The 60,445-nt window shown below is 41.6% G+C and overlaps 2 protein-coding genes across 2 annotated transcripts; one reads left to right on the top strand and one right to left on the bottom strand.

Annotated features, from left to right (window-relative positions):
• Positions 1–24,665: 24,665 nt before the first annotated feature.
• On the top strand, positions 24,666–36,205 carry bcar1 (BCAR1 scaffold protein, Cas family member; the record flags this gene model as incomplete). Its single annotated transcript, XM_038294875.1, has 6 exons — positions 24,666–24,836; positions 26,154–26,249; positions 26,432–26,818; positions 29,702–30,571; positions 32,313–32,402; positions 34,738–36,205. Coding segments are annotated over 6 exons (2,160 nt in total), but the record flags the coding sequence as incomplete, so codon positions are not given.
• Positions 36,206–41,524: 5,319 nt separating this feature from the next.
• On the bottom strand, positions 41,525–58,344 carry zgc:158868 (uncharacterized protein LOC791147 homolog). Its single transcript, XM_038294892.1, has 7 exons — positions 57,988–58,344; positions 54,259–54,313; positions 51,332–51,528; positions 49,375–49,420; positions 49,135–49,253; positions 48,854–48,964; positions 41,525–41,693 (listed from the first exon to the last, which is right to left on the bottom strand). The coding sequence occupies exons 1-7, from the start codon at positions 58,126–58,128 to the stop codon at positions 41,580–41,582; spliced, it is 783 nt and encodes a 260-aa protein (XP_038150820.1). The 5' UTR covers positions 58,129–58,344; the 3' UTR covers positions 41,525–41,579.
• Positions 58,345–60,445: the final 2,101 nt, after the last annotated feature.

Consider the following 60,445-nt stretch of genomic DNA (forward strand, 5'->3'; position numbering starts at 1 on the left):
ACCTGTTAGCATTTTGTATAGGCACAGAATGGTTCTTTACATTGTTTAAGTGCTCCCTAGAATTCCTTGCGGGGAGGGACAGGCATGGGGGGAAACACTGCCTAAGAAGAGTCCTGTCAATTTGGACAAATTACGGGAGTTTTCGGCGATGCCTGCAAAATTGTCTGTAAACTGGCCGTTAACTTGAAGTGTACCATACGACATCTACAAGTGCGCCATATTAACGAATATCCCACTTTTTATGCTGTGTCTATTAAAGAAAAGTCGAGTTTTTTTTGCCTATAACGAATTTTGCTACTAAAATTGAGTAAATTACTATTGACAATATCACAAAAATATTAAAATGTAGGTATATTGCAAATTTAGAAAAACAGTTCATAACAGGAGTGGTGTCTTGAACATCAGGCTTACACGCGTTGTACGGCTTATCAGCATGCGCAAGCTCAGTGTGTCGCGCAATTGTATTTTCTTTATTTATGTCATATTGACGCATGTGTTTGGTTTGTTATTCATCGCCCACGCAACGCAGTAGGGCCGATTCAGGTACTCGCTGTTGGGTTAGATGACTGGCTGTGAGAGGTGAGGCAAGTGGCGGGATGGCTTTTAAATGTAGCGGGGATCGGAATTATGTAGGGGATGGCTTTATGTGTAGGTGATGGCAATATGTAGGGGATGGGATTATGTAGGGGATAGGCATTATGTAGGCGGATGGCATTATGTAGGGGATGGCATTATGTAGGGGATGGCAAATTATGTGAGGGAAAAGATGGATTATGTGAGGGATGGCGATTATGTAGGGGGATGGCATTATGTAGGGGTTTGCATTATGTTGGCGGATTGGCTATTATGTCGGCGGATTGGCTTTAGTAGGGGATGGAAATTATGTAGGGAGATGGAATATGTGAGGGGATGGCATTTTGAGGAGGATCGGCTTTATGTGAGGCGTGATTTGGCAATTATGTAGGGGATGGGCATTATGTAGGGGATGGGCATTAAGTGAGAGGATGGCATTATGAGAGGGATGGCATTATGTGAGAGGGTGTTGCATTACTGTAGGGGATGAGCCATTATGTGAGAGGGTTGGATTATGTGAGGGGGATGGCATTATGTGAGAGGTATGGCATTTTGTGAGGGGATAGGCATTATGTGGGGGATGGATTAAGCTGAGAGGATGTCATTATGAGAGGGGATGGCTTATGTAGGGGAAGGGCATTTATGTAGGGGTATGGCATTATGTGAGAGGGTTTGGCATTATGTGAGGGGGATGGCATTATGTAGGGGATGGCTATTAAGTGAGGAGGATGGCAATATGTGAGAGGATGGACAAGAATATGTGGGGGAGTGGCATTATGTAGGGGATGAATTATGTGAAGGGGATGGCATTATAGTGAGGGGATGGCATTATGTAGGGGATGGCCTTATGTAGGGGATGGCATAATGTGACCCGGATGGCTTATGTGAGGGGGAGTAAGTAGATGGAATTATGTAAGGGCGGATGGTTTATTTGAGAGTGATGGTCATTATGTAGGGGGATTGGCATTATGTGGACGAGGATGGCCTTATGTAGGGGGATGGCTAGGTATGGGGATGTGGCTTAATGTGTGGGGATTGGCTTATCGTGAGGGGGATGGAATATGATTTAGGGGGTGACCATTATGTGAGAGGATGGATTCATGTGAGAGGATGGCATTATGCAGGGAAGGCATTATGTAGGGTGATGGCATTATGTGAGGCGGATTGCATTATGTAGGGATGGCATTATGTGAGGGGATAGATTATGAGGGTGATGGCATTACTTGGAGGGGATGGCATTATGTAGGGAATAGAGCATTTGTAGATCTTCCAGAGCTCTCTTGTATCTCAACATTGTTGTGGCTTTTCAGAGGCGTCTGTGTCTAAAAAGTCTGATTGAATGGACGCCCCGTACGTTGAAAGGATAATAAGGAAGATTTAGAAGCCAGAGTCTAAACTGGGCATTGGAACGTAGTGACTCAGCACGTTAATGAGTTTATAATTTGGTGGAGAGAGGCAGAGAGAGTGCGGAGTTGTGTAGGACGCGCTGATCGTTCAGAGGAATGTGAGGATTTCTGACGTTTACATTCGCTTCTGATAGTGTTTTAAGTGATTTCTACTCTGTATTGATTTGTTCCCTTCTTTCTTGATGTTTTTATTTCTAGTCTCGCGCATACACTTTGTTCTTAAAAACAATCTTTGAACTTATATAATAAATGTGGGGTCTTTTAAAACGTTAATTGTCACATGATCTTGGCCAATCTTAAATCAGAGCAGCAGAAGTGCTTGAAATGGATTAGCTATCACAATCAAGACCATTTCAGATTGGACGGACTATACGGTTCAGAGGGCCTGAGTAGTGAGTGTGAGTGGGGGAGCCAAGTACCGCTGTACAGGCCTGATAACTATGGGGTTGGACTTGACGCTGTAGGCGAAGTGGAGCGGCTGAGGTCCGAGCCCCAGGAATTATTTATTTAGTTTCAAAGGTTCCACTGAGGTGAAGGTGTTCTGTTTGCACACCTGGTCAGCTTCCTGCTCGTGCAAGGCGTGCTGTCACGTCGCGCCCACAACTGATCCAGATTGGACTACATGAGATAAATAGTCAGTACCATGTGGCGTGTGTGATCTTAATCACTATCAGTATGAAAAATTGAGAATCTTCCTCCTGTTCCAGTAATGAAACCCTGTTTTTAGACATCTTAAAATGCTACGGTTAGTGAATGTGACCCAACTGGGCGGTTGGTCCGACGTTTAGACTTTCTGTACCATGGTTGGTCCTTTAAAACGCTCCAACCACGCCCATGTGGATCTCGCATTTCCAACATCCATTCATCAATATCTCATCAACAGTGGACTCGCGATGCCCATCCATCATCCCAACCATGCGACCTAATCCATCTATCATCCATCAATCATTCCATGATTATCTCCTAGTCCTCCATCGTCACCCATCATCCATTCTGTCTACTCATGCCATCATCATCCATCATCCCTCCATAATCCACTTCTTTGCTTCACCAATATCCATTCTGTCAGACTCATCCATCCATCGTCCCCACCAGTCATTGATGAAATATCCTCATCCATAGATCCGATACGATCAGCAACCGTCAAACATCATCCATCATCCATTATCACGTACCCATCCATCATCAATAGTCCATCATCATCACCCATCCATCCAATCCGTCACCAACTCCGATTCCATCCTTCCTCACCCAGGTCACATCCCTCATCATCAACCATCCGTCACCATCCATGCATCCCACACTACGACAGGAACACACCTCATCTCTCCTCAGGGTGAACCACTGTTTCTGGATTTCTAAAACCGATTCACATCGCAAACGACTCCTTGTTTGGATTTTTGCTTTTTTATTTGTCATTTATATTGTAAGGTTGCCTGGAGATTCAATTGGTTGTCCACATGAATGGGTATCCTGTAGCCAGTGTCTTCTGTTGCCTGAGTGGCTCGCAGAGCATCAGATAACGCTGATTTTTCTGCTCCCTTCCTCCATCAAATGGCCTTAGGTTTTCTCACAGCTTTAACGTGAGTTCATGTCACACTGTGCTTGAGGGAAATGCTCTACTTTAAGGACGGACAGAGCATACTGGCAGAGAGAGGATCTGCTGCTGTGTGCTTGTTGATTTAAATGACCTGTATACGCAGTCGATACTTAGATAAAGTTTAGAGAGACGCGGATGGTTCCTCAAGGTATTGTATATTTTGTATATAATGACCATTCAGGTAAATGAACTGATATATTTTCTTTGACCACTCGTGACTGTTTATCTAACCGTTTCTGTTTTAAATACGTCTTAGAGCAAAATCTCTATAGGAATGGTCCCAATAAGAGGTATAGTTCTGCTTTGTTAAAACCACAATTTGTTTTTAGGTCAGGCCAGTTTTTGTTTGTGTAGGTCTGAGTCGTGGATAGACTGTTGCAACATGCGTCTAGGGTGGGCTATGCCTATAGGCGCGTTGTTTGCACTGAAAAGTTGAGTAAAATCTCAGATTCACGGTAAGGTTTGATCATAAACAGAGTATTTACAGTGGTAGGAGTAGGAGTATGAAAAACCTGATAAGGGAAACAATATAACTTAGGAGCAGAAAGACAGAAAGCTTTACGTTCACTAGCTTGTTTGTTTATGTAGACGGGATTTTTGATACTTTTACTCATATGAATGTTTGGATTTTCTAGAAGGGCTGGTGTCTGCAGAGGCGCCTTAAATGCACTCAGCCTGCAGAACAAAAATACACGAAGGAGACCAGAGTTGTAGAGTGGACATAAGCGCCCATTCCGGCTTAAGAGAACGCTATGCAAAACGCAGGGGAGTCCTGGAGGCCGTCATTAGGGGCCCACTTTCTGCATTTTTTGGATTTCGCCAATACCTCTCATTTCGATACCTTTCAACTTCTGCTGACATGCTTTGTTGTCCAGGCTGTGAGGCTACAAGGAAAACCTGTTTAAAACATGTCACAAAACTGTACATTACATCGCTTTTGACTGCCATTGATTCGTTTGTCATTTCCACTCTGGATGTATGACCCACTGTCGTTATTTGAATGCGGGAAATTGGTTTTGTGTGTACCTTTCAGCAATGAATGTATGGATATATCTGGTCTAGTTTTTACATTGATGGTAATCAGAGTTGCTCTGTTTATGTTTTTTGCTGAAAACGTCTTGGCAAGATTGTATGCAATGTGGTCCGAGTCTAGAGCGAGCTTTCCTTCGTAAGGGCGTAATCTGAGGTTTTGGGGGGACACGCAGGGGATTGGAGCGGATGTGGTCTGCTTACTTCACGGCCGACAGGGCATAGTTCCAGGGAAATCGTCTGAAGTTCTGGTCGGCATGTATGAATGTTATGCTGCAGCAGGTCGCAGATAAAAACACAAGATCCAGATCTTCCATGTATCATATCCCCCAGTTTGAGAGACCCACTGTTCCAGAGCGTATGCTCCTCTACGCCCGCCTTCTTACGCAGTCAGCCTACCAGGGTACCAGAACTAAGGCTTTCGTCCTGCGCAGTATGCTATATCCCATGCACCCTACTCAACCCTTGTCCTGACAGTAATATGGATTGACAAATGGATGCCACTCACATGCCCACGGTCGAGCTCTACAGTATATATCATGTTCCCATCAGGTCGCCGGATATCCACAAGATCCACTAGGACCCTTAGAAAAGAACTTCAGCTCTAGGCAGGGACATTTGATAGAGTCATGTGCACAAGAGAATCTATCAGGTGCCCCTCAGTCAATGAGGTAACATAAGGCTATGCGTCAGTGGAGAGTACTGCGACCGGCCAAGTGTTTATCTAGGTACCCCCCTCTCTCATGGGAAGAGCAACACCAAGCACTTGATAAAAGAAGGTAGAAGAACGATGGGTAGTCAGTGTTTAATTGGAGGAATTGGTCCTTTTATATATATGTAATTTGCTTTTTTAGAAATTATGTAAATCCGTCTGGCCACTGTGTGTAGCTGTCGGAGTGCGTTAGGAACTCCATAAAATCTGAGCAGGGTCGTGCAGGCTATGGGTATGCTTTCTTAATCTTGATGGTTAATATTTTGGGAGTGATCAGATGATAAAGATTGATTTGAATCTTTTAACGCTTAAGAGGCCAGTGCATGCTTCTCTCCAACAGGTAAACTTAAAACTTTATAGGATAAGACCATGAAAAAAAGGAACACCTTCCATGTTTGCTTTCCTTTGAGTTTGATACACAATTGTATGTTTGAATTATTGAACTGTCATGTTTTTAAAATGCTAAAAGGTTTACGGTTTAGTAACAATAGTCAGACAATAACAATCCTGGGACGAAAGCGTGGGCGTTACCTCAATGGTTAGGTTTTGCAACCCACATGGTGAGAGCACTATTGAAAACCATTGAAAAGTTGTGTCAATAAAAAGTTTTCAAAGTTAGTATTACTCAGTCATTGCACGTTGATTTTAGCGGATGCTCTGCTTCCTAGCATGGAGATGAGTGTTGTCATAGATTTGTCGCTGCTATAGTGTGGTAGAGGTTCGGTTTCTGTATGTGATTTGCCTCTTTTGCCTCCTGCGGTTTGGTGCTTCTCCCATAATCTTGCAGTTCTTATTCCTCTTTTGGGAATCCAAATGTCCCATTTAAGTCAGACAGAATGAGACATCAGTGAAAATGTAATGGGAAATACATTTTATATTATTTTAATACTCATGAAATCCTGAAATTACAAAGCAGAGTATTCTGTTTTTACGCCATTTAGTGTAGGGGGGTCATTTATATATGTAATACGTAAGTTCGTTGTTAATATGGAAAACATCTTTAGTAAGTCTATTCAAGCACGTCGTAAGATCAACAGAAGACACAACCGCATTGAATCTGGTTCGATCCTCAACAGAAATTCCTCCCTTCAGGGTCATGGACGTGTTTAGCATTTGACTTGAAATTTAATGGGAAGGATTTTCCGCAGGGGGAGCGTATACTCCGACTTAGATTGGATCAAGGTTGTAGCTATTTTAGTTGGATACTACGCAGATATTCTGCCACCTCAGACTCCGCTGAGTCATCTGTTCGTAGTAACATGTCTAGCAATTCATGGGTCTGGCAGGGCTAAGAGAGACAACGTAAACAACGTAACAACCACTATCTGTCGTTTGGAGGAAAGTACATAATCACAATTTGTGAATCTGACGGGGTCACGAGTCAAGTTGGAGTCGCACAATCAGTGTTTTAGTTAGTGGACAGAATGGGTGGCAAAACATGAAAGAAACCTTAAACTAAAAAACTTTTCATGATAGGAGTTCAGGAGGACAGAGAAAGATAAAGTTAGTGATGTTTTGAGCCTCACAGAAACCAGAATAAAGAGAGGAGAGACAGAGAGGTCAGTGCAGTTATTTCTCACCTCTTTTATCGGAACCAAAGAAAGAAAAACATGGATAAAACTTCACAGATCTCTCTGAGAACTACCTCTACTCTCTGATAGTCACCATGGGAAACCCGACCCAAGAGTTTAATTGCTTAGCGTTTTCTAGGTTCTTAAGCCGTAGATCTGATTATGTTATTTTAATTGACTAAAACGACTCTCCATTTGTTTTGTCTAGATTGTGCAAGACTCGTTAAGTAGAGCTTTGCTCTTATAGAGTGGCAACTGCTAGGATCTTATCACATGAACACTTTTCATAATTCTTAAGCTTACTTAAATTCAGCTTTATATTCACTATAGCGCATATTGCACATTTATGTCATTCTCAGGTCATCTTTCCTAGTTCACCGAGATGCATCAGTTCAGATTAGATCAAAGTTTTCTAATCCTAAGGAAAACTAGCTGCATTGCAGTCGACTCATTGACTTCAGCTAATCCCTACCCTAAAATGATGTAGCGCCAAGTGGAGAGGAACATAATCCCTTTGAGCAGGAAGAAACTCCGCAGAACAAGGATTTTATGTGAGGGCTTTGTGAGGGCGACCAGGGTACCAGGAGAAAGAGTGACAGACATAAGAAAAAGACAGCAAAGATACAAAATGGCAGCTTGTCAACCAGACGCACTTGGCAGGCCCGTTCCAGAACAACACAGCCAAGGCAGTCGGTGAACTATGCAGAGTCTCATGTAGCTAAGAACGAATAGCAAACCAGTTCGTCACAGTCAGAGATAAAGGCTTACAATGGGAAAACAGGCCAAGTTCCAACATCTATAAACAAAGGCGAATTGATGGCAGCGCCAGCTGCTATTTCTTCTGGATGAGTCCACAGACCAACAATTAAATGTGAGGAAATAAGTTAATGTTGTGTTGTATAGCAGGAGAGACGACAGAGAAAAACAATTACACAGATTGTCCCCACCTGCTAGTTGATCCTCTCTATAAGCAGTTTGTGGGACTTGGAAAAGATGAGTATCGGAGATTAAAAAGACCTTCTACGGTGTGTTCAGGCATTATCCTGGAAAGGGTACAAGGCTCAGCTACAGTAGAAAGGTTGGGGCTATGCTTCTGGAAAAAATTATGTTGATAAAAACTTAATGTGCTTCTAAGATAGCATTATGAGGGCACACATGCCAGATGTCGACACAAAGAGGAGCAAGCAATTTCATGTGAAGACCTTTTACGCATCATCATAATATTATGACCACATTTAAGCAGGTAGCATGAGACAGATAACACTCCAGATTTTTACTCTAGATTAGCGCCTTTTTTGTAAATCCTGTTGATTGTAGCAGCATGTGTTTACCCCTTTACGCACCAGAGAAAAACATCTCCTTATGTTGCGCCACTTGAAATGATTGGGACTGACCTTTACTGTGTCAGACGCATCAGTAAAAATATCAGACATACAAGACACGTAGAATATCATAGAGTGAGAGCAGGAAGATATTAAATTAAAACCGCATCAACATGCAAAGAAGGGTTTCTAAGTCTAATAGAGTATTCATGAAATCATTAATAAGTACTCGCTGCTGGAAAGGAGACACAAGAAATAAAACACTAAATCAACATTTCTATTATATTATGTCATGAAGAGAAGAAGATACACGAAGAGATGCAACAGAAGGAAAATGTTTTTTTAAGAGAAGCAATGCTTGTGGAGTGAAAGTTGTTCCGACTTGGTGAAGATCTGCGCAAAGTGGAAGCTGAAGGACAACAGGTAACTAAGCCGAGACATCATACTTTGCTGTGTTTGTTATTCGGAGAAAGAAACGAATTGGGTATTATTAAATTATTAATTATTTCAGCCGCCATCGTTTGGGTCGGACGGCTGCGTTTTACCGCGGGCCTAGGTGACAAGCCGCTCTGTGGGTCGGGTGTCGCGACTCGCGGCCTCTAAAATGGGAATTCTCATCGTGTGTCCCTTCTGTCCGTGTAAAAGTGCTTCAGGATCTATTTTAATGTTCAGAATCCGGAACAACATGACCTTTGATCGATACATTGCAAGAAATGTCTATTCCTGTGGAAGATGAAACGATTAGAACCGGAGGATAACTGAAGATTTAAATAAAGGCAGCACAGATTTTAGGACTGAACTGAGATTCCATGGCTAAAAAAGTTTCACTCAGAGGATGCCAGGTGATTGGTCTAACAAGGACATGTTTAGTAATTTTTAGCAAACATCCATATTTTTTATTTTAGGTTCTAAAGGTTTAGTTTTTATTTGCAGATTACGGTGTTTTAAGATGTGTTTCGTAAGAATAACCAGAGCTGTGCAAACTGCCCTCACTCTGCAGTGAATGACAGTATGGATCAACACTTGCTTTATGCGCATATCGAACTGCATATCACTTCCCTTGCTATTTTCAAGAAAAATTAATTCCCTTTAAAAAACCAATCCTTTGGACTTAGTTTCAAGTGTGAAGTACGTTTTCTCTTCCAATCCAGAGAGCTATTTTCCAAATCCAAAATATCCGAAATAGCGTTGAGTTCAGGTTTTATCGAGCATACAACAAAGCCTGTTTGTTTATGGCAAAACATGCAAATAGAATACAGGATGAAGGGTTACACCCCTTTGTGGAGTGATGGGGGTCATATGGCTTATTAATTAAGCACTGCACATGACCCTCATACTGTCTATGTCTCTTGAAAGGTGGTTGTTAGGAAGGAATTGTTGGCCATGGCACTGAATAGTTTGAGGGTCTTCTGTTCTCTGATAAAGGGGCTTTTGGGGATGAGATGAGGATACAAGTCTTCCTTCTCCACAGGGAGCTTTTGATATTAGAGTATTTAACGCTCATTGCTGGGTTTGTTATTTCCATTTTTTTATTTCTTTCACATTGTGAATAGTAAAAACTAAAGTTATAGACCAGTCCTTGCTTGCTCTTCTATGCTGCTACCTAAGAAGGAGGCTTTGCAAATGTGCATGTTATTTATAACCGAAAACAAAGGCTTTGTTGTGTCCACTCTATGAAACTGAAGTTCGAGCTATTTCTGACATTTTTGAATTCTAAAAACGATCCTGGAGTGGAAGAGAAACGTCTTCTCGCAACCTTTGGAACAGAAGTCCAGCGGAATGTTTTCAAACTTTTTGGAATGACTCCTTACCTGGGTGACTGAGAATCGGTCCCCCGCATAAGAACAAGTGACTTATTTCAGAAGGGACAAAAAAATGACTAATTAGATTTTTTGATTTTGTTTTCCAGTGTAAGAAAAAAATAATGGGGGTCTATTGATACTCATGAACTATTAGCAGGAAGGTCTCTGTTTTTGCTGGGGGTGGTCAGTAATCGACATCTGTGAGACGCTAGAAGGACGGGAAACGATGTGGAACGCAGCAATTAGCCGCAATTGTTATTTAAGTGGGTTCTAATGATTTAAAGTAGACAGCAGGCGAGTGCCGAGACGATGGAGGTGCTTACCATGAAGTCATGGATGGCTAGTCCCTTCTCAAAATCTGACCGGCCTTTATTGCCTTATGATAAGTCCAGCAGAGTCATGGACCAATAAGACTTTAGCTCTCGGTAGACAAGCTATATTAGCTAAGCTAAATGAATTGAATTAGGTGAGGCTAATGTAAGGCTGGTGCATACATCTAAACTATCAAGCTATAATGTTTTATTCATGTATTTCTCTAATAAGGCTGCTTTGATACTAAAATCAGAAACCAAAGATGTCATAAATCACCACAATATTTTATGGTGTTACTAGTAACTTTCATTCAATTCAATTACCAATTCAGTTTATTTAGTATAGGCAGCAAATTCCAACAATGTCATCTAGAGGATTTACAGTTCAACCAAGTATCACATTTTATTACAAGTTTTCTAGCTAAGGTAAAATCCAGTTGCTTGCATTGACTCATTGATCAAATTACAAATCCCCCACTAAGCGATGCTTGTAAGCGACAGTGGATAGGAATAACATCCTTTTAACAGGGAAGAAACGCTCCAGCATGAGAAGCAGGCTCTGTGGTGAGGGGGGCAGGCCATCTGCCGAGGCGGATGGGGTTCAAGGGACAGAAGCAGAGATACAAAAAGCAGCTGGGTTGAAAAGGCGGGCCCCGCAGGATACACCAGCCAGGCAGTCACGAGCTCCAAGGCAGTCCCATCGCCTAGCGGAAGAAGAAAGCACATTCCACTCAGTCTAGGTCCAGAGAAACTGGACAACACTGGAAAACAGGCCGATTCTCAAACATCATTATACAAGGGTGTTGATAGACGCTGCACAGCGACTGTTTACTTTTCCGTGGAGGACGTTTCATGCAGCCAAATCACAGTACACAGACGAGGGCCAAAAGCTTCATCTTGAGGGAAGATAAGCATTACGAGAGAGCAGAAGGTTAGAGATTGATACGAGTAAACAGAGTTCGTGCTCAGAAATAGGAGAAGAGAGAGCGAATGAAGCAAGACAATGAATGAAATGGGTTTGTCCCTATGTCTCCAGAAAGTCTAACGCTAAGCCCACAAACAGCATAATCTATAGATGATAGCTCAGTTAACCTGAGCACTATCAACTATAAGCTTTATCAAAAAGGAAAGTTTTAAGCCTAGCCTTATAAAAGTAGACATGGGTTGTGGCTCACTGTGAACCTATAAATGGATAGTTGGTTCACACAGAGAGGAGCTGATAAATAAACGATCTGCTGCCAATTCTTACTTTTGATAATTCTAGGAACCTGCACTACGTTAAACCTTGCAGATTGAGGCGAGAGTGCTCTCCGTTAGGTACATAAGGAAACAATCAGATCTTGATATAAGATGGTCTTGGCCATTTACGGTGTTTATGTGAGATGGAGGATTTTAAATTCTTATTCTTGATTAACAAGGAAAGCCCAATGAAGAGAAGCCCGGAAGGCGCGTTTAGATCTCTCTTTTATAATTTATTCACTTGAACTCTGCAGCAGCATTTGGTTAGGCTGAAGGCTTTTAACTACAGTTTGTGACTTCCTGATAGTAAAGAATTTACACGTCGGTCCTAGCCTTGAAGTAACAAATGCCGATGGGACTAGTTTCTAAGCATCACCCTGGACAAGGATATTTTAATCTTTTGCCAAGTTCCTCAGATGAAAGAAGGAAATTCTAGAAAACCTCCGAATGATATGGGGACTAAATGCCAGGTTTGATCAAAACAACACCAAGATTTTTTTACTTGTATTATGTCTGAGAAAGTCAGTTTGAGATCCATCCAAATGAAGTGACCTGGCTAATCAGTTTCTTTTTCAGCAGACTTGAGTACCAAAGACTATAATTAGTTTTGTGCTGTCATTCAGAAGCAGAAGAAAGCTTAAGGTGTCATCAGGTTTTTATGTCATCAAGACATGCCTGTAATCTATGTAATGGGTTAGCTTTCACTCTGGATTTCTAGACATGATAATAGCTGGGTATCATCAGGCTAACAGAGGAAATTTTATCCCATTGTGTCTAAGTAATGTCTCCCAATTGGGAGATGTATAAAGTTAAAGAGATGGTCTAGCAACTGATCCTTGTGGTATCCAGAAGGTAACATTTGAGCGTGTTGAAGATCTATATCTTAACTATGAAAAATTGAATTCGATCTGATAGATAAGTTTAAACCAGTCTTACGTGCCTGTTCCTTTAATCCTAACAAAATAATTCCAGAGTCTTTCTAAAAGGAATTATTATGGTAACATGTTTAAATGCAGCACTTAAGATCGACAGGGACGAGAGCATAGATTAAGCGTTCACTTATCTGAGGGCCTATGATGCATCTATTAGTGACTTTACCATGAGTGTATCTCATTGCTATGATGGAGCTCCTAAAGCCAGATGAACTTCTTCACCAAAAGTCGATTAGGGTGACGTGATGCAGCAATACTGTTTGGCAGACTACTTCTCAAGAATTGTGGATAAAGAAAGGAGATTGGTTTATAGGTCTATAATTGACCAAGTCATCTTGGGTCAAGAGACGGTTTCTTAAGCAGAGTTTAATTTACAGCCTTAATAGCTTTAGGTACATTATCCTGTAAAGAGATAGATTTATTCACATCTAAAAATGGAGGAGCGAGATCAAGGAATACCTCCTTAAAATAACCTGGTTTGGAACTGGATCTAACATAAAGTTGATGGCTTAGATGAAGACAATAATTTTGCTAACATTAGAGAGTTTCAACTGCGGATCAAAGCAAGTCTATGACCCAGTTACAGACTTCCATGACTTACTCCTCAGGTACTAATCGCGGATAGCGGTGTGCTTGATGTGTTCTATTTATAAATAGATCAAATCTTAGATTTATAAAGTAGATGCCCTGAAGGGTCATTGGCTGTAGAGCAGAGTGGAATGGAAAGCGGTTCATACTGGCTATGGCTTCGACATGGAGTTGGAGGTGTTGGCATGTAATAAAAAGAAGAATCTATAGGATTGTATTTTAGTTCTCCTCTATTATGAGGAGAGTTATGCTGCTCTTGCTTTACAACAGGAGTCCTCCTTTATACAGCAGTAAACATTTTTTCCAGAACTAGGAAGGACTCTGCAGGCCTGAGGGCGATTTTTCTCTCAGTTTCTAGCATTTTGTTCAAAGTACAGCTATGCATTAAAACGAAAGGGAGCTGAACTTTTATTTATATACGGATTTCCTTTTCTCTACAGGTAGACTTGTCGTGTCTAAGGCACATGCAGAGAACTAGCAACCCCATCAACAAATATCATCCAACGCTGTGATAGGGATTAAGCTAAACTTTTGCTAATCTGCAGCATGTCTCAGTGAACTCACAGAGGAGAGAGAAAGTGCAGAAGCGCAGATCTTTAAGAATTTAAATGCATCTACTAGTGTATACAGATTTACTAAAGATTGAACGCCTTCTTGTGGGGAGGGAGAGATCTCTGTTAAGAGTAAGTCATGAAAGTTTATTAGAAAGTGTAGTAGATGGACAGGGTTGTGAGGAATTATGTTATTTCTTCACATTTATGCTTTATGTCAGCACCAGATCCGTCAAAGTATGAAGATGAGAATGGTGGGACTATTTCCTTAGAACAAAGCCACATAGGGTTAAGATTCTCATTAAAGGATGCCTCTTAAGCATCGCATTCAAATGTCAGCAAGGATGTTAACATCTACCAATAAGAAGACTGTCAGTATTTAATACCAAATCAGAAAGGATACTGAAAAATATCTAAGAAATTCAGGAGTCAGGCAATGGTGAGATACAAGTTACAAGAAAGAAGAGGTTGTTTGTTGCCTTGAAATTAGGATCAGGGAAATTAAGGGTGTAAATGTTCAAGAGAGAGTTGTAGGTATTTAAGAAATAAAATGTTCTTGGGAGTAATCGCAGTAAGTAGATGGAAGATTGTTGCTACTCCTCTCCTGCACAGTACTTATTGGGGATGTGAAATTTAAAGTGCTTGAAGGAGTTCGCATCATTTTGATGATACTATATCTCTGCTGCAGCCAGGTTTCTGTAAGGCAAAAACATTCAATGTGATTTAACACAAATCAAGTCATTAACTTAGATAGATTTTAGAGGAAAGGATCTTATGTTTATATCAGGCCCCGAATTTACTTGTTTTAATTTTTCCATATTGAGACTATTTTGATTTTAATTAGTATATCATGATCTTCTCCACTGTTTGGGAATCTTGGCTAATTTATTAGATTTTGGTGTTGGGCAAGCACAGACACACTGCTATGAGATGGAGTAAAGAAGTGTGGTAACAGTAGAGAATGCTGCAGAGATGTGTGTTAAATACACTCTGCTGTCCCAGGTCTGCACCCGATGTGGTGGTCAGGGTATTGGGGACTATTAATATGTGGTCCAGATTCTAGACGACAGCTGCCACCATCCAAAGTGGGATGGCTGCCGTCTCTCGGAATTATACCAGGGCTTTCCCAAAGGAGACATTGCAAATTCATATGAAGCCCACGTTGTATATCAGGGGGCACCACCTAGACAACTCATCGGGTGTGAAATGAGACATGCGGGGCTAAACATGTATTATGGTCCGTTCAGGGAGGGGACAGAGAAAAATTCCGGAGTCGAATTTTTTTTGGAGAATTACCACGAGAGGCGCAACACTAATGCTTAGTGACCTGTGGCTCCGATCGGTGTACACTCCGTGGTGTGTACCCACCAGGTGAATACAAATACTGTATTTAAACCTTATCTTAGCCAGTGTTTAAGGTAGGATTTTGATGTCGCACGTTTTGACCCCGGCGGGCAAACACATTGACATCAGGTCCTGGGTGTCTCTACTGCCGAGTTGAAGACAGAAGGAGTCCCTCAATCGACGAGAGGGTGTGGGGTCTTGTCCGTGGGTGTGTCACTGAGTGGGTGAACCCGGGATAGGAATAAGAAAACGTGGAAGAGCGGGTTGGTGGTGACCATGAGGGCAGAGAATCCACGGGACTACGCCTTTATTCGTTCCCGTATACCAATCGCCTGGGCTGCTCATGCACATTTTGGAGGACAGCTACGTGGGGGTGCACCATATTTAACTCTGGATGTCAACAGCTGAAGCCTGGATTTAACTCTCATGACACCCTCGCTCTCCAAAGTACAATGTAATTAACTACCATTATTACACATCATTATCCACTAACGGTGGCAGAGGAATAACTGAACATCTGACACAGAGAGGCCAGGAGAGGGAAGAGGGAGAAGGAAGAGCATTGGAAATAGAGGTCAAGGAGGGAGAATAGAAGAGAAAGCAATAGCAATGCAAGTAGCGCTAGCCTAGGAATAGCTACTTCTTGCTTCCATCAGAAATAAAAACAGTGTGATATCTGCAAGTGATCAGTAGAACAAGAATGCTGCGAGGTGCTATATTTTAACTGTAGGTCAGTTAGAGTTACTTAGATACAGGGATATTCACAGAGAGTATAACATTAACTTCCAGGATGGAGATACTCTGATACGCTGCACACTCACGTTAATCCAAACAAGGAAAAAGTGACAGGGTGCCAAAATAGGAAGCAGGAGAGCAAGAAATAAACTTCTCACTGATAGTCCGATAGTATGAGGTTGCGGTTGATTTTTTCGGTTATATTAGCAATTTTTTTTAAAGAAAAGTATGAGTTATTTTTACGCAAGTCATTTTTCACTATGTTATTCATTCATTTATTAATGTTAAAGTTTCAAACTAAGCATTTAGAGTTTCTTAAATGATCTTAAGTTTGGAGCTAGCTAGCTATTTAAAAAACTAAATATAGTGACTGGAAGTTATTCTGTTCGCACATGTGCAGGACGGATCGTGCTTCCGGGACGGATCAGGTAGTGATAGCACTTTCTCTGGGCATGGCCCGCCCTGACCTCTGAGACGCCCTCTCCAGCTGTCCTAAATATTTGAACACGTCTGCATCTCCTGGACGGTAGCTACAAGGCCCTAGGTCCTGCTGCTGATCTGTTCTTTCCATGATGCTCCTGCTCCACTAAAAATCAGATCTTATATGGGGGGGATTTAGTTTAGTCTCCAACTGTATTTCTGACCAAAGCCAAACAAAATCCCAAAATATCATCAAAACACCCATCCTCACAGTGTTGGTGGTAAATGTTCTGATTTTTGATTGTTTCCTTTGATTCATTTGAGTTTATCAAGAAAACACTTCTTTACTTTAAATGAACAAAATATGGGGGGAAAAAAAGAAAAATGCAGAAAGTTCATGATTTTTTTAGTGGCTGTTTCCAAAGGCAAAACTCCATGCTATGTCACAAAAACAAATCCTTATTGTGATTCGGTCCTCTGCTTGCTGTCTGACTCATATTTTGTTTGCCTGTTGTGTCTCTGTCGCCTCAATGGGAGGTTTTGTTATGACGCGTTAACTGTGATCATCTGGTCCTCCTCCAGCCGGGCAGACTAGTTTTGGGTTGGAGGTGAAATATCAAATCATGTCTACAGCTGAAGTGACTTTAGTTTGAGAAGAAAAATAAATAAAGAAAATGAGACATGAAGAGGTTGACTGGTTCTGCTGGAGCCAGAGATATGTTGGAAGTTAGGCCTTCAGTGAATATAAATGCTTCATTCTCCTTCTGTCGGCTTGGAACGATCCACACGGATGAGCTGAAATGAAAGAGTGATGAAAGCAGCTGTGCTGCAGAGGGAAGCGCAGGGAGCTGCAGCAGCTTTACCTCCAAACATCTCTTAACAAGAATGGAGACTGATAGAAGATCTTTACCACCATTTCATTTTTACATTCATAAAAAATGGTTCTTCCAATACTGTCATCACTTTAAAAAGTGACTTTGTGTATATGCAGTATCAGGCATTCAAAATGGCCCTTCCCAGTCAAACGCCACCTAAATGGCAGCCCACTTCCCTGCGACTCCCAAGCAAAATCCCCTCCAACTGCCAGCCACTGGTGTGACCCCCTCTTGCATATTTTTCTACTCTGACTCCATCCTTTCACTGAATTACAGGGTCTAACCAGGAGATGGCGCTTCTCTTTAGATCTTAATGTCCACAAATCATGACAGAAAGAATATTTTAGTACAAAGCTTGATGTTAAAAAGGAATTGTTGGGCACCAGCCAGGGCCAGCCCATCAAGGAAAGTGGAGACATCTTGAATGGCTACTACTGTATCTTAGTTGTAATAAATGAATGAAGACCACACCTGGTGCCTCTCCTATCAGAAAACACAGAAATCTGAGGCTACAGTTGCTATCAGCTCAGAAACCTGCAGAAACTTATACTCCTTTCCATCTGGCACAAAAACCAGTTTAAACCTGGGACCAATCAGCTTTTAGTGGCAGTAGGAACAGCTCACTGACGCGTGTATACCTGGGTCAAAAAAAATCTCCTCGGCTCTGATTGGCATGCTGTGGGAACACCAGAGCCTCTGTTCTGTCAGATCAGCATACCTATAGTCAATACACATATGCAAGACATCAGATTTGTATTTATCACTTTAGTTTTGTACGAAAAATAGACTTTAGGGAAGCGGCTTGTCTAACGGTTGCATTTCCAAATTCTCCAGAGAGGTGCCCGACTTTACACGAGTGAATAAAGTGAATGTTATTGGTCGATTATCAAGGGGGCGGGATTCTTGTGGCGGAAGGTTAGCAAGCATTTTCTGTTGTGGCTGGTTTGTCGGAAGCATCTTGCTAACCAGTTAGCAACTTAGTGCTAGTAGGTTCCCAATGGGAAATTCCATTGGGACCAAGTAGCACTAAATTGGTGACTTAGAAACGACACTGTCAAGGAACGCTATGGACAGAGGAAACATGCAAGAGGAGGAGAGTTTAGTGTCGGAGGTCGTGGATGAGTCTCCTCCGTCATCCATTTTTTATTTAGAGGAGGAAAGTGGGGACGAAGTTGTCGTGGAAGAGGACGCCAGGGCGGCAGAAGCTTGGTTTGGTGTAGAAGGCTTCCAGCCATACATGTTTGAGCCCTTGCCTCGCAACGCTGCCAGTTCTGTTAGCTCTACGCCTGCTGAAGACACAGACGTCCATCCCCGTGAACACTGGGACGGAACTCAATGGGAAAGGAAAGGATTCTGATTTCTTATTTCAACCGTTGCGTATATTAGCTGCGACATATGAATCAAGATGCTATGACCGAAAAAATTTGATTGACAGATGACCGACTTTAAAGATGCACAAAAATGGTGGCAGTTCTTTTCTCTTTCTAACTAACTAGCTAAATGGGCTAGGTCACGGTTGTATTGGTTTAATTTAGGATTGTCATTAATCGATTATTCAAATAATCGTTAACTAATTAAGTAATCAATTATTAACTGTAGTATAGGGACTGTACAACATGCATTTAACTGACAGAGCGACCAACTTAGAGTGGTAATTATGCCAAGATTGTAAATAAATATATATAAACATTTACATTTAAGATAAAAAAATTTCGTCTCTCAATCTGCTCTATTCAGAACTCCTAAAGTGGAAAAGTTTTAGTTTCACCTGGTTTAATTTAGTAATAAATCTTCTTTAAGGAATCTTTGGTTATCTGATCAATAATTGAAAAAATAAACAACAGATTAATCAGTTTGGAAAATAATTGTTAGTTGCAGCCCTAGATTCATTACTTTGTGAGATAAATACAGATTTTAAAAAGAACAAATCAGTTATTGACAGTTAACATGTAGTTCAATACTGTTGGAAGGACTTGAGATTCCTAGTAATCCTTAGTCCTGTAATCTTTCTAAATCTTCCCACAGTGGCCACAACCCTCGGGTTGCTTCAGCTCCTCTGAGGCTCTGAAATGTGAAGCATGAGTTGGAACCTATTTCCATTCTGGCATGTTTGTGTCGCCACCTTTGAGCTCAGGCTGATCTGCGGTGACCCCTGCTCAAGCTTCACATAACTGGGATGGTTTCCATGGCCGCAGCTCCAACTGCCTCCTTCATTCTTCAGGATTTAAGGTTTTAAAGCTTCAGAGCTGCAGCGATTGGACAGTCTGGATGACAGAAAAATAATTACAACCCTTATCAAGCAATGAAGAATGGCTTATGAATGCCAATTAATTATCATCTCAACTTTACTGCAGTTTGTTTCATTTTTAAAGACAAAATGTTGCTATAAATCAAAATTAAACCAGTTTGACCTGCAATCGTCTTTTCACCATCAGCTCTACTCACAGGATCTACTAAGAATATTTTTCTGAAGCTTTCTCTGTTACTGCTGTTGATGAAAATGGTCCATATTTAAAGTTGTTTATGTTTTGGTCATAATGGAGGTAAAACCATCATGATCCACTTTGATGCATCCTGATTCTGTTTCAATGCATCAGCTGAGAAAATCAAAATCAGTTAAAGACGTAAAAGGTTTTTTGCTGTTGTTTGCAGTCAGAAAACATTTGAAGTCCTTGTCAGACAGAAGAGTTCACAGCTGCAGATTCTCTGCATTTCTTTGCACCATCTCCCGTTAAACAATCGGCATGAAAACAGGCAGCAGGGACCCATCAGTGTCCTCTGATCTATTTAAGGCTCGAATTTCAGCCTCCGGTTCACATAGTTTCGTTCAAAGTTATACACAAACCATTTATAGTTAGATCTATAGTTATGCTGCTATAGGCTTAGACTGCTGGAGGACATAGGGACCCATTTTTCATCATTCTGCTTCATTCTATCTCTATTCTCCCACTCTGTAGAATCTGTTAGTTCAATCTCTAATGTTCTGCTCTCTCTGCTTTTTCTCATAGTAGCTTCATCTGGTCTGTTCCTGTTTAGCTGTGACTCCATCCTGGAGAGAAATATCAGCTGTGCTGCTGCCATCAACACCTTTGTTTATAGATGTTGGAGCTTGGCTTGTTTTTCAGTGTAGTCCTGTTTCTCTGACTGTGACTAACTGGATGTGCTCTCTTCATCCTCTGACATGGGAGCTGGCTCAGAGCTCGTCTGCCTGGCTGTGTGTTTCCTGGACGGTTGGTTGACAGTTGCCTTTTGTATCTATGCTTCTTTTTCTATCTCTGCTTCTGTCTCCTTGAACCCCAGTCGGCCTCAGCAGATGGCCGCTCACACTGAGCCTGGTTCTGCTGGAGGTTTCTTCCTGTTCAAAGGGAGTTTTTCCTCTCCACTGTCACTACAAGCATGATTAGTGTGAGGGATTGCTGAAGAGTCAATGAGTCGATGCAATCAGCTGGTTTTCCTTAGATAAAAAACTTTGAATCAATCTGACTGGATGATCTGGTGAACTGGAAAGTGACCTGAAATGACATGTGTTGCTAATTGGCGCCATAAAAAATAAACTGAATTGAATTGTCTTATTTGAAGTGCATATTCCACATTCCATTCTATTGGTAAATCATCTAATTTACCTGCTCAGATTAAGGATAAATAAATATAATTTAAGACATTTTAACTTATTTCCAGATTTTTTTTCTAGTGAACCTCCTACCCTGGAAAAAACATCTGGAAATAAGTAAAAATGTCTTAAATTAAGTGAATTTACCCTAATTTGGTAAATTAGGTAGTTTGCCAATGAAATGTGAAAATATGCACTTTAAATAAGACAATATAATAGTTTTTTTTTCTTATTTTAATGTAAATTGTCTTGTTACGTTGGCAAAATGTCTGTTTTACCTCCTCAATCCAAGAACAAAAGCACTTATTTGAAGAAAAAATGACTTATCTCGAGTTCTAGATTAGTCTAAATCTAGATAAGTAATTTTTTCATAAAATAAGTGCATTTGTTCTTGAAGTAAGACAGTTTGCCAATGGAAAAAGACAATTTAAACAATTGTATTCTTTTTATTCAATTGAGTATTATCTAATTATTCTATTTTAAGAGTAAAAACACTCATTCCACTGGCAGATCATCTTATTGAGCTGCTCAAATTAAGGGTAAATACACTTAATTTAAGACATTTTTACTTATTTCCAGATGGTTTTTGCAGTGAAACTCCTACAAGATGAAGTCAGAAACAGCGGGGGGGGGGATACCCGCTGACTATTTTAGATTTCTGCTTTTTAAAGCAGGCAGGAGCAAAGTAGAGGCCGCAGTGGCAGCAGTGGAGACGGTGTGTTTAGCTCGTCCACTAATTCACCAAACCCACCAAGCGCCTCACTGTAATTATCTTCTCTCTACTTTGACCCCCTTTGATCCAAACATCTGTTCAGCAAAAAAATATGTCTTTTTATAAACGGATATGTGTAGCTGAGGCATGAAACATTTGGGTGTATAGTTTATTTCAGCTTTCAGACCAGAGCAGCACTGGTTTCATGGTGTGGAGAGGAGGAGCCGGCGGGGGGGGGGGGGGGGGGGGGGGGGGGGGGGGGGTGCTTCGAGCGAAGGTCATCTGTTGAACAAAGAAACAAAACAAAAACGAAACATCTCAGCTCGTGCCACGCTCAGCCTGTGGATTTCTGCAGGCATATTTTCACGGATTCTCTGTCACTGAATCCGTCTGCTGTCAATGAATTCACTGTTCGCAGGCCGCCGCTTTTATGAGAGCCGTGATTCATTCTGAGAACAGGACGCGTCATTAACACAGCCGTCCTCAGGACAAAGTCCTGGTCTGAAGCTCGGTGGTGGTCGCAGAGAGCTGTGATGCTCAGAAGGTCAGAGGTCACAAACTGATGAATGAGGGAAGTTAATGATGAGGAAAACGACTCCAAGTCAGCAGTTAGAACTTTATGGAAAAGTTTGTTAAAAAAAAAACACTTAAAAAAGTAAAATAATCATTGAAGCGGAAAATTTCAACTGCATTTGTTCATGTTCATTACATATTGAAGAATTCATTTATTCCTGAAACTGTTCAGCAGCTGAAACAGATCAGAGATTGTTTTCACACAGAATAATGTTTTTAAGCTTTTATTTTCTTAAAGTGATTTATTTAATAAAAAAATGAAAATATAAAAATATGAAAAACATTGAGGAGTTTGTTCACTGCATAAAATAGAAGTGCATTTGTTCTTGAATTTTGGAGGTCAGTGGAACACAATGGAATAAGACAATTTATATTTAAAATAAGAGAAAAAAAACCAATTGCATTGTCTTTTTTCAAGTGCATGATATCTAATTATGATTTTTACTTATGTTAACAGTAAAAAATACTCATTCCATTCTATTCAGTTTATTTCTATAAATTCACATCATGTCATCTCAGGTCACTTTCCAGTTCACCAGATCATCCAGTCAGATTGATTCAAAGTTTTCTATCTAAGGAAAACCAGCTGATTGCATCGACTCATTGACTCTTCAGCAATCCCTCACACTAAGCATGCTTGTAGCGACAGTGGAGAGGAAAAAACTATTTAAATTAAGGGTATTTACCCTTAATTTAAGTATGTAAATGAGATAGGTTGCCAGTGGAATGAGTATTTTTACTCTTAAATTAGGTATTTCGATAATATGCACTTGAAATAAGTGCAATTGTGTTTTCTTATTTTAAATGTAAATAGTCTTGTCCAAAAGCAAAATGTCTCTTTTACCTCCTCAATCCAAAAACAAATGCACTTATTTTAAGAAAAAATCCTTATCTAGATTTTGATTTTTTTTTGAGTAAAGAACAAGAAGAAATCTTCTTCCATTGGCAAAGTGTCTCACTTTCCTCCTCAATTCAAGAAAAAATCACTTATTTAGTTTTCAATTTTTTGCAGTCTTGTGTTCATTTTCTGGGGTTCTGTCCAACCTCCTGCTTTCCCTGTTTTTCTGTAAGTTTTATTAAATAGTCTCACCCACTTAGTGCAGGTTTAGCGTTGAGGTAACAGCTGATGCAAAATGATAAATAATTCCTGTTAAAAGGGAGTTTTTCCTCTCCACTGTCGTTACAAGCATGCTTAGTGTAACTGTATAGTGCCTCGAGATGACATGATGTGAATTGGAGCTATAGAAATAAACTGAATAGAATTGAAATGGATAATCCAGGATTATTGCTGTTTTCTTTCATGCTGTGTTTTTTTGGATTTTAAACCTAGTTTTAAAGAAAGACCAAAGGCGGGTCAGAACCGAGGCTGATCATAGAAGCCAATCATCTTTCCACACCCCACCCCACCCCACCCACACCCACACACACTTTCAGCTGCAGACACATGGTGTGATGAAGATGTTTCTCCAGTGGAGACCATTGATCCACGGCTGTGTTCCCTGAGAGATTAAAAGTCTGTGTCTCTCTCTCTCACACACACTTCATTTTCGTCTCTTAATGTGTGTGTTTTCTCTGTGGGGGGGCACAATCAATAACCATGGTTTAGAATCAGGGATGTGAGTGAGGCAGGGATCTGGGAAGCAGCCAGCTGCTGCCAATCATGTTAAAAGCCTTTTGACAGTGATAAACAGGAGGACTGTTAAACGTAAATAAATAAATTAGAAACACGTCGCTTAGATTAGATCTTAGGCTTTAAAGCATTTATTTTAAAAATATTATTCCAAAAGACAAAATAGAATAAAGCTGGGGAAATAGAGACACCTTCTTTCTGATGAATGCTGAAGGAGAAGCATTTCCAGATCTGTTCATGAATGTTCCTCAGCTTCATCTGCTGGTTTAAAGGAGGAGATAAAGAAACAGACGAGACTCAGCAGCAGCAGCACACTGGGGGGAAAAAAATCAAGAAATGAGTAAAAAAATGTCTTCAATTAAGTTTATTTAATTTGAGTAGGCAAATGAAATAGTTTGCCAGTGGAATGAGTATTTTTACTCTTAATTAGGTAATTAGATAATATGTGCTTGAAATAAGACAATCCAATTGTGTTTTCTTATTTTAAATGAAAATTGTCTTATTCCATTGGCAAAGTTTCTCACTTACCTCAATTCAAGACAAAATGACTTATTTAGATTGCTATTTTTGCATTGTGATTAAGTTGTTCTGAATAGAAAATGAAAAATACCCTCGGCTCTGAGCTTATGGCAGTTTTATATATTAACAAATCAAACAGTGACACCAAAAAGTCCTCGATCATCACTATTTCTACCCTCCCGGTGTGGTAGAAAAGTTTTTCTCTTTTCCAGCACAAAGCAAATAAACATTTCCATTTAGAGATGCTTAAATCTTTCATGGATGAACTTAGTTTGGTCTGAAGACGAGGAAGAAGATCTGGTCCATCTCTTATTTCCCAGGCTGACCAGTTGACTCTGCACTGCAGCCATATAACCCCCAGTTTAAACAGGCAGACAATAGGCCAGCCTGGTTCCCACGCCGACGCTGACGGGACCCCTGCTCTGTTGTTATTGGCTATTTGTCTCTCTGTGGAGACGCTGTTCATCAGCATGACCGCAGTAAACTCTCCTCTGTCCAAACGGTCTGGCTGTTAACTCTAACCTCTCCAGGTTTGCATTGTGGCAGGAGGTCATGGGGGGTTACAGTCTGATCTGTTTGCTCTAGTTCTCTGTTTCCCGGAATAAACTGGGTGCTTCTGTTTTGTGCTGCAGGTGGTCGTCCCCACAAGAGTCGGACAGGTTTATGTGTACGACGCAGTGAACGCCGACAAGGACGAGTATGACGTCCCGCCAAGACATCAGCCAGCGGCACAGCAGGACATTTACGACGTACCGCCCACCCGCCAGCAGTTCAGCACCCAGGTCAGTGACTCGCTCAGTGATCCGGGTTACTGCTGCAGATGCCCTTCAGGAACCCGGAGCTTTGATTTTCTAAAACCAGTGGAGGTGATTCCGATCAATGGTCTGTTTAGTTCCAGGTTTTATACAGCAGCCCAACAAAGCCTGGTTTTAATTTAGAAAACATGCAAATAGAAACGGTCTCTAGTATCAGTTAGAAGAGCGGCATGGGCTGTTTATTACAGTTATTTTACTGGATGCACACGTGGAAGAGACTAAAACATGGGTTTAAATTAAACTCCCAGCATTGAGGTTTGAAAATATCTTTAATTTCAAAAAGCTCCATGAGAGGAATCAGCATGAAGCAGAACATGTCTGCCAGGTTGATCCGCCACTGTGGGGGAAATCCACCCACTGCATTAAGGCTGGTTTATACTTAGAAACCAGGTCGTCTGCGTGTGTGTCGCAGTGAATGCTAATATGTCCCCTGGCTGCTGCAGACGGGCGTTAGCCCTGACTGCTGTTACCCATCGGAGCTCCGCTGGTTGCCGCAGTCCTCTAAACATCAGAACTTCTTTTAAATTACGCACTAAATCAGTAAATGGGCCATTTAGTGAAGCTTAAAGTATAATTTTCTCGCCTCAAATGATCTTAAAACGTACTTTTATTGAACATCAGCAACAGAAAAGAGAAGTTTTAACTTAATACTCTGAGCTCTGTGAGCGCTAACCTGGAAGCTGCTGCTGCAGCAGTGCATGCTGGGACAGCTGTCTGATCATCCTATTTACCTGCTCAAATTAAGGTTAAATACACTTAATTTAATAAATATTGACTTATTTCTAGATCGTTTTTATAGTGAAGGTAAAGTGGAAACTGCAAAAATTATCTAGAAATTAGTAAAAATGTCTTAAATTAAGTGTATTTACCCTTAATTTGAGCAGGTTAGATGATCTACCAATGGAATGAGTATTTTTACTCTTAAAATAAGATAATTGGATAATATGCACTGGAAACAAGCATTTTTTCCCCCTTATTTTAAATGTAAATCATCTTGTTCTATTGGCAAAGTGTCTCACTCCTCAATCCAATAACAAACTCACTTATTTAAGAAAATTAAAATGACTTATTTAGATTTCAGGTTTTTTTTGCAATGAGGAACAATTTGTAGAAGGACCAACATCCAACCATCAAGGAGAGGATTTAAGGATTCAGCTCATTTTGTCACTTGATGACATTTCACATAGAGAAAAGTCTGAACTGGTCACCATGGCGATTAATTACAGGTTTAAATCTGTCAGTGTTTCCAGCTTCATGCTCCAACATGTCTTCCTCTGTGCTCAGGTCTATGACACCCCTCCTATGGTGGTCAAGGGGCCCTCTGGTGGTCAAGACATATACGACACCCCAGCGATGGCAGAGAAGAACCCCCATCAAACGGTGAGACTTTGAACATGGTTCTGTTGTAGAAAATGATTAACCGTTAGTGACCCAAATGAACGCAGAGCTCTACAGAAACAGACAGGAAATTGTGTTTTCCAATCAGGATTTAGATTGGTGAATATTTACCAAGCATGTGTCCCATGATCAGCCACGATCTGAGCACATGTTTGTGTCTCCAGGTGTACGACTTCCCTCCCTCGGTGAGTAAAGACGTTCCTGATGGTCAGTTGATCCGAGAGGAGACCTATGACGTGCCCCCCCACTTCGCCAAGCTGAAGCACAACGTTCCCAGCGCTCCTGGCCAGTACCAGCACAACGACGCCAGCGACGACGACGAGCCGCCAATCCCTGAAGACGTTTACGACGTTCCCCCGCCGATCCTCGGCGAGAAGCATCATCGGGGCGAGAGAGGCGCGGCCGGCCAGGCCCCGCAGGAGATCTACGACATCCCCGCCACCCTGCGTGCTGGAGGAGCCCCCGCACAGGATGTTTATGACTTCCCACGGGAACGGGAGGACAGGGGAGGCGAGCGGGGAGACCAGTACATCTATGACGTCCCGCCACAGGTAGCTGAAGTTTGTGGTCCATTACATTTTCCTGCAGAAAACGTGTCTCAGTCAGAGGTCCTCTTTGTTAGAGGTGTCCAGAAAAATGCTTTTCTTGCCTCCTCAGCAGCCTGTTTATCCTCCATCTATCAGAGTCAGGTGTGTTGAAACTAGGAAGCATCTAAAACCTAAAGGACAGAGGATCCAGGATCCAGGGCTGGTTGGGTGAAGACATGTTGAGGAACCTTCACTGAGTTTCTAGAGTGAGAGTCTCTGCCATAAACTTCACTGTAAATGCAGATCAACACTAACTGAATCAGAAATTAAAGAGTCAAAACACTTCTAGTTGTAATAAATCTATAAATGGGGTGTGCATCTATATTCAGACCCCCTTACTGTTATCCCAGAGATAAAATCCTTCACTCCTTATTGATGTGAGATTGGAAACAATGGAAAGGTTTGGATCATCGTGTTTAATTAACAGACTCACAGCGGAGTCCAGTCCATCCTACAGGTCCGGCCTGGTTCACGCCGAGACCAGCTCTGTATAATTTATATCTTTGATGGAAGAATGAATACACTGTAGTATGTATGTAGTAACATGTGGGTAACAATCTAAACCTATAGCAGCATAACTATAGAGATATAATGAAGCAGAATGATGAAAAAGGGGTCCCTATGTCCTCCAGCAGTCTAAGCCTATAGCAGCATAACTATAGAGATTGCTCAGGATAACCTGAGCCACTCTAACTATAAGCTTTATCAAAAAGGAACGTTTTAAGTCTAGCCTTAAAAGTAGACAGGGTGACTGCCTCACGGACTAAAGCTGGTAGTTGGTTCCACAGGAGAGGAGCCTGATAACTAAAAGATCTGCCTCCCATTCTACTTTTAGAAATTCTAGGAGCCACTAGTAAGCCTGCAGATTGAGAGCGAAGTGCTCTGTTAGGAACATAAGGAACAATCAGATCTCTGATATCAGATGGAGCTTGGCCATTTAAGGCTTTATATGTGAGAAGGAGGATTTTAAATTCTATTCTGGATTTAACAGGAAGCCAATGAAGAGAAGCCAGGATAGGAGAGATGTGATCTCTCTTTTTCATTTTCATCAGAACTCTGGCTGCAGCATTTTGGATCAGCTGAAGGCTTTTAACTACAGTTGTTTTTTTCCCAGAAAACAGACCACGCTGGTCTTTATGTGGTCAGTATAATTAACTGAGATTGCAATACTTGTGTTCTTCCCATAGAGGGCAGCATGTCCTCAGCAGACAGGAAGTCATCAGATTGTCCTCCTGTGAAGTTCTGATTATAATTTTATTCATTTGAACTTTACTTTTAGACAAAACTGATGAATGTTCTTATTTCTAGGTCGGAAGTGACAGAGGGCAGAAACATCTTCCTGGGAAATTATTTTCCAGGTCAAATTAAAACCTCTACTGTGATTTGGAGTGAATAGATAACAGACTGAGAAAAGGTGTAACTGGCACATAACAGCAGTGCAGATTCAGTTCTATTCAGTTTATTTCTATAGCTCCAATTCACATCATGTCATCTCAGGTCACTTTCCAGTTCACCAGATCATCCAGTCAGATTGATTCAAAGTTTTTTATCTAAGGAAAACCGGTTGATTGCATCGACTCATTGACTCTTCAGCAATCCCTCACACTAAGGGCTGATTTATTCTCATTAACCAGGTCGTCTACTTGTGTCGCAGTGAACGCAGATATGCCCCGCCCCCTTCCGCAGACACTCTGCGGAGGCCGCTGATTGGTCAGATCTACATCCGCTCTACACTTTGCGTATTTCCTGTTTGGTTCCTTACCGGCCTGTTTTGTTTGTTTTCCGCAATGGCGGAAAACAACTCGTGAAGTTGGAGCAGCTAGAAGAGCAAGGTGCGTGATAACCTGGGACCCTTTTTCCACCTGGATCCCCGCTCTTTTTGGCCCTCATGTCCCTCCGTTGTCGGACAAACTTGCCTCCACTTCCTCACCCTCTCGGCCGTATCTAGACCCACAGCTAGTTCCTGATTGGCCCTCTGGCGTTGTGGCGTGGAATAACATAACGCAGACCATTGGGCATAAATCAAATATATCTGCGACACACTGCTGCAGGAGGAGAACCAGCCCTTTAAGCATGCTTGTAGCGACAGTGGAGAGGAAAAACTCCCTTTGAACAGGAAGAAACCTCCAGCAGAACCAGGCTCAGTGTGAGCGGCCATCTGCTGAGGCCGACTGGGGTTCAAGGAGACAGAAGCAGACATAGAAAAAGAAGCATAGATACAAAAGGTAACTGTCAACCAGCTCCAGAGAAACAGGACTACACTGGAAAACAGGCCAAGCTCCAACATCTAGAAACAAAGGTGTTGATGGCAGCAGCTCAGTAGAGAGAGCAGAACGTTAGAGATTGAACTATGAAGCCAGCTTTTCTTTATTGCTACCGGGGCTGAAACTAACGATTATTTTTCAAATCGATTATTCTGTAGTTTTTTCCTATAAATCAATTAATAATCGGATAGCCAAAGGTTGCTTCAATAAGATTTTTATTACAAAATCAAACCAGGTGAAACTAAAACTTTTCCACCCAAGTTTTTTCTCTCAAATGCAAAAATGTTTTTTTTTTGTTTTTTTTTTTAACAATCTTGGTATAATTCCTATTCTAACTGTGTCACTCTGTCATGTATAAGCATGTTTTAGCGTGTCTATATTCCAGTTAAACATAAATCAATTACTTAATTAGTTGGCAGTTATTACAATAATTAATCTAATAGTTAATCCGCTTGTTTGAGAAAATAAGAGTGAGCAGGAAGCAGGATGGTGAAACATGTTCATCACAGTCCATCGGTTCATGGCTGCTTCTCCCTGTAGAGGTCAGAATCTGTGACATCATCATCTCCGTATTGTCTTCCAGGTTGTCCGTGACGCCCAGTCCAACACCGAGGAGATGACCAAGTCTTTCAAACGCCTTTCTGCTTCCAGCACCGGAAGCACGCGGAGCAACCACTCCTGTTCTTCCCTGGACATGGTTCCTGTCCGGGACACCTCGTCTCTTCCAGCCTCTGGTTCCAGCCAAGGAAAACCGCTCCTGTTGGACCTGGATCAGGCCATGGAGCGTCTCTCCCGGCTGCAGCAGGCCGTGGAGTCCAGCGTTTCCCTCATGATGTCATTCATCACAGGGAACTGGAGGAGTCCTGCTCACCTGGAGGGAAACCTTACCGCCATCCACCAGGCGGCGGACCGGGTGCGAGCCACCGTTCGAGACTTCCTAGAATTTGCTCGAGGCGCAGTTACAAACGCTGCTCAGGCCACAGACCGCTCGCTGCAGACCAAACTGGGCCGGCAAGTGGGAAAGATGGAGGACGTCTTTCAGAGTTTGATTCGGCACAGTCAGAGCTTGGACGCCATCTCGTGGTCCCCCACAGCTCTATCCGCTCCGCCACCAGGGGGCGATGACTTGGATCGACTGATCATGACGGCGAGAGGCATCCCTGACGACGCCAAGCAGCTGGCCTCCTTCCTCCACGGTAACGCCTCGCTGCTCTTTAAAAGGACAACCAGGCAGCAGCAGCTGCCCCTTCCTCCAATCCCAGGGGACGTCAGCGGTCACATGACCGGATCAGGAAGCGGAACCTACCAGGGAGGGGAGAAGGTGCACATTCAGTCCCGCCCCCTCCCTTCGCCACCCAAAATTACAGCTCCTGAGGAGGAGGATGGCGTGGACAGGCTGTACGAGGTCACAGAGGAAGGCTGGATGGAGGACTACGACTACGTCCATTTACAGGTAACCTGACCTTAACCGCCAGCTGGGCTTCAGTTGCTCAGCTCTCTGTCTCATGTATAGCAAGACTTTACACTCATATGACGGCCATGTGGACCTAGCATCATTTAAAGCTGGGATTTATTCAGCATCTGATATGATGCAGAATAAATCCCCTCCATTTCAGTTAGAGGAGGAGGGAGAAAGCAGGACACTGATGGACGGCCAGTTCTGTCCTCCTACCAGCGGACATCACTGTCCCTAAGCCGGACTGATCCATCAGGTGGAGCTTTTGGGGATCTGGGATCGTCTGGTTGTGTCTGCTTCTACAGGGAGTTATATGTGTCACTACTGATCCGTCCATCAGCTCATCATCAACCAGATATACATCCGGGTCACCTTCATTTTACTTTGTAAAAAAGACCTAAATTACTGTTTTACCACCCTAAAAATAGTAAGCGCACTAAACTATAATGTGTTAAAGGTTAATAATGTATTTTCTGATAAAATAAATGCACTTAAATCCTTTCTGTTTTATCACTCGTCTGTTCCCGATCTGAACCAGCAATGACTCAATTTGCTGCACATGTTCAGAAAGGTCCAAACAGACAGCAGCAAACCATTTGAAAACAAACCATGCAAAGAGCAGTGTTGCCAACTTAGTGCTTTAATTGCTATATTTAGCCACTTTTCAGACCCCTCTAGATCTTCGATTTCTAAAAAGCAGCAAACTCTGCTCTCCAGAGCAAGTAGATTGGTAACCCCGCCTCCTGCTCTCCTCGATCTTGTCTGCTGTCATGATTCATGCAGCTGTTATTTCATCCAAATGAAAAATGGAGAACAGAGAAGCAGATCTTGGCTTGTCTACAGTGAAAAGAAGGACTGGGTTATTTACTTTTACCTTTCTGGAAACACAGGAAGGAGCAATCAGCTAAGTGAGCTTAGTGCTTGGAAAAAATCTTTCATTCCTTTAGAGACAGCATGAAAAGTCAGCTGAGTACAAAACATAGAGAGGAAAACAAGAAGAAAAGGGACAAGAAGAGAGGGACAAAACCTAGAGCAGATAATGGATGTCTATTCTATTAACATATTTCTATCTGGATAATGGGTCTGTTTTATGTGTCGTCTTCGCAATTCAGAGGGCCCCCTGCCTGTCTTCGCCTAGGGCCCCAAATTTCCTAAATCCGCCCCTGCCTTATGGTATATAGTGCACTATATAAGATTGTCTGATGTCGGACAATCTGTTAAATGGAGAAAATGTAATAGCATCAAATTGTCTCTGAAAAGTTGTAAAACATTTTTAAAAGATGTGTTTTAGTATTCTTTAGTGATTTATGGGTAGAAATAAGAACTTTTATTACCATAATTGCATTATTTATGGCGACCTGGATGAATATCTTCTTGCAGATGAGCTGATGGTACGGATCAGGTAGTGAGAATATGGACTCACCTAAAGTTTTTACCATGTAAGGAAAGTCCGGCTTTAACCTCCAGGTGGCGACATTTCTCCCTTTAACCAACATTCATGAGACAGAAAAGAAGTTTCTGACCTTTAAATAATAAGAGACTCAAAAATAGATTATTTTCTCTTATTTTTGGAAAGTAGATAAATCAGTTCATAGACTTTTCTGGCTTTCAATTATTTCCAGGCAATGTGTATTTAATTCAGTTTAGACTTTTTAAAGATGAGGGTATTTACAGTAACGGGGGTCATCCAGTCATGATGGAAGTGCTGTTATGTAACGACTTTGTTTTGATCTGAAAGGGGAAGGAGGAGTTTGAGAAGAACCAAAGGCAGCTTCTGGAGAAAGGAAACCTTATCAGACACAACAAGACGCATCTGGAGCAGCAGCAGGTATGTCTACAGGTTCAGACCGGTCCCTGGAAGAACAGCACCTTCCCACACCGCCGCCGTCTCCATTACACCTAGACTCTTTAACATCTTTATCGCAAGTTATAACAAAAAAAAAAAATAATGTTTTTATTTAACTGGGATTAAACATAAAGTGTTGAGCTGATGTTAGTTTGGAGGTAAAAGGCTTTAAAGGCTTGTTTTACAAAAAGAGTCTCTGGTTTTCTCTGAGCTTCATGGGATCAACGTTTAGGCTGCGTTCACAACACAAGTGTTGTAAAGAAACGCTCAAACACAGAAATCTGGATGAAACTGTGGTCCAGTTTCTTTGCTGCTCGGCGCTCCGGATGTTTATCTGTTCCGTTCTGTAGCTTCCAGGCAAAGAGCAGCTTGGCTTTATTTACTTTATGAGCTGGAAAAATAGTTTGAACACATTTTTAAGGGAGAAATTCCACCTCCAAACATCCACTGTTCATCAGGATTATGATTAGGGCTGCAACTAACGTTTATTTTAAAAATCGATGAATCGGCCGATTATTTTTTTCGATTAATCGATGAATCAGACAAAACATTTTTTTTATATTAACCTCTTTATTTCAAAATAAACATTTTAGACAGAACAAACAAGCACACAAGTACATGTTGCTCATTAACTGTCCTGGTGCAATATGAAAAATAAATGTTTTTGTTTAAACTACGCAACCTTACATGAGAAATGTAGCTGTACATCCACAAAATATAGGGTACTTTGTTTCATAAAGCGCAAAAAAATACATTTTTGTTTTTTAAAGCCCCTAAGGGGTTCAAACAATAGGTCCCCCCATTTCAACAAATGAGTTTTTTTTTAGAGTAGAAGAGTTCTGCCTTTTAAGACAGGAAAGTATAGCAGTTAAAGTTGCTACTTGAGAAAATACTGAACCATAGAGATAAAAATAGCCCTGTGATTCAAATTATAAATCGTATTTGGAATAAAAATGAGAGAACTAGGGGTGCTAAAAAACACATCCTCCAAAGACTCCAATTTACATGGGAATGTGGCAGATAATTAATTGACATATTACTGATCTTGCTGGATTTTATTCTGCTTTACTTCCATAAATTGCAGGATCTTCTTTACTTTATCTTTGCCAGAAGATTTAAACTTTAAAAGCCTTGCCCTCATAATTTGCAAGTTAACTTATTTATAAAGTAAATGTAAACGCTGCTTATGCTAATTCAAATGAAAAACTAAAATAAGTAGCCAACCTTATCACTGTCTGTAACCTACTAACACGGTAAGGAAAGCATCAGATGAGCTACCTGAGAAACTAACGTTACGTTTCCCCACTTTAAAATGAAACATACATGGTTACTCATCCTGCTGATCAGCTCTCTTCACTGCCATCGAAGGCTCCAACATGTTTTCTTTTCAGGTGCTGCATCATAACAGTGGTGCTTTCGCGCAGGCTTTTTTATTAATGTAATCAATTTGCGCCGTCAATCCCGGCGCATGCGCGCTTCATTTGCAGTCTGGACGCTGAGGGTAAACATCCTGCAGCTCTGACTGCAGAGCTGAGAGGGACTCCTGGGGAGCGGGGGGAGGCGCCTCACGGCAGAGTAGGAACGATACATGCTTTCACGTAAGAGTCTCCAAAAGCCGCCAGTGACACAGTAAAAAGTCGCCAGATTTGTCGCTAGTCGCTTTTTTGAAAAATAGTCCCTGGAGGGGTCTGAAAAGTCGCTGAGTTGGCAACACTGCGCCTGCAGCGCTGGCTCGCTCTGCCGTATTTTTTTCTTCTTCCCATGTTTCAGTCAAGTGGATGTGATGACGGCCGCCGCGGATAACGCATTAATCGCACGACACAACTAATCGATGATGAAATTCGTTGCCAACGCTTTTAAAAGTCGATTTTTATCGATTTTATCGATTCGTTGTTGCAGCCCTAATTATGATCCCAACAAAATATATCAGATCTAAACATGAATTGACATTTACCGAAGACTCGCCGTAGCAACAGCCAGACTCTGTTTGCTGACTGGCGCCATCCAAAGGCCTTTGGCTGCTTTTTATTTTATTTAGGGGTGTCGGAGTAAAGGTTGGCTATGCTTCAGATTTGATTAATAATAATAATAACAATATGTTATCATAAAAACATCTGAAAACTGTTCAGGGGTGTGAATACTTTTGTATATAATTCTATTCCTAATGGATTCATTTCATTCTGATCCTTTTTTTGTTAAGTTTTTAAATCTCATTTAGATAAAATTTGAGGAAAATAGCAGAAAGAAGCGGATCTCTGAAGCCCAGCGGTTGTTTCCGTGACGACAGCTGACTGTGATGCTCCTTTCCTCTCTTTAGATCAAACAGTTTGAGCGGCTGGAGCAGGAAGTCAGCCGGCCAATAAACAACGACATCACGGGCTGGGTCCCTTCTCCGCATCACCCTCTGGCCAATCAGCTGTCCAAGAACGGCCCCGGCGAGCGTTCATCCTCCAAGCTCTGTCACGGTGACCGCCAGCTGCTCCTCTTCTACCAGGAGCAGTGTGAACAAAACATCACAACCGTCACCAACGCCATTGATGCCTTCTTCACCGCCGTCAACTCCAACCAGCCGCCAAAGATCTTCGTGGCCCACGGTAAATTTGTCATCCTCAGCGCGCACAAGCTGGTCTTCATCGGCGACACGTTATCACGGCAGGCCAAGTCTCCGGAGGTCCGGGCCCGGGTGGCGCAGAGCAGCAACACGCTGTGTGAGAAACTCAAGGACATCGTCATCAGCACGAAGACGGCGGCGCTGCAGTACCCGTCTCCCGGAGCCGCCAGAGAGATGACGGAGAGGGTGAAGGAGCTGGCCGGGTGCACTCAGCAGTTCAAGATGGTGCTGGGACAGCTGCTGCTGATGTAGGAACCCGAACGGTGGCGTCCCGCTCAGCGGCGGGACCCATGCACACGCCAGCAGCACGCAGGACCATCCGAGGCACATCTCTGATGCCTGCAGGAATCCTTGTTCTCCGGAGTCCAGCTGTCGCCCAGCTTCTCCATCCTCTCTGTTCACTGGGATCATTCCTCTCCGCCGCTCCTCACTTTAGGCGGCACCGAGGAACGTTTGGCGGGCTGTAAAATAGTCCCTGTAAATATTCAACTTCCCTGATTAATGAGATGAAGAGAAGAAAAGAAGCATCTAAGAATAAAACTGATATGAAATCTTCCTGGTAGTTAAAGACGTATCAATCATGGTTATTAATAAACTGTATAATTATTGCTCTGATTCTTCTATCATTCTCTGTATGGATGTATAAATTCCAGATGTTATGTAAAGCTCTTTGTTGTAGTGAGTGCCTCCATCCTGTTTCCCCACATCATCTAATGATCTGAGGTTGCCCCGGCAACTCCCGTTGAAAGCTAAGCTAGCTCTCCCACCTGCGCTGCAAAAAGTTCTTAAAACAAAAGTATTTGCCCTTAATTTCTGCAGGAAACGAAGATGACGAGCCAATGGAAGGAGGATTACGATGAAAGAGTATTAGAGCCAGGCTAGAGATTTTATTTTTATTTTATTTTATGAGAATAAAGTCATCCTACAACAACCTGTTTCAGAAAGAAAGCTTGGAACTCCGCCCAGCAGATGACGTCAGACCAGCTCCACCAATCAGCAACCTGAGTCCACTTTGACATCCTGCCCAGTTTGATGCTGCTGGTTAAAGATTTCCTGATTTATTAAACCGATGCTAAAGTATTACTTCACATGATGCTCCACATTCCTCATTATAGGGAAGAAAGCACTTCTTGGAAGAGTTGTCTTAAAATAAAACTTGTTTCTCTTAATTTAAGGACTATTCTAGTTGTGACTTTTTTTCTCATAATATTATGACTTTATTCTGGTAATTTTACGACTTTATTCTCCAAATAGAAGAAAAAAAATCTCTAGCCTGGCCCAAATGCTCCGTCGTAGGAGGATGAATAGATATGATGCACTTAAAAAAAAAATTTTTTTTTCTTATTTTAATGGTAAAGCATCTTATTCCAGTGGTAAATTTGTCTCATTTACCTGCTGAAATCAAGAAAAATGTAGATTTTTGAGGCATTAGGGGGCGCTGCTGCCCAAAACGTCCCATAAACCATAAAGATGCAGATGCAGGTATGATGATGTCAGCCTCACATGATTTTCTTTTCTGACAAACTGCATCTATGTTGTTTTGTAAGAGGCATGTATTCAACTAATCTGTAAAAGGTGAAATACACCAAATCATTTAAGTTTGCCGTTTGTCTTTCTTCTGTGTGGACCTTCCAGGCGCCTGCCTAAAACTCACTCACTTCATCCAAATGTGAAAAAAACACAAATAGTTGAATTCAGGAAATGTATCATTCATTCATTTCTTGTAAAAATAACCATTTTCACAGATTGTTCATTCATCTGTAGCAGAAAGTTGTGTGCAGAATAATAGCAGCCCAACATTTCTGTCCAGATCTCTCTTTTTGGCTAAAATTGTTAATTAGTAATTGATTAATGGTTAACTGGAGTATAGAGACTGTAAAATGCCTTTGGCTGACAGGGCGACCCACTTAGAGCAGGTATTAGACCTAGATTGTTAAACATTTTTAAAAATGTTGCATTTGAGTTTTTAAAAAAAAGTTTTTTGTCTGTCAATATGTTCTATCCTGAACTCAAGTGGAAAAGGCTTTCTGATTATCATTCGGAAAAATAATCCACATTTCAATCAATTTGCTAAATAATAATTAGTTGCAGCCCTGAGGCCCTGCTTTGGGTTTGTTTTGCACCTTCCTCAAGTTTGAAAGTTTCTGCATCCCTGGACAGCTACTCTCTGCCCTTCTGCACACAGCGGTTCACTCAGGGACAGCATTGGATTGCAAAGTTCAGAAAAACTGAAAACACAGTAAAGTTGCATTAAAAACGTCTGCATATGTCCAGCAGCTCAAACCGGTACAGCTGAGGTTTGTCAGAAGATGGTAAATGTGGGACTTCAATCTTCAGGAGACCTGCTGACCTCGTCGTCCGTTTAGAGTGCAGCTCGCCCACCTTCCCTTCTGATTCGCTGGCTACGCCCTTCAGGGGTGTGTGGCCAAGAGCTGAGACACGGAAGGGGCGTGAACAATTAGCGGGTCTTCTAAAGATTTAAGCTTAAAGTTAAAACTGAAGATGGATATTTATATTTAGCTTTAAAATCTAAAGATAAAATATAGGATTTATACAAAGATCCTATATTTTATATGAAGATTTTCGATGCATATTTAAATAGGAATTTAAGATCAAGAAAAATCTATATGCGAGCACAGCGTTAATTTGTTTCCCCATGTTTTTCACATCAGCTGTGAGATGGGCACGCATGGAGTTACATATTAACAGCGATGGTGATGAGTGGAAAAAACCCACCTGGTCTCCTTACATTCAGCCACTCTTTCATCATCTCCTCAATGAGGTGGTCTCAAAAGTCGCAGTTACAACACACATAGGGCGCACCGCACCAAAGGGCGCACTGCACATTTTAAGGGGGAAAAAAGACGTTTAAGTGCGCCTTATAGTCGTGAAAATACGGTACATGGATATAGGTGTAGAAATAGATTAGACAGACTGACTGACTGTCTTTCTTTCTTTCGTTATTTATTTATTCTGGACTCATGGTCCAATAAATATACAAGATAAAAATAAAACCATACAGGTAGAAAAGTAGAAAACAAGTAGAACTTACAATTAGATAGGAGATTTAAGGAGAGCTCCTGAGCTGAGACTGCGATCAGATTGCATTACGTTTGGTGTCAGTAAGTGGCCATTTCCAGATGAATTTAACCTACAGATAAAACTATACATTGACTTTTGTAAAACAGCATGTAAGGTAGTGACTCTTATAACAAACATCTCACTCACACTAGTTTGTTTTGGTCATTTCGAAAGGACCCACAAAGTATCCTTCTAGGCCACCTGCAGCCTTTGCAGGCTGGATGTTTTTTATGTAGACCACAGGTGAACCGTGTACAGAGAGGTACAACATGCATTAAATACTTCCACTTTTACTACATCAGTACATGCACCAAATATACAAGCAAGAGTATTAGCCTTAGCATACAACATTCTAGACTGTCTGCAGATATCATCATCATCTGACAGATTCTCTGTGATGATGTGACAAACATGCATGGTTTTATTAGTAGCATTCAGCACAGTATTTGACAGATGAAAGTCTGGAAACTGAATAGATTTATCTTCTTTACTCCTGCAGATCATGACTGCACCTTTACATAGATTGTAATTAATGTCATGTTCCAGAGCGTACTCCGAAAAGATGCTAAGTAGTTGCGGTAACCCAGGACTAAATATTACTTATATAGATATAATATATGTAGATTTGTTTGTTAAATAATAGAAGTTTAATAATGATTTGAGTTGCTAAAATCGTACAGCAGCTGCTTTAGGTGGAGTCACAGCAGAAACACCTGGACAACCAAAATATTTAAGAGTTTTTACTGTCATATTTCACCTTAGTGGAGTTTTAGTGAGAACTCAGGATCAGTATGCACGTAAAGGATAAAAATTCAGAGCATGGCCTTGATGGGTGATTTTACTATTGGACTGCTACAGTATGCCACTCGTCTGTCCTCTGATAAGGGTCACCTGGTGAGAGAAAAGCAGGTGAGGCTAAAGCTATATTTATTAGATGAAGAACAAGACTTGGATATGGGAGCGATATTGTTGCAAGATTATTTGCAAATGTGTTTGGAGAGTTGCCTGTGTGTAGGAGTATCTGCAAATGTGTAAAATAACTTGTGTGTAATTGATTTGCAAATGTGTAAAAAAAAATCCACCAATCTATTTTCAATTTATTTAAGTTTATTACTACAGCGCCAGTTTACATCATGTCATCTCAGGTCACTTTCCAGTTTACCAGATCATCCAGTCGGATTGATTCAAAGTTTTCTATCAAAGGAAAACCAGCTGATTGCATCGACTCATTGACTCTTCAGCAATCCCTCACACTAAGCATGCTTGTAGCGACAGTGGAGAGGACAAAACTCCCTTTGAACAGGAAGAAACCTAACGGCTATTGGGAAATCCTGTTAAATCCAGAATAGAATTTAAAATCCTCCTTCTCACATATAAAGCCTTAAATGGCCAAGCTCCATCTGATATCAGAGATCTGATTGTTCCTTATGTTCCTAACAGAGCACTTCGCTCTCAATCTGCAGGTTTACTAGTGGTTCCTAGAATTTCTAAAAGTAGAATGGGAGGCAGATCTTTTAGTTATCAGGCTCCTCTCCTGTGGAACCAACTACCAGTTTTAGTCTGTGAGGCAGACACCCTGTCTACTTTTAAGACTAGGCTTAAAACTTTCCTTTTTGATAAAGCTTATAGTTAGAGTGGCTCAGGTTATCCTGAGCTATCTCTATAGTTATGCTGCTATAGGCTTAGACTGCTGGAGGACATAGGGACCCCTTTTCATCATTCTGCTTCATTCCATAAAAGTTTAAAAAACATTCCACTGGACTTGGTTTCCAAGTTTTGTCGCTTTCCCTCCAGGAAGCTTTCTCAATTCAAATGTCTGCATCCGCAGTGAGTTTGAGTCTTTATATAGACCAGGCCTTGTATTGCTTGGAAACATGCAAATTGAAACCGACCAGTGGGTCGTTTGTTTCAATTGTTAGCCTGTAATATCTGAAACCTGTCTACGATTCTGAAAATTGGTCGTTAAAGGAGGGATTTTTCACCTAGCTGAAGGGGGGAGGTACTTTGTTTCTCTGTGATGGGGTGGGGGGTTGTGGTGATACCTGGAAGGGATCATCTCTATAACTGAATTGTACGATTTTGGAAGCTGGAATCTGAATCCACCCCCTCTGTTTAAAGTTGTTTTTTCCCTCTTAACATAGATGGCTTTCTTCACGCCCCTCTCAAACCACCTATTTTCTTTATCCAAAATGTGAACATTCTGGTCCTCCAAAGCATGTCCTTTGTCCATAAGGTGTAAATCTACACCTCCCGAGGAGGGCGCTCTCCTGTGTTGGGCCATGCGTCTCTGGAGAGGTTGTTTGGTTTCTCCAATATAAAGATCAGAGCATTCCTCACTGCATTAAACAGCAGACACCACTCTGCTCATATTGGGTCTGGGGGTTTTATCTTTAGGATGCACTAGTCTCTGTTTAAGGGTTTTGTTTGGTTTGAAATGTGCTGGGATTTTGTCTTTGGAGAAAATCCTCTTGAGTTTTTTAGAGACTCCAGCAACATAAGGGATTGGGATGTTTTTGCATTTAATTTTCTCACTGCTTTCTTCTACTGCGTGTGTTTTGGACTCAAACCACCCACTGAAACACAAACTCTCAGTCATCAGAGCCTTACATCACCGGGCAGAACATGTCCCTACTAGACACAAGGGAAGCACAAAGAACAGAAACACATCAGAGATGCTCTCCGAAACTGTGGATACCCAAACTGGGCATTTATCATTAAACATATTTAGTTCTTACAGCAACAATTTCTTGTCCTACCCCGCTTGAAACAAGTGTCTTTAGATAACTAAATATTTTTAAATAGTTGCTGTTTATAAAGTGCTGATGAATAAAGTTGGCTTGGCACCTCTACTCTAGATCTTAATATGCTTGTTGAACATGGTTGAAATCAGGAAGTTATGTGAGCCAGAAACATGGCAAGAGAAAGGGGAACTTGAATCCAGGATGTTGCATTCCGGTGTGTTGAAATCAGCCAAACATGAATGAAAGCCCTCAAACTTCACAGTTCAAATTCAGGAATGGGCTAAACTTTCCTATGACTGTTATCAACAAGTGGTGCATAATTTGGTGCCATTGCCATGTTAAGGGTAGAGGACAGGAGTACAGCAATTCAATTGTTAGCACAGGGCTTTGACTGAAGAAATACTTTAAAAAATGTAATAACAGAAATGAGGAAGTGTTGCCCTGTCGAGTCTTTAAAGAGCTGTGTAGAAACAAACATTTAAATCCTCAAAAAAGTGAAGCAACTCCAGGTGAAGTTCCTTCTGTCTTTCATGTTTTAACCTAGATCAGACCGAAAGGCTGAATCATGGCTGCAAAAGCTGCTGAATCATGATGTCGTGTTTTTGGCTTTATGAAAAGTTTTTCAAATGTTTGCTTTTTCGACACAGATAAAAACGAAGGAAAGCCAAACATTTTTTTTTGTGAATTCATTTTTCTTTTATTTGGGCTTAGTGGTCACATTGGCAACTACCAGGGGATGATGTTGCCCTCCCAGTCCAGTAGAAGCCCAGTGTGTCTTCCGGTTAGTGTTGACATTACATCAAGCATTCCCGCTACGCTATCCTGGGTGGTCAAAGGAGCCTATGGGAGAAAGAAAGAAGAAAAGATAGATATTTACCGACCTTTTCTATTCCTCACATTATTAAGACCCACACTCATTGTCTTCTGTTTATGTGCTGTCAGGTTGCAGCAGTCTCAGCAGAGATGCTGAAACTTCTCTTTAGCCAGACACCTTCTCCAAGTCCTCTGAGCTGAGCCCAGGAACAGTGGAAACAGTACCTCCAGCATGTCCTGGGCAGTGTTTGGCACGTTACTTTGAAAAAGTAATTAGTTATACTTACTAGTTACTTCTCCCAAAAAGTAACTGAGTTACTAACTGAGTTACTCCACAATAAAAGTAACTAGTTACTAGTAATATTAACTATTTCATTACTTTTGCGTTTCTCGCCCCCGTAACCCTCACCACCCAGCCCCCACCTTCTTGCAGTGTGTTTCCAAAGCCAGCTGAATAGAGCGGACGACAAAGACAAGAACCTGCAGAGAGTTTTGCATTTATTGCAACTCAACGTAAATGACATCAGGGGGGAACGCTATCTGACGGGCCTATAAACCCCGTCTGATAGCGTTCCCCCTGCTTAAAATGGGGGAACGGTATCTGATGCGGTGTAAATATCATCAGGCTGCATTACCTCAACCAATGGGTGTGAAGTTTTTTAACAGGGCATTCAGATCTGGTGAGTATATGAAATTAATAACTGGGGATGTCTAAGTCTGAAATCCTGTGTGTTTGGGTTGTTATAGATACTGCAACATCTATCTATCCATCTATCTATACAGATCTATATAGATGTATACTCTGTGTGTGACAAAAAATACAGATCTCCATCTCTGCCACAAAACCCATCAAATAATAATATGTTTAAAGAATCGCATTGAGAACAATGTCTCTTCAAAATCCTCTCAAGCCTAGCTTGACCTCTTGATAGCTGTCTGGAGCCTGACAAGCCAACCGCGCTCAATAAGACTGCTTCTTCAGCCTGACAGCGTCCCTCACTCACATTGTCCACCACTATCACTGCATGAAAAGTGAGATTTTCGTCCCCGTAAACCCCCGTAAACTCCCGCAGATCTCCCTGATTTTCGTCAGTTTCCGACAATTTGCAACCCGTGCTTGTCCGCGTTTGTCGTGCCACAAATTGTCGGAAACGTACCATGACGTATGTGGAGAGCGATCAGCTGTACTAATGGCCCTAATTAGCATATGATTACAGCAAACCCGCGCGGCTGGCCAGGTCTGGCTTGAATAACCTTCTCAGTATTGGCTGAAACCACTATTCTCAAACAAGTGAAATTGCTCGTGATTGGCAGCAAAACCACACGTGGCCACGCCAGGCTTTAATTTTCGTACTGAGTATTGGACGGAACCACTTCTTTTTAAACAAGTAAAGTCGCTCGTGATTGTTTGGCATATATATATATTTACATATATATATATTTATTTATTCATATATTTATTCATTCATATGCTGTGTATTTATGTTATCCTACACTACTACACAATTATTAGGCTACCATCAAGGACATGAATGAATTTATACAGGAAATGAACATTTGCCAGGAAGCTGTTTATGCAAAGAAAGAGCTTTATTAAAACACACACAACTATACACAACGCGTATCCAAACACATGCGTATCTAAAAATTACAACTCCGTGAACGGTCCGTTTGCTTCCTCGGGGTTGGAGGTAACCGGCAGCATTCCCTCCGAGGCAGGTCCGATGTGCAGACGCCTACTGTGCGTGGCCCTGTACTTCGGCATCGCTTCTAACCGGGACTGCAGCTTAACACAGAGTTCAGAGAGATCCGGCCTACGAAATGGCGGCGACCGTACAATCCATCCAGAGACACCGCCGACGACGCCATCTTCTTCGTCGGACATGAGGCCGACGGTGGCAGACTTCCAGAGTTCCACTTCCTCATCTGCTAGCACACTCTGCCTCGCTTTCAGCAGCTGGAAAAAAAAACAATGAATCAGCGCACTGCGTATGGACACAACACATCTATCAATGCACCTGAAAAATAGTCACCAAATAAAGTCTTACCCTCTTTCTTCTGGCCCGACTCCGAGCAGATAGCCTCCGCACGCAGCGTGTTGGCTGGCTGCGTATATCTGAAGCTCCTGCGTACCGTCTCAAAATACGTCTTACAGGCAGCTGGAAAACAATTAAATGAGAGTGGTATAAATAAAAAATCAAACGCAGGTCACAGTAACAAGGAAGGAGAAAACATTAAAACAAGTCACTTACACACAATGTCGTCTTTATCAACATCGTGTAAATCTGGACTTGCTGATATGGCTCCGAGCAAATAGGAGGTCACCGCCTCATTGTGAGGTGACAGTAGTCTGTGAAAACAAAATGTAAAAGCTATGATCGGTATCCATCCGTATCCATTTCCTTTTACCGCAGAATGAAAGCATATTCTTTAAATCTTACCCTTGCTCCGGTTCATAGCGCCTGCAATTAGTCTCCGAGTTGTGAAGACGGCATACTGCTTCCTGTGAATCACAAAAAATGCACTTTCATAAAGCTTGTTCTTGCAAGGCTACTATTAGCCGTAGCTTTAGGCTAGGCTGCTATTAGCCGTAGCTTTAGGCTAGGCTGCTATTAGCCATAGCTTAGGCTAGGCTGCTTTTAGCTTAGCAACAGTAATCGAACATATATTTACCGCTAGCTTCTCTTCTTTGAGTTCGTCTTGTTCGATGCAGAGTCGCCATCGCGTCCAAGAGGAGTTTTACCCCGAAATCCCACATACTCCGCTCCAGACCGCCTGCACAAAGCAAAGCATGCGTTCTTCTTCTTCTTCTTCTTCTTCTTCTTCTTCTTCTTCTTCTTCTGTTGTTTTATGGCGGATTGGCAGGTCAACGTAAAAGGTGCATTTCCGCCACCTACTGATCTGGAGTGTGGAGTGCACAATTTTGGAAGACTGCGCTATACCCCAAAAAAAAAAAAAAAAGAATCCTATAACTAAATCCTATTAATTGTTCCTGTATCTTTTAGATATTTGAATAATATTTCATGAACTCTTGTTTGTCTTATCTCGTTTCCTAACAATGCTTTTATTGAATTCCCATTAATCCCTATTTTTCTCAACTCTTGTATGAACTTCATTCTCTCCCTTACATACGCAGTATACTCAAAAATAATATGTTGTACTGTTTCTGGATCTCCGCATTTGTCACAATTTCCTGTTTCATGTTTCCCTTTAAAAAGACTGTAGTTTAATGCTGTGTGACCTATTCTTAGCCTTGAAATAATTATATCTTTTTTCCTATTTCCATATCTTTTCCTCTCCTTTCCAATAAACTTTTGAATCTGTTACAAATGTCTTCCTTTTGACTCATTATTCCATATCGTTTGCCATTTCTTTCGAGTTTCAATTGTAATCAATATTTTCATTTCTGATTTACTTAAAAATACATTCATTTCTATTTGCTGATGATTTAATGCTTTCTTTGCTAGCTTGTCCGCTTTCTCATTTCCATCTACAGCCACATGTGCTGGCACCCAGAGAAAGTATACTAGTATTTTTAACTGCCTTATTCTAAATAGACTTTGCAATACTTCAAATATTAAATCATGCCTAGTTTCAGATTTTCCACATAGAAGACTATTTAGCGTAGCCATTGAGTCTGTACATATTACAGTTCTTAGTGGTTGAACTTCTTCGATCCACTGTAGTGCTAATATGATAGCTAATACTTCAGTTGTAAATACTGACACATGATTAGATATTCCTTTTGCAATTTTTATTTTGAATGTCGGAATGTATACTGCTGCTGCTGTTCTTCCAGACTCTGGCTCCTTAGACCCATCTGTATATACCTGTAGAACTGAATAATATTCTTTACTTAAATGTTGTTGTACTATGATATCAGTTGGTGTATTTTTCCCCCGTTTATTCATTATTTTTTGTATTTGTAAATCGATCACTGGTGTAGAAAACATCCAAGGGGGAATTGCTGGTATTGGAACAGTTGGGGTTATTACATAATCTTTCAAATTCAAACTGCTTGCCTCTTTCTTTACTACCCATCCAAAGCTTTGTATTTCGTTATATTCATATTCCCAACAATCTTTCAGAAGAAGTCTGACCGGATGATTTTCTTCATGTCCTTTTACACTAGCCCAATATCTCATTCTCAGTTGAGTCCTTCGTTGTTCAAGTGGCATTTCTCCCAATTCAACTATGATACTACTGGAGATGATCTAAATGCTCCACAACAAATACGTAAAGCCTGATTTTGTATAACTTCTATCTTATTAAGTAAGGTTTTATTCGCAGAGTGAATTCAAAGTGAATCATCTCAGACTCATTTCTTGAAACTTTTCCACTTAAGTAATTGTGAATTGAGCATATTGACAGACAACATTTTATTTTTTATCTTAAATGCAATTTTTTTTTTTTATAATTACTGCTCTAAATGTATTGCTCTGTCAGCTAAAGATCTGTTTTGGTCTCTATACTCTAATTAAATAAATCAATTCAAGCTAAAATGTAAGAGGCTATACTGAGCCTGATCTCTTTGTATCAGAGATTTTCTTACCTTTTAGAAAAATGTCACTTGGAGTAAACCCCCCCCCTGCAACCCTGGTTTGCATTTGTATAGCTTACAGCATGTTCATTTACATGTTAAAGCCTCCCCTAGAATTCCATGGGGGGGAGGCATGGGGGGAACACTGCCTAAGAAAGTCAACGTCAATTTCTGACAATTTACGGGAGTTTTCGGCGAAGCCTGCAAATCGCCGTAAACTGAAGTTCCACGACAATCTACAGTGCCGCATATTGACGAAAATCCCACTTTTCATGCAGTGTATGTTTAGGGGTTGCCACCAATACGGCCACAGCAGCCCCAGGCGGTCACATTAACAATGGAAGCAGAGAACATAGTCCTCATATGTCCTCAGCCGTCCCTGGAATCGAGAATAAGCTCTACTGGAGGTGAAGTTCTTCTGAAGTATGATACAATAATAATAATAATAATAAAATAATAATAATAATTATTATTATTATTAAGTATGATACGTCTATCACCGTTGGGAATGTCTGTCTGACAATCCAGGCAGAACCTCACTGTTCGCTTGGGCCTGCCAGGTTAGTCCAGTTTCCTCCTTTTACAGCATATCCAACTCACCATCAAGGGGCAATTGGTGGACAGATCTGGTTTTCTTTAGCAAAGTATACAAGACACACAGCTGGAGGTCAAAAGATATCACTAAAAAAAACTACACGTCAGGCCTAGGGTGTCCTGGTGCTGAGTGAACAGCCTCATACTTAAACATAGTGTTCTTTTTGTACAATACCTGATTTGCACAGAAGCCTAATAATGAAATACCAGCCCTCTGGTTAAGAACTTTGGCTCCATTCCTCCCAAACATGCCCCTGCAGTTGTCACTGTCATAATCGCTGTCTGCTGTTTTCCACATTGGCATTGAATTCCCCCAGTAGAATGACGAAATCACAGAGAGTTGCGCTAGCCAGAAACCCTGCCTGGGACACTAATGTGGTTTCTCAACCTGTATGTATACTTGTGCGTTCTCATGTGCTCGTGAAACGTCATCAGCCTCAGCCCTAGTACTGTTCACAAGAACAGCAGACCAAGAACCGATAAAGTCCCCTGATGTTGTTCTGGCCCCTCCCTCTTTACCCAGCATGCATCAGAGAAGACTCGTCCATGCTCCAGACTGACAGATGTCACAGCATGCACTGCGGCAGCAGCAGCTTCCAGGTTAGCGCTCTCAGAGCTCAGAGTATTATGTTAAAAGTTATTTTCTGTTGCCATTGTTCAATAAAAGTAAGTTTTAAGATCATTTGAGGCGAGAATATTAGACTTTAAGCGTCACTACATGGTCCATTTACTGATTTAATGTGTAATTTTAAAAAAATTCCGAAGCTGAGAGGAGCGCAGCAACCAGTGGACCTCCGAGGGTAATGGCAGCTAGGGCTAACGTTAGCCCGTCTGCAGCGGCCGGGGCTAACGTTAGCCCGTCTGCATCAGCCCTCTCTCTGCATAGCCTTGTGTGAAGTACTGCTGGCTCTGATGGAGGTTTGATTGTTTTATTTGGAAAAATTTTCATTCGATTTATTTGTGTTTATCTGACTGTGTTCATTATTATTCCTCCACTAAATAAAAAAGTAATAATTTATTATTATCTAGAGACTATTAATAACAGGAGGTGAAATGCAGCTCCAGACTAGCTTTGAATGTGGTGATGTCATCAGTACGCTGTTGTTCCAATTGACCCAGATTTATTCTGCGTGCTCCCGTGTTATGAATGTTGGCATTTGTGGTAGGCCAGCATTCATAACATGTAGGCAAATCACTTTCCTCCAGACATCCGCCGTTATATTTTTTATATTTATATATTTTTTCAAACAAAGTGGAGTGTGTATGACCTAACGGAATATCTTAAGAACAGCTCAATGTAAAAAAAAATGGCATTTCCCTTTAACTTTACAAACGGCACCCCATAGTAGTATGTTTGAGTAACTATGAATTTTTTTTTTTTACTTGCTTGGTCCTATAGTCACTCTTTTATAGATGTAGTAATTTCTCCCTGGGATTATTAAAGTATTTCTGATTCCTGGTTGATGGGACAGGTCTGGTGAATGAAATGGCGCCCAGCCTGAAAGAGCTCCTGTGTGTCGCTGAATGTGTGCATTGATGACTGAAAGACATCTTCTGCCTCCATTTATCTGTTTACTACAGTCTGTTGAATTCATGTTAATGTGATTTTAAAGACATTTCAATTAGTGGAATTAATTGCAGGAAGGAATATAAAAAAAGTCTAATCAATCAAAACATTTGCGACCCCCATGCAGTACCTACATGGACCCCTAGGGGTCGCGGACCCCCTGTTGAAGACCTCTGTTCTAATCCATGTAAAGCCCTTTGAATTGTCCATGTAATGAATTGTGTCATACAAATAAAGTTGCCATGCCTAGGGGTTAAATGCGCCACCATGGGGTTCTTCAATATGTGACAGGAGGGAACTGGAACTCCCAATTTATAGACTGTAGAATATAGACTGTAATTAATTACTCATTGAACAGGTTACATGTAAAGGAGCAAAAACTGTATAGAAGCAAACAAACTAGCAATTATTCTATGAGTTCCCCCGTTTGAAATGTGATAAATGTAGAGTTGTGTAATGAGGCATCCTAAGTTCCCATGTGCTGACCTGATCTCCACCCATGTCCGTACGGACCCAGCCTGGGTGGATGGCCGTCACCAGGATCTTATGGTCCTTGAGGTCTTCAGCTTGACAGCATGTCAGCATGTTTAGTGCTGCCTGAAACAGTAGAACAGTCTTATAAACCGTCCCCCATAAGTATTCAACCCAATCGAACATTTTCACATTTTCTTACATTCTAAACAGATTTCATATTGTAATGAACAGCAGTTTCCCCACAAGGCCACTTTTAGTCTGTGGGACCCCAGGGGGCCCTAGTGAGAGATTACCTTGCTTGTTCTGTAGGGGTACATCTGCGCTGCCTGGAAAGTTTCTGAACACTTCTCCATGGAAGAGAGAAGAGTGGATATGTTGATGATGGCTGACCTTCTGCAGGACATTTCATCACCTGACATGAAACGACAGGAAAAACCTGCATGAGATCCTAAAATAATGATGACCAGGTGTTCTCCACATGCCTGTATTAGAGTTATTAACTTATGGAAGCAAATAAGAAGACTATAGCCTACCGTTGTCCTTTGTCTTTGCAGCTCTCTGAAGGAGAGGGAGAAACACCTGAGAGGATGGAAGTTACAGAGCTGGTTTTAAACTAGGTTTTCATATGTACTAAACATTAGTTCAAAACTATTTATGAGGCATTTTTAAACCTCTGCCCGTTGATCGACTGAAACAGCGCCCAGTTCTGTATTTGCCTTACACTTTTGCCCCTTTTCTACTACTCTCTGAAACCGATCCGTGCCGAGTTCAGACCCAGCTTGGATCAGTTAACCGTGCAGAGCTCGGTTCCTTACGACCGTTAACACATCACGCTACGCTAGCACGGTTCCTCGCCTCATGTCGGCGGTCCACCATACTACAGATCTCAAGATGGGAATAATGCAAACAAAAATGGCGGCGGCCATAACATTCATGAACTTATGTCTGTTTATATTAGTGATATTTCATGGTTTGCGGAATGTCAGGCAAAGAAGGCATCCTTCCCGGTCTCTGCATCATCCCAGGTCACACCACTCTCTTTTGATGCCATTTACCGATAACAGGCTGAGAAGAAGTTTGCGTTGTGAAAAGGTGAAGAGATCTGTGAATAGCAAAGCTGGACACTGTGGAAAACCTGCAAAATGAGTCAGCTGACTGTAAATAAGCTCTTCTCTGCATTTGCTGTCTGCTTAACTTTACATGGCAGACCTGGATTTTACTGAGTGATTCAAATCAATTCAGTTTATTTCTATAGCTCCAATTCATGACACATGTCATCTCAGGTCACTTTCCAGTTCACCAGATCATCCAGTCAGATTGATTCAAAGTTTACTATCTGAGGAAAACCAGTTGATTGCATCGACTCATTGACTCTTCAGCAATCCCTCACACTAAGCATGCTTGTAGCGACAGTGGAGAGGAAAAACTCCCTTTGAACAGGAAGAAACCTCCAGCAGAACCAGGCTCAAGGAAGAGTAAGAAAAATGTCTCTCTTATATAATCTCTGTTATTAATATCGAAATAATATTTTGATAATCCTCATTGACTTAAAAAAGGAAATGTTTAGCATGATTTGATGTCAGAGCACTTTTAAAGTCGTAGGCAAGTGGCTTGTCTAATGGTGGCATTTTCTAATTCTCCAAAGTGGTGCCCGACTTTACACAAGTGACTAAAGTGAATGTGATTGGTCGATTATCAAGGGGGCGGGATTGTTGTGGCAGAAGGTTCACAAGCAAGTTTGGTTGTGGCCGGTTTGTCAGAAGCATCTTGCTAACCAGTTAGCAACTTAGTGCTAGCAGTTTCCCAATGGGAAATTCCATTGGGACCAAGTAGCACTAAATTGGTGACTTAGAAACGACACTGTCAAGGAACGCTATGGACAGAGGAAATATGCAAGAGGAGGAGAGTTTAGTGTTGGAGGTCGTGGTTGAGTCTCCTCCGTCATCCATTTTTTAGTTAGAGGAGGAAAGCGGGGACGAAGATGTTGTGGAAGAGCCGTACATGTTTGAGCCCTTGCCTCGCAACGCTGCCAGTTCTGTTAGCTCTACGCCTGCTGAAGACACAGATGTCCATCCCCGTGAACACTGGGACGGAACTCAATGGGAAAGGAAATGATTTGGATTTCAACCTTTGCCTATATTAGCTGTGACATATAAACAAAATGCTAGGACCGAAAACATTTGATTGACAGATTACCGTTGATATATAATTGGCCGAATTTAGGTGTTCAGGCTGACGTATAACTAACTGGCCTGCAGAAGATAACAGAAAAAAATACACAGATTTTAAGAAAGGATTTTTTTTATATAAATTTTCTAACTTTTGGGACAATATGGTCTGATAAAGAGTACATTTATATACATGTTTAAGCCAGAATGATTTGAAATTTAAACATGACTTCCCTACAACTTTAATATCTCCAATATAAATAGGTAGTTTTAACACTGACTAGAAAACTAAAAAGATCTAAAAATTGGTTTGAAAAACCACCTTTGTGAGGATAAACGGTCCAGCGACGTTGGTTTCATAAACTTCCATCATGTCCTTTTTGCTGGTGTCTTTCATTGATCCTGGGGCAGCTGGTTTGTTGAGGGCAGCGTTATTAATGAGGAGGTTTAGCCCAGCAGATCCAACCTGCCGGTTCAACATCTGGAAGGCAGCTGAGATACTGTCTTCATCCGACGTATCTACAAACGGACAGGAAGTTATTCAGCTAAGAAAGCCTACTTTACCAAGGTGCTATACGTTTGTCAATGTTTTACTGTCCAGCCAGTTAGATAATCAGATGATTTACTGATCAGTTAGACCTTTCAATTCAATTCAGTTTACTTCTATAGCTCTAATTCACATAATGTATCTCTGGTCACTTTACAGTTCACCAGATCATCCATCTAAGGAAAACCAGCTGATTGCATCGACTCATTGACTCTTCAGCAATCCCTCACACTAAGCATGCTTGTTGCGACAGTGGAGAGGAAAAACTCCCTTTTTACAGGAAGAAACCTCCAGCAGAACCAGGCTCAGTGTGAGCGGCCATCTGCTGAGGCCGACTGGGGTTCAAGGAGACAGAAGCAGACATAGAAATAGAAGCATAGATACAAAAGGCAACTGTCAACCAGCTCCACAGGGGGCCCCGTCCAGGAAACACACAGCCAGGCAGACGAGCTCCGAGCCAGCTCCCATGTCAGAGGATGAAGAGAGCACATCCAGTTAGTCACAGTCAGAGAAACAGGACTACACTGAAAAACAGGCCAAGCTCCAACATCTAGAAACAAAGGTGTTGATGGCAGCAGCACAGCTGATATTTCTCTCCAGGATGGAGTCACAGCCAAACAGGAACAGACCAGATGAAGCTACTATGAGAAAAAGCAGAGAGAGCAGAGCGTTAGAGATTTAAATAACAGATTCTGCAGAGTGGGAGAATAGAGATAGAATGAAGCAGAATGATGAAAAAGGGGTCTCTATGTCCTCCAGTAGTCTAAGCCTATAGCAGCATAATAGCATCATAGAGGTATTTTTCTCTTTGATAGTTGATTCAGCTCATTCTGCTGACAGAAAGCAATCAGGCTGAACTTTGGACTTGGTATATCGCTGTGTTTGGTTTTCAAACATTACGCAACATGTTTGGTGTCAGTTAAACAAACCGTACTGACTTTGCAGATGGAGAAGGCTTTTTCTTGGCAGCCCTACTAATTGATGTATTGTAGCTGAGGTGATATATTTTGACCTGCTGACTGCGCTCTGTCAGACACAGCACTCAAGTTCTAGTAGTGGATTTCCTGGGAGCTTCTCTCAGATTGATGGGCAGCAACATTTGCTTATTTTAACTTATTTAATCTCCTTAGTGATGTATTAAAGGTCAAATATAACCTGGATACTAAACTAACAACCAGACTAACTGGATACTTTTTTGCCTTCTGACCTCCATCAAGTGTTTACTTCGTTTTTTCCACTGACCGTACAAAGAGACAGTTACATATTCTGTGTTTTCAGTATGAGGTAAAGTTAGGACACCCAACCCACTGTTAACTAGAGTTTTGCCCTTTCAGTTAGACAATTCAGTCTCTAATGTCTGGGGAAGGTTTGTCTCTTTTGTCTGAACTGACTTTCTAACATAAATAATGCATTAAATAAATTATGCATTAAAGTCAGTTTCTGCAATATGGATTATTTAGTGATTATATTTGAATTTCATAAAGCTCCTGTCACATCTTGATGATTTAGACCAGCTTATGCCTGACGTACGGAAAATCTGGCAAAACCGCTGGCATACCTTGGATAAATTATGGGTAAGTTTTCTATAAGTTATAAGCACGCTGAAACACGTCGACATCTAGAAATTTTGAGCTTGCTCCAAATTTCCCAACAAATGTCAGCGTCTGCCATACGTGGGCCAGAAGTTTCAGGTCAGTTATCTGATGGTTGACATACAATAAGTGATAGTTACTCATAGGTTGTGGCGTCTAGCTTATCAAAAACCCAGTTATGCCATTTTAGTCCAATAAGAGACGTATATCACTTCCTCTTTTCAACCAAATTTTGCCAGGTGGGTACCCAGGGAGAACCCATGCATGGACGGGGAGAACATACAAACTCCATGCAGAAAGTCCCCGGGCGGGAAAACAACAACAGCGCTACAAACTGCATGACCTTTACAAACTGATGCACCGCCCCCAAGGTTTAGAGCGTTTTACAGATCCTCCATTTTCTCTGAGGACAAAGCAAAGCTGGAACCTTGAAATTGATCATCCAGTTTATTTAGATTTAAATATTGTGAAGCAGCCTATCAAGTCCATCCAGTCAGTCGAGTGGTGTCTCTAGATGCATCCCTGACAAATGATCTCCTTTCTGTTCCTCCTCTGGGAGGAAAGGAATCTGTGTGTAATGTGCCGTGGCAGTTGGCCACAGCCTTGGCAGTCACCTCTACTTCTGTTTTCAAGTTTTCCATTGCAGCATTTTACAGTTGATTTTACTCCTTATCAAACTTGAACTTCAGGATAGGCATGTTTTTGCAGTTCCAGAACATCCACAGATCACAGTGACTAATCCACCCTTGTAACCCCAGAAGCTATGGATAACCAGCTATACAAAGTCATGAATCTATTAGCAATTTAAGGTATTTAGTGTTTAACTGATAAAATTACATCATTACAATACATCTTATGATACTGATTGAATTATTTGTTTTCAACCTACTGCTGGGTGTGGGTTTGCTCATGGAAACTTGTTTTTCCTGTGTTTTTGATTCTATCGCTCACATTTTCTAACAACAGCAAACAGGACAAAGTGTTACAATAAAGCATGAAAGGTGCAGCAGCCTGTCGCCTCTGTCATATGTTTTTGTTGCACATCCAGAGACTAAAAAACTGAAGTGTAAAGGTTTGTCTTCATTCCTTTTTAAGGTGTGTTGCATTTACCTAACTTGATTACAGTGATTTTTCCAGGGAACTGAGTGACCAGGTCCGTCAGAGGCTGATGAACACAAAGACAGAAGACATGAGGTAAGAAAACATGGAGAGTTAGTGACACACAGATTATGTGACTCATTGTTCTGATCATCTCTGTCCAATGAGTCTTATTGATTCAAACTCCTTCACACTTGCCCACTTCCTCATTTTTCTCGAACTGCTGTGTTTTGACTCTGCAGAACAATCAACAGTTTTTTATCCTGACAGGCAGTCCTTAAATGTGATACAGGAATGATAGAGTAGAGAAAAGAGCAATCCATTAAAGACACCATGTTAGCTCTTTTTTATCACCCTGACCACAGATGTCCTCCTACTGGCTCACTAGTAGCAGCCTTTCAAAATGGCCCCTTCCCAGTCAAAAGCCAGCCGAATGGCAGCGAAATCCCATCCAACTTCCTGGAGTGACACCCTCTTGGTTAAAGACTCCACCCTTTAACGGAATTACAGGGTATGACCAGGAGATGGCGCTTCTTTTTAGATCTTAAAGTCCACAAATCATGACAGAATATTTTAGTACAAAGATTGAAAAGGAATTGTAGGGGACCAGTCAAGGACCAGCCAAGGACCAGCCAAGGATTAGCCAAGGACCAGCCAAGGATTAGCCAAAGACCAGCCATGGACCAGCCAAGGACCAGTTAAGGACCAGCCAAGGACCAGCCAAGGATTAGCCAAAGACCAGCCATGGACCAGACAAGGACCAGTTAAGGACCAGCCAAGGACCAGCCAAGGACCAGCCAAGGATTAGCCAAAGACCAGCCATGGACCAGCCAAGGACCAGTTAAGGACCAGCCAAGGACCAGCCAAGGATTAGCCAAAGACCAGCCATGGACCAGACAAGGACCAGCCAAGGATTAGCCAAAGACCAGCCATGGACCAGCCAAGGACCAGTTAAGGACCAGCCAAGGACCAGCCAAGGATTAGCCAAAGACCAGCCATGGACCAGACAAGGACCAGTTAAGGACCAGCCAAGGATTAGCCAAAGACCAGCAATGGACCAGCCAAGGACCAGTTAAGGACCAGCCAAGGACCAGCCAAAGACCAGCCACGGATTAGCAAGGACAAGCCAAGGACTAGCCAAGGATTAGCCAAAGACCAGCAATGGACCAGCCAAGGACCAGTTAAGGACCAGCCAAGGACCAGCCAAGGATTAGCAAGGACAAGCCAAGGACTAGCCCAGGATTAGCCAAAGACCAGCAATGGACCAGCCAAGGACCAGTTAAGGACCAGCCAAGGATTAGTAAGGACAAGCCAAGGACCAGCCAAGGATTAGCCAAAGACCAGCAATGGACCAGCCAAGGACCAGTTAAGGACCAGCCAAGGATTAGTAAGGACAAGCCTAGGACCAGCCAAGGATTGGCCAAAGACCAGCAATGGACCAGCCAAGGACCAGTTAAGGACCAGCCAAGGATTAGTAAGGACAAGCCAAGGACTAGCCAAGGATTAGCCAAAGACCAGCAATGGACCAGCCAAGGACCAGTTAAGGACCAGCCAAGGATTAGTAAGGACAAGCCAAGGACCAGCCAAGGATTAGCCAAAAACCAGCAATGGACCAGCCAAGGACCAGTTAAGGACCAGCCAAGGGTCCATCAGGGAAAGTGGGCAAATTTTGAATGGCTACTACTGTAATACCCCTTTCCTAATGCCCGAAAACCAGTTTAAACCCGGAAACAATGGGCTTTAGTGGCAGCGGGAACAGCTCACTGACCCATGTCTACCCGGGTCAAACGACTCGGCAAGAGACCCCTGTTAAAATCACCTCGGCTCTGATCGGCATGCAGTGGAAACACCAGAACGGGGTCGACCTGCTAAAATATGTGATACCATTGAATGCAACGTACGGACATCAACACACAGCACCAGTCGCTTCTGATCTAACAAGCAGAAACACGATAAACATGGAGCAGCTCTGATGAGAGGGATTCAGACAGATTATAGAGAGAATCAATAAAGCTCACTGACTACGCCCTGGCTTCCTTCCGTTTTGCTCTCCACTGTTTACTTTCCTGATTTCTGTCGCACTGGTGACATCAAAGCTAACCCAGCTGATGATGATGATATCATCAGACATGCAGCTGCAGGAGGGTCAGAGGCAACGGACTGCCAGCGAGGGGTTAGACCAGCTTTTTATGCCAGTGGGAAGGGAGCCAAATGCTGATTGCTAGCGGGTCAACAAATATTAGAAAAACATGCGTCAACCTGCTATTTCCATGAGGAAAGGGGTTTAAGTCGGGCATACACTCAACGATTTTTTTGCTGGTTTTAGGACCAATTCTCCAGTCGTGTGAGAACTTTTCGATCGGACCGAGTTTCAGCCTGATTGTGCGTTGTGTCGCAGGGGGTAACGAGGGGTGATCAGCCTCTAACGACCACCTCCTGATCAGGAATCGAAACGTTGGGAGAAAATTAAACACGTTGGAAATTCAGTTGTCCGTTGTAAGGTGGTCGTGGGCAAATCCCGCTGTTGAGCAGAGTTCTAAGCTGATTAACCAGAACCTTGAGCACTGCACTTGAGGTTCGGGTAAATCAAACTGTAAATCCTGCAGTTTCATTGTAGTTTGAGCTGTATGCCCGGCTCAAAGGGACTTTGTCTAACCTAAACCATTACTTTAATGAAGTGAAACAATGATTAGAGTCATAGGGAAGCAGCTGTTCCAACCGTTGCATTTCCGAATTCTCCCGAGGGTGCCCGACTTTACACGAGTGGATAAAGTGAATCTGATTGGTCGATTATCAAGGGGGCGGGATTGTTGTGGCTGAAGGTTCGCAAGCAAGTTTGATTGTGGCCGTTTTGTTGGAAGCATCTTGCTAACCAGTTAGCAACTTAGTGCTAGCAGTTTCCCAATGGGAAATTCCATTGGGACCAAGTAGCACTAAATTGGTGACTTAGAAACGACACTGTCAAGGAACGCTATGGACAGAGGAAACATGCAAGAGGAGGAGAGTTTAATGTTGGAGGTCATGGATGAGTCTCCTCCGTCATCCATTTTTATTTAGAGGAGGAAAGCGGGATGAAGATGTTGTGGAAGAGGACGCCAGGGCGGCAGAAGCTTGGTTTGGTGTAGAAGGCTTCCAGCCGTACATGTTTGAGCCCTTGCCTCGCAACGCTGGCAGTTCTGTTAGCTCTACGCCTGCTGAAGACACAGACGTCCATCCCCGTGAACACTGGCACGGAACTCAATGGAAAATTAATCTGATTTCTTATTTCAACCATTGCGTATATTAGCTGCGACATATGAATCAAGATGCTTTGACCAAAAACATTTGATGGACAGATGACCGTTGATATATGATTGGCCGAATTTAGGTGTTCAGGCTGACGTGTAACTAACTGGTCTGCAGAAGATGAGAAACAACACAGATTTTAAGTGAGTATTTTTTTTAAAATAGAAATGTTCTAACTTTTGGGACAATATGGTCTGATAAAGAGTACATTTATATAATTTTTTTAAGCCAGAATGATTTTACATTTAAATATGACTTCCCTACAAATTTAACGTTTTCTGATTTTGAAGGATTTTTTTAGAGCAGAACTCTCTTAGAGTTGGGATGAAATATGTTGTGTATCATAAATGTTAACTATTAAGCTTCAGTAGTGCGAGTCTGAATGCATGAAAATTACTTTTAATCAACTCCATCCTCAGAAAGATTTTTTCTTTAAAATTATAAAGAGTAATTTACCTTAGCTCCTTTCGGATCTCTGCAGCTGGCATAAATGTGAGCTTCTTGTTGGGTTTTCTCTGCCAGCTGTTTAACAAACTCCAAACCAATACCTCTGCTGGTCCCAGTTACCAAAATGTTGCCGTCCAGTTTCACTGACATGTTAGCAGTTGAAACGCTGCGTGCTTTCTGCCAGTACAACCAGTCGGTCTTACTAAAGATTACAGTGATGCTGTAAGTGTGCTCTGATGTGTCATAGGCAGACGCCGTAACGCTGCGAGGAAAAGATCTTCTCTGTCATTCTGTCAACATGCAGGACTTATTACACATCCATCATCTACACAGCAGGAACCATGTGACCTTCACCCACACCAGGTAAAGAAATAGAAAATGATTATCTAGCAAGTTCTGCCAGTTTTTTCCCCCCTCATCTTATACAAACTAAACCAAGACTTTGACCCTGTTTGAACATTGATTTTACATTTTAAGCTGTTTTAGGGAGTAATGATGAAAGCAGAGTTCACATAAACACTGAATACCAAGAGAGAGCCCCCTGAGGTAATCATTAACCAATCAAAGTCTGAACATGGAGGCCCTGTGTGCTTAAACTCCCCCACAGAGAATTCATTTAACAGCTAATTTTTGTTGCGACAGATCGCATGCAGCCAGCCTGCCTCATTTTAGAGAAGTACAGAATGTACTGACTGAAAAACTTAAACAAAAACCTGTTAGAGGCTGAAGCACTAAGCAACTGATAACGTCTCAGTCAAACTGCAGACGTATAACCCATTTCTTTATTCAAGCAGTGGATTGCCAATGTGAATGCAACTGTTTCCTGGATGGGCCGCCTGTGGAGCCGGTTGACAGTTGCCTTTTGTATCTATGCTTCTTTTTCTATGTCTGCTTCTGTCTCCTTGAACCCCAGTCGGCCTCACTGACTGCCTGCTCAGCAGTCAGTCAGGATTGGTGGCTCTGGATATGAGCAATATTAGAAAGACAGGAAAAAGGGCTGGATCATTAACTCCTGAATGCAAAGCTTTTCAAAAGTTCCAAAGTGTTTATGTGATAGACCGACGCCGATTAGAGCATAAATGTGAGGTGTTGTGTTCTCAGCCCCATTACTCTGAACTACAAAATAAAATAAAGTGGAGTTACTGCCTGCATGCCTAAATCACACTATTACATAGTTATTACTATGGAAAAGTATGTAATTGAGTAATATATAGTTATAATATGTATGTAGGGCTGCAACTAATGAATGGTTTGCAAATTGATTAATCTGTTGCTTCTTTTTTAGATTAATAATTGGATAGCAAAAGGTTCCTTAAAGGAGATTTTTTTCCCCAAATTTAACCAGGGGAAACTAAAACTTTTCACTAATGATCACAGTTTAAAGGAGTGTTTCGTTATTGAGCTAATTTTAATCTATTCTTTTTGTTTACTTATGATCACCTGGTTTCTCCTGTTGCTGCCCTTGGTTTCTGTTTGGGATCTGTCTCTCTTTTGCATTACGTCAGGTTTCTCCCATGTTTCCTCCACTGCTCAGTATCCTCCCTCTTCCTCAACTCGTTATCTTGATTCTCTTCAGCTGCTTTCTTCTCTCTCGCCCTCCTTTCATTAAAGTAGTTGTTTTTTTTTTTGTTTTTTTTAGTATCCTCACCAGAATCTTTAATTTTTTGGTCTCATGTCTCTCTGCCTCGTTCCTGTTTCTGCCATCCCAGTTATTCAGAGCTTATTCTGAGTTCTGCAAAAAAAAGAAATATTTAATCTCTACTATAATCTGTATTTTATTTCTCCTTTAAACGCACCAGCACAGGTGTAACAATGAGCCGTTGTTATCTGTATATTCGCTGAAATTACATTTAAACACGGCATCTGGTTTTGTAGTTTGGTTTATTGAGGTTGTTTTGGGTGCAGAGGATTTGTTTGGGGTGTGGTTTTTTTGGTAGGCCACATGTTCAGGTTTTAATTTTTCTAAATTTCACTTTGCATTTCTATTTTAATTTTTTTTCTTTAACTCTTCGTAAAAAAGAGAAACATGGATTAAAGAGGTAAAATATCACAGCTCATTGTGAAATAATCACCTCTGCTGTTTCTCTCTCCAAGCAGGTGTGCACAGGACTGCACCATTGGAGAATCGAGGGGGGGGTATATGCTGTTTTCTATGTTAGTTTTGAGCATTTGTTTTGGTTGAATTAAAATATTTGTATTGGTTGGTAAATGTATTTCGTAATTAGCTGTTCATTTAAAACAAATATTCTTTTTTGCTTATTTTGCAGCTGTATATGCCTTTTATAATGGTTTCTTCCAATTTGGTTCCACCTCTATATAACAAACATGTCTGCCATTGTCCTGGGTCGATGTGGTTTGGTTGATGTGCTGCACCAGGAAAAAATGAAAGACTTTCAACCAGGTTGGGTCCCACGTGGCCTCCTGACGAGTCACTGACAACAGGACAAACAATCTTTTGAGGTCTCTT

Source organism: Cyprinodon tularosa, unplaced genomic scaffold (assembly GCF_016077235.1).
Source record: "Cyprinodon tularosa strain WSP-4 unplaced genomic scaffold, ASM1607723v1 ctg347, whole genome shotgun sequence".
Classification (NCBI taxonomy): Eukaryota; Metazoa; Chordata; class Actinopteri; order Cyprinodontiformes; family Cyprinodontidae; genus Cyprinodon; species Cyprinodon tularosa.

Bases quoted from the DNA above. Each gene is read 5' to 3' on its own strand.
- zgc:158868 (XM_038294892.1), bottom strand. From the start codon at position 58,128: ATGTCAGTGAAACTGGACGGCAACATTTTGGTAACTGGGACCAGCAGA. The intron at 49,421-51,331 runs GTGGTTTTTCAA...CCATCCTCTCAG, and splicing joins GACCGTTTATCCTCACAAAG to GTGTTTCTCCCTCTCCTTCA. The intron at 49,254-49,374 runs GTAGGCTATAGT...GTTTCATGTCAG, and splicing joins TGCAAAGACAAAGGACAACG to GTGATGAAATGTCCTGCAGA.